Raw genomic sequence first — 54,417 nt, 5'->3', positions numbered from 1 at the left:
GTCGTCTGCCCTCGAGGGCGCGAGGGTGTCCCCAGCAGGGAGAGGACGGGAGGGCCCTGGCGCCTGCCCCTGGGAACACAGGCTGCCTGCCCCGGAAAACCCGCTGGGTCTGCCTTCTCCCGTGCATTCCCAGCACCCCCGCCCCAGGCAGACCCACCGGGAATCACCCGGGACGCGCTAGGGCCACACGGGGAGGCGGGGGCCCTGTGCACTGAGGCTGAGGGAGGCTCACACCCGCAGAAATGTCGGGCACGTTTATCACCGATGCGCGTTTCTGTTGAGGGTGAAAAATCTGTGGTTTCTGCTGACGGATGCCCACCCCTAACGCTGCAGCCCCCACCGCGGCACCTTTCTCCAAAGGAAGGGCAGAGACGTCCCGGCTGGACGGGCAGGGACCGGGGGGGCAGGGACCGGGGGGGGGGGCTGGGAGCCGGGGCTGGGTGGTGGACTCCCCCTGCTCCCAGTTCACAGGCACCCCCAGGACCCCGAGGCGTCCCCCGAGCCTCCTGGCACTGCGCTAACCCCGGGGGTGCTCGGGTCGCCGCCCGTCGCTGCGGGGACACCGACCTCCGTGAACAGCCACCTGTGTGATGGGGGCTGGCCCTGGGGCCGGGGCGCGGGCCTGTCAATCACAGGACACACCGCGGACCCAGAGAGGCCGGCCGGCCACCCAGCGTCTTGCCGGGCGAGGTCCACGCTGGCCTCCGGCGGCACACCCGCCCTCCCCAGCCTGGAACCGCGTCTCTCGTCGCGGGAAGCCTCGGGGCCGGCCCGCAGTCACACGGCCGCGGGGTGCGTCGTGCGTTTCTGTCCCCGGCACGCGGCTACCGTCTAGGTGTCCCCCTGTCTGCTAAAGCTGCCCACTTGCCCTGTTCCGCTCACCGGAAGAGAAAGGGAGCGTTAGGCATGCTGTGAGGACCCGGGAGGGGGACGGCCAGCTGTGGTCATTCCCTGCCCTGCTGGCCGCGCAGCCCTCCCCGCTGGGGACGCTGCCGGGACGGCCGGCGCGGGGATGCGGCCCCGCCCCTGCCGGGGGGCTCCGGCGGGGTTGACCGCGGCCCCATCCAGGGGCTCCCCTGAAGCCCACCCCTCCCGCCCACCCGCGGACCTCAGGGCGAGGAGGAGCCCCAGGGCGGCCCCGCGGGTCCGCGTGGGACCCGGAGCAGGTGCCAGAAGGCGTCTGCAGGGGGCGCTGCTCCCACTTCGCCAGGTGTTTCTGGTTAAGAGCCTTACCGCCCACGTGCACAGGCCAAAGCCCATATTTTCAGGTCTTGACGGCGTCTTCCTTCCACTTTCTGATTGATGGTCCTGGGGATGAGTTTTCTGTGAAACATTCTCTGAGCTCCTCGGCAGATAAAAGGCCCCGCCCTGGGGGTGCAGAGCCTCCCCCCTCGGCTCGTCTGTCTTCATGAAGCCCAGGTGCGCGGAGGGGGGACTCCGCTGGCTGCCGGACCGCCTCTCGTCCCGCTGTTCCAGGCTGCAGCCTGAGGGCCACACACGAGGGGCCGCTGAGTTGTGTCTCTCCCCGCTGAGCCTGCAGGGGTGCGGCTGCCCCCGGCGGGCAATGCCTCCACCTGGACGTGCGGCCCTTGCTGCGTATCCCGGGCTCCGGAGCCACGTCGGCCAGAAAGGGGTGTGCTGCCTCGCCACAGGGGGGTCCCCGCGCAGGGACAGCCTGCTCTCTGCTCCCGGTTCCCGCCATCCTCTGGCTCACAGCCCCTCCCATGCAGCCGGGAGCCCCCCACCCCGCCCCCCCGCCTCGACCTAGCCCTCCATTTGGTCCACGCTGGGGGTTTCTTCCGTGCCCCAGGCCCTTACGGACTCCGTGGCACCCCGGTGCAAGGGACAGCACTGTCCCCGTGTTTCCTGAACCACGGGGGACACCTGACACTGTGGGCTCCTGCTGGATGGCCCCCGGTGCACAGACCGCTGCTCGCTCAGCACCAGTCCGGTAATCAGACGGGTCTCGGCCTCCCGCCCCCGCCGGGGCCGGGGGAGACGGCAGACACCCCTCCATCCGGGCGCCCTTCCAGACCCAGATGTGCGGCTCGCGCGTGAGGCGAGCAGGTCTCGTCGTGCGGAGCGGGGAGACGCTGGAGAAGCCCCGCCACGCCTGCCCCCTCCCCGCCTCCCCGCGCCTCCCCTCACAGGCCCAACAACCTCTCGCTCTGGAGCGGACCGTGCTTGTCTTGGCTGCCGACAGCGGCCATCCTCGGAGACCCGGCTTGCATAACCGTGAGGTATCCGCTTTCTCCGCGGACGCCTCTCCGCGAGGCCTGAAATGGCCCTGAGCGGGCGGGCCGGCCTCCAGCGCCCTCCCCCAGGCTTGGGACGGGTCCCTGGCGGTGGCCCCCGACCACAGGCAGGCGGACTGCCCGTGGCAGAAGGAGCCCCCGGCCTCCGGGAGCCAGGAGCCGCCGTCTCCGACCGAGCTGGCCGGCACGGGCCGAGGGCCGCCTCCGCCCTCTGACTGCGTCCCTCCTGGCGTCATCCCCGGCCCTGCCAGCACCGTGGGCCTCGGGTCAGGAGACGACTGCTGCGGGGAGCCGATCCCGGAGTGCTCTGACGGATGACCTCGTCGCCGGCCAGGCCCCCTCGAGAGCCGTGTCCGGCGCCCTGGCCGTGGCCCCAGGCCCTCGATGTGGCCAGATGCCCACGTGTGAGGACTCCACGGTCCTGTGCCCTTACGGCCCCGCCACCCTCTCCCTTCGGCTGTTGCCGCCAAAAGGTGGGGCGAGGGAAACAGGAGATTCGAATAATGGGTGAGAATTATTATGTCTTCGTGTGAGCTGGAGCCCAGCCCCGTTCCCTGCGAGCGTGATAACTGGGGGCCCCGCGTCTTACATTTCCGCGCCGCGAGCCAGGGCCGGCCGTGACAATGAGTGCATTGTTCCGGGTGCTGGGCATTGTCACCGGCTGACCGAGCCCCGAACACAGGGGATCCGCACGCACTGGGAAACGGGGACGAGGCCCTGGACACTCACCAGAAAGAGGACGGGGGACACGCCGCCTGCTGCTGACGGCCGTGCACGCGCGGCCTGGTGACAGGTCTGCCCGCAGCTGGGACAGGCGCTCGTGGAAGGATCGTGGGCACCCTCGTGGGGTTTTCATTTTGAGCAAAACCGTGAGGCTGGAACCAGCACCGGCTTCCCTGACTGGGAGCGGCTGAGGGCCCAGGGGCTCCGGGCCTGCCTCAGGTTCCCCCCCCCCCCTCCCCGGGACAGCGGCGAGCACAGGCCAGGTCCTGTGCCACGGGAACCAGGAACGACAATGTTCCAGGGCCTGGGTCTTTGCCCGCCCCGTGGGGCCCGGCAGGGATGGGGCAGTGCCCCGGGAACCTTGTAGGAACAATGAAAAGTGAGCAGAGCCCAGAAGGGTCTCTCCCACCCGGGGCCCTCCGCCCTCTCTGCCCTGCTTCAGGCCTCGAGGGCAGGGGTGGGGGCAGGGGAGCTGTGTCTCCGTCCTTACCGGGCCCACCCTGAGCCCTGCCACGGGGACCCAGCTGCTCATCTAGGGCCAGCCATCCAGACCACCCCTTGGAGCCCGGCCTCTCTGTGCTGGTCCCGGGCAAGCATGTGAGGAAACTCAGGCCTGACCGCTGCCCCCCCAGCTCGTGCCTGCCCCCCGGACCTCAGGTTCTGAGGTCACCTTCCCGGCGCTCGCGCAGCCCGCGTCGTGGACCCCAGGAGGCATGTCGATCTGCCCGGCCCCTCAGCTGCAGCCCCTCCCCACGGCCGTCTCCTTGGGCCCAGGGTGCGGGGGCCGCGCGCGTGGGCCTCACGGCTCGGGGGTCCAGAAGCCGGGGCACCACCCGATCCTTCTCCGTGGGGCCTCTGGGAGGCTGGAGAGTCACATGCATTTCTTTGGGGGTCGGTGCCCATGCGGTCGGTCTGCTCTGCCCACAGATGCCCGCCCCGCCCCTCGGGCCACGTGTTCAGAGGGCAGCCGGGGGCCCCCGAGAATGGCCCGCCTCCCGTGCCTTCCCAGGGGACGGCAGCCCTGTGAGTCAGTGCAAAGGGGCAGGGGCGGGGACGGGGCCGCCCGGGGGGAGGTATGGGCCCCAGGGCCCCTGGCGGCCGGCACCGGCTCCCGCAGCCACCCCGGTTCTCTTGTTATCTGCCCTGGATTCCCCGGGTCTCAACGCTAAGCTTCCCTAAATCCCCTCTCATATGGAAGTCAGCGAGCCGTATCATACTTAAACTGTCCACGGTCGCACCTCATTGGTTTACAGGTTTTCCCTGCTGGCACTGGGCCTCCGAGGCCTGTGTCTCCCAACAGCCCCGTAAGCCCCAGGCCTGGGGCCAGAGGAGCCCTGTCACCACATTCGGGGAAGGACGGGGACAGGATCAGGGGGAGGGGGTAAGGTGTCCCCCTGCCCACGGACTCCAGGGGAGTCTGTCTGGGGTCAGGACAGTGTGGTCCGTGCTCAACGGTCCCACAGGGGTCTTCCAACCTCAGGGCTGAGGATGGGAGGGGGCGCCGGGCGGGGGCCCGGACGCCTGAGGCTCCTTGGCGCCCATGGCACTACCGGGCAGAGCCTCCCGTCCATGCAGGCGTGCGGGGCTGCTGGCGGGGGAGCGGCTCACCGCTCTGGACCCACCCCCGTGGCGCGGTGTCCAAGCACAGAGCCTGGGCCGGTGCCGGACTCAAAGTTCCCTGGGGCCCTCTGCTCTGCCTCCTGTGGAGCGAGTGGGTGTTCACCACACGTCAGGGCCGTGGCTCCCATCCACGTGCACCCCTCTTTGCTCATGCCCCCTCCCGTCCTTGGCAGCCACGTGGCCCCATGGGGGACGGAGGCGGGGAGGGGCTCCCACCAGAGCCCGTGAGGTGAGCAAATGAGTGAGTGAGTGCACGCGGTCACCACAGTCACCTCAGCTGAAGCCCCTTTTAGCAGAGGGCGCGTTCCCAGGCTGAGAGGTGAGCAGGCGGGGACCCCTTTCCCCCGTGCGTCTGCGCGAGGGCGGCCTCCCCTCGGTCTCACGGGAGGGAATCTGCAGTCTGGCCCCCCCGTGTACTCGACGCACGGAGGGGGGGTGTCTCCCGCTCTCCTGGACCCGGGGTTGAGGCCACGGGGCGATGGCGGACACAGGGCCAGACCCGGAGTGACATGTGCTCTCTCTTGGGCTTCCTCCTCCACCAGTGGCCTCATGGCCCCACGTCTGCAAGCAGAAGCTGCCCCACACCTGCTGGAACGCGCTGCTCCCCAGAGCTGGAACTTGGTGCTCCCCAGAGCTGGAATGAGGTGGTGCCCAGAGCTGGAATGGGGTACTCCCCGGAGCTGGAATAAGGTGCTCCCAGGAGTTAGAAGCAGTGTTCCGCAGAGATGCTCCCCAGAACCAGAACGAGGTGTTCCCCAGAGCTGGAATGAGGTGCTCGCAGAGCTGGAACAAGATGCTCCCAAGAGCTGGATCTCGGTGCTCCCTGGAGCTGGAATGCAGTGCTCCCTGGAGCTGGCCCCAGAATCGCTTCCACGTCTCCCACCACCCCTGGGTTGAGGCCGGTGCAGGAGGACAGCTGTGACCCCCGGGAGGAGGGGTGGTAATCACCCCATTATAGAGGGGAACACGGAGACTCCAAACAGCCCCATGGCTTTCCTGGGGCCACACGGAGCTCGGCCCACACACTGCAGCCAGGCGGGAGGTGGGAGGCCGCTGGGGCCTGGAGCTCTGCTCTGGCCTCCCAGGCAAGCGGACCTGGGCCCAGGAGGGAGCAAAGGGCTGGGCAGGGGCGCAGCCATTTCCTGAGGGTCAGTGTTGTGCCCGGACCCCGACGTGGAGGGGCTGGCACACAGACCAAATCTCTAGAGAGCAACAGAGCCCCTGTAGGTGAGCCCGTGACTGCCTGGCACCCACGGGCCCCGCGGGGGTGTCCAGGGCTGGCCTTGGAGACCGTCACAGCAGAGATCACGGAATCCAGGGGACAGGTGGGTGTTAGGAGCACAAAGGCGCTTTCCCTGCGTGTCCTCTGCCTCCCTGCCTGACGTCCCCATCACCCTGATACGGACTGCCTGCGTCTGGCTCCCACCACGAGACGCGGCTTTGCGGATGCCTCGCAATCGCGGCCAGGATCGCTCATGGAACCTTCTGGGAACCTCTTGGCAGCTGGGATTTAAAAGCAGGGGAACTGAGCACCGTGAGGAGACACTGCAGGGTGTGGGCATTGCTGAACACTGCGCCCTCAGAACACGGAGGAGCCCGGACCCCAGAGTCACACGGGCTGAGCTTCCAAATGTGAGTGACCAGTCCGGCAGGGCCGGCAGGGGCCCTCAGTAGAGGGATAGGAGAGCTGACACGGTCTGGGCTCTGCCAGGGACACAGCAGGTCAGAGCGAGGGGCGCACTTGGCCTCTGTGTGCCATCCCCTCCGCTCAAGCAGAGCTAGCCTGCCTACAGCATCTCCATTATACCTTGCACCCAAATGGTGCTTCACAGAAAGATTTTGTTTGTGACCATGGGGATGGGAAAAGGTGGGAAGGGGTTTGAAGAGGCCTCTGTCGAGATGTGGGGAGGGCGACCCATAAATCAGAAATAGAAAACGGGCTCAGATTCACTCCTCGGTTTCTCTCCCGGCAGGCGGGGTCTGAGGAGCTCAAAGCCACAGGACGGTTTCCCCCCTTCCTCCAGGACCTAGCCCACCCCGGCCCCAAGCCCCGACCTTTTGCATTAGACAACTCTGGGCTGATGCAAGGGTGAAGCCGCAGATGGGAAGGCTGAACCCACAGCTACTCCCGTCTGTCTAGCCTGCCTGACACTCCCCTGGGCCCCCTCGCTCCCTCAAGGAAGCCAGAACTAGAAGCCAGACCTGGTATGAAGCTCCTGCTATGGACTCTACCAGGGACTGGCGAGCTACGTTCCCTCCCCACGCTAGAGCACCCCAGGGGCAAAGTGCTGAGGATGACCTAGCGGTCAGAAAAGTGCCATCACAGCCATCAACACCACCACCACGGCCACCATCACCTCCATCACCATCAACATCGCCAATATCACCATCATCATCATCACCATCACCATCGTCACCACCATCACCATCATCATCATCGCCAATATCACCCCCATCACCTCCATCAGCCCAGAGCCCCACGTGGGGCTCGAACCCACGAATCGCGAGATCGTGACCCGAGCCGAAGTCGGACGCTTCGCCGACTGAGCCCCCCAGGCGCCCCGAAAGCAGAGTATATTGAATAGAATAAAAGGGGGCTTTGTTTTAGTCACTCTTTGTGGTATGGCTGGGTAACAGGAGGACAGTCTCGGGCAGAGCGGGTGCGAAGGAGTATACAATGGAGGAAAGAGCCCTAGAAGCTGGGCTGAGAGCGGTTCTCAACTTACTACGTGGTTTTGGAAAGTCACGGCTCCTGAGCTTGACATCCTCACTTGGAAAGCAGTGACCCTGACGGGGAGGGTATTGAGAGTAAGGACCAGTGGCCCTCTCTAAGTTCCTTTAGTGACCTTTAGGTGTGATGGAAAGAGATAAACACACTCCTCGGGAGCCCCACGCGTGAGCTGAGTCCCCAGCCCCACCCGGCATTAACAAGATGGTCGGAGGAAATGGTGGACGAAGGCTAGCTGACTCTCTGCCTCCCCCTTCCTCAGAAAACTCCACCCAGCCCTCGTGCTATACACCCCAAGGGGGGACTGTCTACTACAAAAAAGATTAGATAGTATCCAGCGTCTCAGGACTTTCAAAACTTCCAGGGTATAATAGAAAATCGCTCATCATACCAAGACCCGAGAAAATCATAGGCTGAATGAGAAAGGGCGAGGAGCAGGCCCGATTGTCGCAGCAGATCGAGCTGAATCCAAGGCTGGAATTGTCTGGCAGAGTTTTATTTTTTTATTTTTTATTTATTTTTTATTTTTTTTTTAACGTTTATTTATTTTTGAGACGGAGAGACACAGAGCATGAAGGGGGGAGGGGCAGAGAGAGAAGGAGACACAGAACCGGAAGCAGGCTTCAGGCTCCGAGCCGTCAGCCCAGAGCCCGACGCGGGGCTCGAACCCACGGACCGCGAGATCGTGACCTGAGCTGAAGTCGGACGCTTCACTGACTGTGCCACCCAGGCGCCCCTGTCTGGCAGAGTTTTAAAGCAGCCATCGCAAAAATGTTTCAGCCAGCAATTGTGCATTTCCTTGCAACACATGCAAAAGCAGCAACTCTCAGCGAAGAATTAGAATTTACAAAAGAAGGGCAAATTATAGAACTGGAAAATATCCCTAAAATTTACAAATGGGCCGGTGTGGGGCATGGGAGGGGACAGAACTGGTGAATTTCAGAGCAGGCAAGTGGGATTTATCCAAACTGAACCACCAAGAAAAGAGGCCAAAAGAGATGAACAGACCGTCAGGAGTCCAGGGGACGATACAACATCGTGGGAGGAGCGAAAAGAGTGGGCAAAACTTCCCGAATTTGGCAAAAGGCATGCATCTACAGGTTCAAGAGGCGGTGTAGATCCCAAGGGATGAACCCAAAGAAATCCACGCCCAGACACACCATCATTAAGCTTCTGGGAACTACAGACAAGGAAAAGCTCTCGAGAGCAGCGAGCGAGAAACAGCACGTTACCTGTACAAGGGCAGCAAATAACTGAGGGTCTCTGGTCTGCAGCCCTGGCGCCGTGGAGAAGGGGCCCACGCATCGTTCAGGTGCTGAAAGGGAACGGTTACCTGCAGATTCCATGTCCACGGAAAATATCCTTCAGGGGCGAAGGAGAAAGAAAGGCATCCTCTGATGACAGAAAGCCAAGAGAACTCACCACTAGAAAACTACCCCTAAGGAAAGACTAAGGGAGGTTCTTGTAAACAGAAAGGGGCCTTGGAACCTCAGAAGCACCAAAGAACATGGGTAGAGTAAGGGTAACCACATGACACGTGAGTCTTTTTTTTTTAATGCTTGTTTTTTTGTTTTATTTTGAGCAGAGAAAGACAGCACAAGAAGGGGAGGGGCAGAGAGAGAGGGAGAGAGAGAGAATCCCGAGCAGGCTCCACACTCAGTGCAGAGCCTCGTGCGGGGCTTGATCTCACGACCATGAGATCGTGACCTGAGCCAAAATCAAGACCTGGATGCTCAACGACTGAGCCACCCAGGCGCCCCGAATTATGGGGTATCCTAATGAGTTCCTTAAATCGTTTGAAGGTAGAAGGAAAAATCGAATACCTTTTAAGGTTGTTCTCAACATGTGTAGAAGAAACAGGACAATTCTATCTTAATACTTGGGAGGGTGAAGGGACCTCAACTGAAGTATGTTTTCTGCATTTCACTCCAGGAGCTAAAACATCACTCCAAGTGGACTGCGATGTGCACCAGGGGCAATCACCAAAAAATCAATACAACTCTATATGCTGAAAATCCCTGTCAATACATCAAGACGGGATTAAAAAAAAAAAGTTCAACCACTTTTTTTGGGAGAGAGGAAGAACAGGAAACAAAATAATAAGGAGGCAGAGTTAAGATAGAACATACTGCTTTAAATGTAAACAACCCAAACACACCATCTAAAAGGCAGAGATCGGTGTCACGGCCTCGACAAGGGACCCAGGTACCTGCTACCTTCACAGACACTGTGGGCTCACTCTAACTATGACATAAGTAGCTTGACAGCCAAAGTATAGGAATAGATTATGGACGATGCAGACATGAAAAATGGGTGTATTTCATGCAGGCTAAGATTTCACATAGTCCTGTCTTTAAGACTTTTTTCTCCCTCTTGCCCTCTTCCTTTCCCCCTGCATTCTGCCTCGTCCCCTCCTTCCTGCACCAACCAGTGGCATCTACCCTTCCGTTCTTTGCTCCACGTGCTTATTACCCTATAAAAAAAATCCCCACGTGTTCACTAGTACAAAACATGCACAGATAGGCGTGGGGAAGTGCCGTTGTTTTTTTCGCCAGGAAAAAAAAAAAAGGAGATCATTTTATAAAGACATTTCTGTATTTTGTTCCTCTCCCAATATTATTTTGGGAGAATTCTGCCAACTCAATGAGGAAAAGTTCCCTTTGTGCATAACTTATCCAACCATTACTTTATCGACGGCTGTTCACTTTGCGGCCGGTATTTTACTCCCAAACAACGCCGTCAACATCCTCGGAGGTAAAAACAAACAGACACATCACGACAATCAAGTAGGGGTGTCGATGCTTCCATGCCCCCTCGGAGCAGGGGCCCTAGAGGGTCCTAAACAGACGGCAGTTTCTGCTGCTGCCCCACACCGTCCGCCCAGGACGAGGGCTCCATTCTGCTCCCGCTGCCCGGCCTCGTACAAGCAACGAAAGCCATGCTTTGCCGAGGACGCACCAGGTAAGCGTCTGCTGGCCCCCAGAGCAGGCCAGCGCTCATGATTGTCCCTGTCCCCCACCAGGGCGGACCATCTCAGACCATCTGAAATGCAGATCCCAGGGCCCTGCTGAATCAAGCTCCAGCATGAGGCCTGGGCCCCTGCCTTCGGTGCAAACTCTGCAGGTGTAACCCAGGGCTTTCTCGGGAGAGGAGGGTGGGGGGGAACCACTTAAGAGATTCGCCACCAGGGTCGCAAATTACTCTGGTGCCACCTAGAATAAACGGCCCGATGTGTCCAAAAGCTGCACCGTTCGGTCTTTTATTGAGCGTCCTGCTGATGCCGAGGGGAGAGTTCGCACCCACCCCTGCCCATGGCCCCTCAGAAGCACCTTCTCTGGACCACGGATGTCCCAAACTCCTTGAAATCCGCGGAGGTGACCCACATCTGCTTGAAGCTGCTCAGGGAGGTGACAATGGAGGCCCCAATCCATGTGGAGAACCACCTGTCGGGGGGGGCCGTGATCTTGATGGGGGTCCCTTTGGAAGCCAGCTGCTCCAGCTCCTTGAGGAGACGGTCATCGAGGCCCTGGAACAGGGTGGTGCCCCCCGACAGAACGATCTCCCCGAAGAGGCTCTTCTGGATGTCGGCGTCACACTTGGTGATGCTGCAGGAGACCATTTTCGAGAGGCCCGGGTTTTGGATGCCCAGCTGGTCGGGTGCGAACAGGGCCTCGGGCGCCTGGTACAGCTGGTCCCCGATTCGCACGATGTTCCCGTCCGGCAACTTGTACTCCCTCAGGATCTCCTCCGGCCTCCGGGAGAGCTCCTTCTCTGGCTCCGGGGCCACATAACACAGCTTCTCCTTGATGTCGTCCACGAGGACTTTGTCCAGCGCGCACGGGAAGGTCCGCCCGCCAGCCAGCAGCAGCCGGGCGAGGTGCTCTGTGATGTCCCTGCCCGCCACGTAGAGCTTGGTGACCGCGTGGGGCAAGGAGTACCCCTCAAAGATGGGGACGGTGCACGTGACCCCGTCCCCGCTGTCCACCACCAGGCCCGTGATGCAGGCTGAGGCGTAGAGGGCCAGCACCGCCTGGTCCGACAGGTAGAAGGCGGGCACGTTGAACTTCTCGAACATCAGCTCGGCCATCTTCTCCCGGGCCTCCCTGGGGTTCAGCGAGGGCTCGGTCATGAGCACGGGCCGGTCGCTGGTCTTCACCCCCAGCTCCCACTCAAACAGATGCCTGCAGAGGGTCTCCACGTCCTCCCAGCTGGTGACCAGGCCCCGCTCGATGGGGTGACACAGGTGCAGGACCTCACGCTTGTGCAAAGCCTCTTCCCCCACAAAGTCCTTCTTCTGGTTGGGTCCTGCCGAAGGCGTCTTGAACTTGGGGTGCCCCACGACGGAGCTGATGACGTGGCGGGGGCCAATCTCCCCAGACAGGCCTGCCTTGCAGAGGCCGGAGCCATTGTCGAAAATCACGGCCGGAGAATCTAACACGTGTGGATTAAACATGTCTGCGGTAGCCTTTTCCGTGCCTCGCCGAGATAAAGACAGAACTCTCTGGAGCTACTTTGTGACACAAGAGGCCCCCTGGAAGCTTTAAGGGCACGGGATTCCACGACTCCCAGGAGGCACTAGCAGGCGGCCCGGGCCCGAAAGCCCCCCATCCTCCCCACGGGTCTGCCCTGCTCTCAGACGGTCCGGGGGCTGTGGCCTCTTCAGGGGTGACGGTCCCACATGTAACAATGCAGCCAAGGCAACAATTGTCCTCAGCCAGCGGCACAGGACCTTCAGGGGCGGGGGGCTCGGAGCCCCCCAGCGCTCCCTTCCTGGTGAGATTCCAACAGTCACGGGATAAGCCAGACCCACAGGAGGTATTGCTAGGCCCGTGTGCTGAGGCCCGGCCTTGGAACCAAGCAAAGCAGTCCATCCTGGGGCCACCCAGGGGACCGGTGCCTCTGGCCCATTGGGCTGCCGTTATGGGGGGGGGGGGCAAAAACACATTTCCCTTTGCACGGGTCCAGGTTGGAGGGACAGTGCCCAGAGCCCATCACAGCAGGTACTCAGAACATGCAGACTCCTCCAGGAAGGCCTCAGGGATTTCTCTTCCCTTTAGCCCGTGGCCCTGGCTCTCTATCCCACAGAAGAGATACTAAGCAAAGCTGTCTGGGTCTGCTGGCTGTCTCTCTAGGCATGCATAGCCGTAGCAGTGGGGTTGGGACACGACCTCTGAAGACGGGATCTGAGGTTTCTGGAGTCGGGGACACCTGTGTCTACGGACCATCACACAGCCGGCCACGCCCCCTGAAGCGCGTTCAGAGATGACCAGGTCAGCAAATCTGAGGCCGGCAGGGAGGCTGAACCGTGGCAAGGCTGTGAGCTGTAGCCCCAGTCCTGCTCTGCCCGAGGGGCCAGGCCAAGGGGCACCCGCCGCAGCCTCCCGGAGAGCCAGGGCCAACGGCACTGAGCCCTGGAGGGTGGAGGGGGGCGTGGGGGACGTGTGAGTCCCCGATGGTCCCTCCCCTCCCCGCACATCCCAAATCAGCCTCGGGGGGTCCAGCTCCGCCCCCGTCCAGAGAGCCCTCCCAGAGGACCCCTCCCCACTAGACCTCCTGGCCTCCTCCTGCCGGTGGTCCTGTGTGTCCGGCTGACCCCTCTAAACCCACCAGCAAAAATAGTCACGTGTTATTCTGTAGTGTAGACGCGTGGTGTAGCTGTGTGGTGTATACGTGTCGTGTAGACAAGTGACAGACGTAGGACTTTGGGGGCACCCTCGGGGCTAGGTCCTGGGTGAGAATCGATATAAAGTTGGCATTGCTGGACATTTTCCCCAAAGGACACCTCAGGTAGAAACTGAGTCACAAGGGCAATGGGGTTGGTGCCTCGGGATGACCCCAGGCGGGGTCTGCACAGCCCCAAACCATCATCAACTGCCCCTGCGGGGGCTCCCACCATCTGGAGGCTCCAGCACTTAGGGAAGGATGTGTCCCCGGCAGGCTGCTGCGGGCGTGGGGACGGTCAGCGGAAGGCTGGGTCTGGGGGGTTCCAGCCTCTGCTTACACCACAAAAGGCCTGTGTGCCCGGGTCTCAGGCTTTGCTAGAAGTTTCTCCTTGTCCCCAAACACTCCAGGCAGAATCAGGAGGAATGTGCTCTCGAGGTTTCTAAATTGGGCCCCAAAGCGGCGCACGTGGGAGGTGATGTAACATCAGATGTCAGTTTCACACGCCGGGTTGAGGCACACGGGTGGCACGGTTGTCCCGGGGGGTGGGGGCCGGGGCCGGCGGGGGCTGGGGGGCATTTGCAGGAGGGACAGAGAAGGAGAAGAAGACCAAGGCAGAGGCGCAGCTTAGACCGGCCAGGGGGTGTGGGACCGTCCTGTGGCCACTGGGCACCCCGTTGTCTTAACAGCACAATAACCGCGTCCCAGAGGCCAGCTGCCTCTGACCCGGGCACAGGCCACACGAGCACACAGAAACCACACCCGCCAGCCCCGGACAAGCTCAGACCCCCGGGGACAGAGCCAGGAAAGGGGGCCCAGCCGTCAGGACAGTGGTTGCTAGCAAAGCCATCCGAGCGTTTCCAGGACCCCTTCTCCAAATGTTTCCAGTCTCCCTGCTGAGCCGTGGCCGCTGGGTCGCCGCACGCCCGGCAGAGCGACCCCAGGAAGCGGTCCTCACCTCACTCTTCTCCGCCCGCTTGGGACAAATGCCCGCCCCCCGCCCGGAACGCACCATCCCCACCGCTTGTCACGTGTGCCTGTGCCTTCGAAGCCTGGCCCCGGGCTCGGGGAAGCCTCTGCCCCCACCATCAGCGTCCAGTCTGGCTCACGACTGTCCACCTCACGGAGAGGAGACCCACCACCAGGAAGTGGGACATCCGCTGGGGGGCGGTACCACGCGGCCGCTGAGGAAACCGAGTGGGTTTAGGAGCCACAGCCCACGTGATATTGTGTTGGTTTCAAGCTCCCAGCCGGGGGCAGAGATTCCACCCCGTGGGGCTCAGGTGCCTGGGAACCTCTCGCCCCCCAGCCCTGCCTCCTCGCCGTGTCTGCGGTCCCTCGCGGAACCGCCCCCGCCCCTCCCAGCCCCGGGGGTGTGCATCTGGGGAGGGGGGCAGCACGCATCCTGTGCAGGTGCCCACGTCGGGGTCCACAGGCGTCCTTGCCACTCCGGCGGAGGCGATGCTCCCTGCAGCTCGGCATCTGCCGCGAAGGTTGCATTTGCTATTAACGCAAGGACGTTACCGCCCTTCGGACCCCGGTGAGAAGCCGGCCTCTGAGGCTGCCCTGCCCCCACCCCAGCCGGCCATGCCTCGTAAATCGCTCGAACAAGTTTATGGGCGAACCGGCTGTCACTCCGTCCCCCTCCACAGGGCAAGGCTCGCCACCGTGATCGTCCGGGAGGGCACTCGTTTCCGTCTTACGCGGGAAGGCTGCCTCTTATTTCTGGTCCAGCAGTCACGCCCGACGGCAGCCCTCGCCAGCCCCTGCACGACCCCGCCTCCCACACCCTTGGAGGAGCCCCGGCCCGTGGGGGGAGGTGCGCAGCCCCTGGGCAGCCTTGGAAGGCTGCCGGGCATTTAGACAGGAGCGGGCAGCCCCGGACCGGCCGAGCGCCCCTGCTCCTTACTGGCCTGGTGCAGCGCGACTGGGCCACACAAGTCCCGGGCTGGGGGCCGCCCTGGCTGTCCCATCATCCCTGGTTCCATCTGCCACTGATGCCCAGAGCCTCAGCCGATTAGTGACCAGCAGGCTGGCCTCATTAGTCGTGGCTGACATCTGGCGGCCAGATCCTGTTTGCCAGGGTCTGGTCCAGTGTTGGCCGGCAGCCTGATGGAACAGGGACACTGTGTGAGCGACAGGACGGGCACTGCTCCCACAGGAGAGAACTGGGTACATGTCCGTGGACGATGCGGGAGTGCAGGGGCCACGGGTGCTTGCAGGGTCTCCCCAACTGTCTTCTCTTCTAACTCTTTGCCCCAGGGAGCCCAAAGCCCTGAGCACTCTGTGTGGTGTCCTGGCCCTTTTGAATCTCTGAGAAGGAACTTGTGTCACATTCCCACTCATCTGTTCTCCATCTACCATCCATCCACCCACCCACCCATTCATCCATCCATCCATCCATTCATCCATTTACCTATCCATCTATACATCTATCCATCCATCCATCCACCCACCCATCCATCCATCCATCCATCTATCTTATCTATCCATCCCTCCACTCATCCATCCATCCATCCACCCACCTACCCATCCACCCACCTACCCATCCATCCATCCATCCATCCATTCATCCATTTACCTATCCATCTATCCATCCATCCATCCATCCATCCACTCATCCATCCTTCCATTCATCCTTCCATCCATCCACCATCCATCTATCTATCCACCCATCCACCCATCCATCCATCCATCCATCCATCCATTCATCCATTTACCTATCCATCTATCCATCCATCCATCCACCCATCCACTCATCCATCCTTCCATTCATCCTTCCATCCATCCACCATCCATCTATCCACCCATCCATCCACCCACCCATCCATCCACTCATCCATCCATCCATCCATCCATCCACCACTCACCTATCCCCACCCCTCTATCCATCCAACCTCCTCTTCAATTATCCCTCCCATCCCCCTCTCTTCTCTCGGTAGCTGAAGTCAGCATACTCACTTGTCTTTATCTACCTCCTTTCTTTCTGACCTCTGGGTTTCAGCGGAGCCTATGGGGCCCCTACAGCTGACAGCACAGCAATCATGAGCCCTGCCTACCGTTGTCCCCTTCCAGCCAGTTGGGTCAGGAATAACATCGTTAGGTGACTCTTCTCTCAGCCTCCCATGAGCCTGACTCACTAAACTGGCCTGGATGGGCAGACCGGGCTCACTGCAGCCAACGTGACAGCAACAAGTCAGTATTCAGGGGGCAGAAGGAAGGAATTGGTGTTGAGCTGACATCCTCTTGGGAGTTCGGCGACACAGCCCTTGGCAGAGCTTTCCACGGTTCAGGGTGGCACTGTGGAGACACTGCTGGGCAGGGAAGGTGAGGCAGGCCTATTTGGGGGGAGAGACGGTCTGAGGCCAGACCACCCCTCTCCTGCTTTTTGTCCCCCACCCTCATGGAGCACTGGTCCCAGCACCTACAAAATGTGTTTTCTAAATACATTTGTTGGAGGAAATTTGCCAAACATAAGAAAAAGCATTATAAAGCTGATAAGAAGTAGACCCGACCCGGTCACGCTAAGCACTGCTGATACCTTGGCGTGTTCCTTAGGGTTTTAGATTTCAAACTACAACGGGGACGTGCTGTACGTGCATCCCATCCCTCCCCCACCTGACCCTCGCCCCGCCCCACTTCACGCACCACCTCCTGCCAGGCGCTGTGACAGGTGCCTGGTCATTTTCAAAGTGACGGCTGGCCTTTGTCACATAGGTGAGAGCGTCAGGGTGCAGGGCCCTTCCCTGCGCCCCTCCCCCTGAATTCTCATATACTGTTCAATATCTGCCTAAATTATCGCCTCGTGGGGGTGGCCTGTGGCCAGCAGTCAGGTGGTCTGCCGTGCCTTCTGCACCTGCGGTCAAATGTGCTGTGGTGGGCTGGCCTGTGGCATCCCCAAGCGCTCAGGCCGCTGACGGTGTGGAGGCGGAGGGAAACTTCCCGGGACACGTGGCTCTGTGGCCCGGCGGGAGTGGGGGCCCAGCCCCGGCGGGTGATGAACTTCACCCGGGTACATGCTGGTGAGAAGTGGACCCCTCATCGCGGCGGATATGGCCGGAGACCCGAGGCAGCTCTGGGGGGACCCAGGTTCCCGATCCATCAAGACAGAGGCCTTCTGTGCAGCAACTCCAGGGCTCCGTGCCTGGTCCGCCTGACCACAGGGCAGGCAGGAGAGGATGATCTCTCCTTGTGGCGGGTGGCGGCCACCGGACCGCTAACCACCGTAACCTGAGCCCACATCTCGGGGGCATCAGGCCCCGTGTGGGTGGGCACAGCTCCAGGCCTGCCCCGAGACCCAGCCGTTGCCGTCGGGGGGCCGTCCTGGGCAACTCGGGCAGCATAACAGAACAGCACAGACAGAGCAGCTTTAACAACAGACGTCCGTGTCTCGTGCCTCTGGGGGCCGGATGTCCGAGAGCGGGGGTGCCGGCGGGGCCTGGTCCCGGTGAGGCCCTGCTTCCTGGCCCGGCCTGTGGACTCCCACCTTCCCTCTGGGTCCTCGCAGGGTGGAGCGAGGGCTGGGGTCTCTCCTTCTCCTTGGACGGGCACTAATCTCGCTGTGGGGCCCACCCTCGTGACCTCATCTGACACTAACCACCTCCCAAAGGCCCCCTCCTGACACCGTCACACCAGGGCTTCAGCGTAGGAATCTGGTGGGAGAAAACAGACATTCAGCCCATCCCAGGCGCTGTCCCGTCTGCCCCTCTGCAGCAGGAACCCGTAGCGTGACCGGCCCCACCCAACTGCAGGGCAGGTGGAAGATGATCTAGGCCGGGACACAGAGGAGAGGGGGGAGAGCCCAGACGTGCTGAGCTGCTGGGAGCCTCCGCGTGGAAGGCAGGAAAGCAGAGAAGGGAGGAGCGGAGGGGAGGCCAGCTGGTTGGGGGGGGGGTGCTGGGCGGGGGCTTCACCTGCCTCCAGGGGAACAAGAGACAGGCTTGTGAACCACCGTTCTCCCCGCTCCTAGACCTGGACACCTTGGGGTCCCACCGTCTCGTCTCCTCTTCACGGGATGATGCCTGCGTGGGGTGGGAGGCCGTGGGGCCATGGCCATCCTGCACCCCGTCGGAGGCTGGCGAGGCTCCAGCCCCAGCAGGACGGAGCGGAGGTGAACAGACTGGACGCGGCCCGCCCTTCGCTCCGCGCGCACCGTCCCGTCCTTCCCACCGGTACGCATCGTGAGTTTCTGTTTTCAAGGGGCCTGCAGAGCTCGGGCTCCACCTTCCGAGCGGCTGCTCAGCGACCGGCTGCCCACTTCACCCGATTCTTCTGACCGTGTAGCTCTCTTCAGGGTTTGCGCTGAGTGAGTTTTCCGCTGTCGAGGTTTAAACGATCACAAGGCCGGAGTGGGAGGTCCTGTACGTCCGTCTTCGTAGGCTTGGTGTGTTAGGGCTCTGATTCGGGTGCCCCATGGCCGAAGGGACACACGCTTATGCTGGGGGCAGAGGCTGCCAGGATCTGAGCCCCTGTTTTTGGAGGAGGAGGGACCTACCGCTCCAAGAGTCCCTTCCTCTCCGGGTGTCATGGAGCCTCCCGGGGGAAGGGACAGGGGGGTTGGAACCACCTATGACCTGGGGCTGCTGTGACGGAGCCCGCGGCCAGGGCGGCTTGACCGCAGACATGCAGCCAGGCGGCCCTAGAGGCCACACGCCCCCTGCAGGCCCCCGGGGAAGGACCCTCCAGGCCTGTCTCCGGGCTCCGGGTGGCTCCTGGCATCAGCAGAACCCCAGTCCTCCCGTGGCATTCACCCCGTGCACGGGTCTGTGGCCAGTTTCCCCTCTGTATAAGAACGTCGGTCATATTGGATTAGGGCCACCCTGGTGGCCTCATCTTAATTATATCACCTGCCAAGGTAAGGCCACCTGCACAGGTCTGGGGGTCAGGACTTCAGCCGAAGAATGTGGGGGACACAACTCAGCCCATGCCCTGCACCTGGCCAGCGAGAACAGAGTGTGTTGATGAGCAGGGACCAGGTGAGGAGGCGGGAGCCCAGCGAGCACCTCGGGGGAGGGGAGGCCGCACACAACCCAGAGAGGGGCTGTGGTGCCACCCAGCCCCGCCCAATGAGTTAACACGACACTTGGCCGCTGAAAACAGCTGTCAGTTCTTATCTCGAGGTCTCTGTGGGCCTGGAATCCGGGCTCCGCTCACCTGGGTGCCGGAGGCTGGGGCCGCGGTCTCATCTGAAGGGTCCACGGGGAGGCCGGGGTGGGGGGGTCTGCTTCCAAGTTCACACACGTGCCTGTGGGCAGGCCTCCGTCCCTCACCGCGTGAGGCGTGTCACCCAGGCCGGGAGTCACAGCCCTTTTATACCTGATCCCGGGAAGGACGTCCAGTCATTTGTGCCGCCTTCTGTTGTTCCGAGGGCCATCTGCTGGCCCAGCCCATGGGGAGCCGCGCACGTGAAGGGGCGCGTGCCCGGAGGTAGGATTCTCAGGGGCTACCTTGGAGGCTGTCCACATCCACCAGAGCGCTGGTCACCCAAGCGTGGCCTCTCTGGCCTCTGTTTCCTCAGCGGCAGCGGGGTCCCTGACAGTTTAGCGGGGGGCTCTCCGCTGGCCTCGTGAACTTAAACCGCTGCTGCTGCCCATTCTGATGGCTTCAACGTGTCGCGTCCCTGACCTGAGCCGTCCTCTCCCCAGGCACCCAGGGGAGCCATCTCGGCCTCCCTCGCCCCCGGGTCTCGGTGTGACAGTCACCCTGCCTGCCCCAGACCCATGGCGGGTCCGGCGGGAGCACCTTAGTGTGGCCCTCAAAAAAGAGGGTCTCCCGCCCCCTGCTGGCGCCCGGCGGAAGTGTCAGCAAATCGGGGTGGCTGGGGTGTCCCTGGAACAAAAGGAAGCTTGTTAGTTTCAGGCGAGACAGGACAGGGCCGGGGGGGGGGGTGGGGGGGATCAGAGGGGAGGGAAAAAAAAATCAATGTTTGCTAAACAGGGGGGAAAAAATCACCGTGCCTCAGTGGGGAAAGGCTTATTTTCAAGTGTATTAAAGTGATTACCCAGAGGAAAGCCAGGGCGAATGACCGAGCGGCGAGTCCCCCGTTTTCCCAAAGAGCTTCCGACGAGCAGAGCGTGCTCGCCCTCCCTGCAGCCGGACACGGCCAAGCCTTCGGTTTTAAATAGTTTATAACATCTCCGAGGCCGCGTCTAAGTGAGGGCGGTCCCTGGAGATGCTCGGCAGACCCGTACATTTAGCCAGTGATAAATAACCAGGAAAGCACAAGGCCCGGAAGGATCCCAGCTTTAATTCAAATAATTTAAAATCTAAGGTTGAAAGAGCTCTTTGCATTCATGTGGTGTTCGCGGTTCCAGCTGGAGAAAGAAAAGGCTTTGTGTGCGGGGTGGGGGCAGGGTGGCGGGTTGTGAGCCCGAGGTACGGGGACTAACCTTTTTACCATGTGCCGCTCGCAGCCGGCTCGCCGGCATTTTTCATACCGTAAGTGGCGGGCGTCGTTTCTGAAAGCCAGACGTGGGGGCAAGAAGATTTATCATCTCCGCGGAGTTTCTATTCCAGGTGAAAGGATTTTTGTCCACGGCGAGTCTGCCGAGGGGAGCCGAGGGCGCTGCCCCCTCCCCGCCGACGCTCGCCCCTCCGACAGCTCAGGGGGGACCCGCTCGCACAAGCGCTGTGCACTCGGCGGCCCGGTCCCCATCACGGGGCCGGACGGGGCAGGGTGGCGGGTCCGACCGCAGGCCCGGCACGGCCAAGGCGCCTCCGAGGAGGGAGAGCCCGCGGTCAGCCGCAGACCGGGAAAGCGGCCGGGGCCACCAGGAGCTGGGGACAGCGTGGGGCGGGGGCGATGAGGGCCGCAGGGATCGTGTTCGGGTTTGAAGTCTTTGCAGAGCTGCGTGCCGTGAGCTGACGGTGTCCCCCAAAGAGTCACGGCCACCTGAAACCTCAGAATCTGGCCTTGTCTGGAAATGCAGTTAGATAAGATGAGGTCCTCTTGGGTGAGAACGGGCTCCAGATCCAGTGGTGGGTGTGCTCAGGAGAAAGGGCAGACCAGCCCAGACCCTCCCTTGGGGCCCCCGGAGGGGCCAGCCCTGCCCGCACCTGGCGCCCAGGGAGGGGACGCGTTTCTGTCGTCGCAAGGCCTGCGCCCGCGTCTCGTAGGAAGACAGCGGAGGGAGGTTCTGGGAACGGCTGTCCGACGTGTGCACCGCGTGGCTGCAACGTGCACCCTTCTTCTCGATGTGACGGTGGCGAACGGTGTCACCCTTCCGGCCCCTCCCCTCCTTGAGTCTGCTTTGAGGTGGCACCTGGCGCTCTGATCCCCGAGACACTGTCCGGGGACGCGAAACAGCCCCCAACTCACCTTTCGAAAATGATCCATTTCCTCCTTTCTTGACTGTCGCCTTTTCTATTAAATGGCATCCGCCTTTTCTATTAAACGACCTTCACTTGGAAGGCTCCAAAGAGGAGTATCTGTTCCCGGCTTGGCTGGCGGAGGCCGGGGAGCATCTTCTAGGAGGAGCAGAGCCCAGAGCAGAGCCCAGCCCGACCTGGGTCTCGGCACCGGGCCCTCCCTGTCGTCCCCCAGCCACGTCCCGTGCACGTCTCCTCTGTGCCACGAGACGCTGTCCGATTCTGGGCGACTGGAAGCAGATCTAGGATGCTAAGGGGTGGGGGCAAGATTTCTCGAGAAACAAACACCGTCCGTCTTTTAGGAGTGGCACATTCCGTGACATTCCGTGGCACTCTGGGGAAGCGTCCCTGGGCGGAGCGTGGGGGGGGTTGGGTCTGAGGTCTGGGCGGCCACTGCGGGCGGGTTGGGACACCCGAGCCCGGCGCCCGGAGCCCGGAGCCACCACAGGGGTTTCCCGACCCGCCGCACGGGAAACCGCAGCTGTGGCCCTCAGTCCCGCGCCCCTGCTCCGCCCACGGCTCCCTCCCACTGACAGCCGCCCCCCTGCTCAGGCCGGGGGCAGCCAGGTCAGTGGCATCAGCCCCCGGCACAGACCCGCTGCCCTGGGTGGGAGAAGCAGCAGCCGGAAGGATCTAGAAAACGTGCAAGTCACTTGGTCATAACCCTGGTACCACCGTCTACACTTCTCCTTCGGGCTGAATAAAATCCGCGTGCAGACTGCTCAGTCCCGATCCTCCCCTCTGCCCCCACCCCCACCCCGGCTTCCCTCCAGCTCCTCGGGCTTCAGGGGCTGGTCTTTCTGCCTGGAGAGGTTTTCCTCCCAATTCCCCGATGCCAGCAGCCTCTAAACCTGAGAGATCCGTGCGGTAACTCAGACACCTGTGACCACAGACGTTGGCGTCGGTCAGAATAAGACGCTTGGGGCCCCGGGCACGTGTGGCTGGCGGCTGCCAGACCGGACGCACAGGTGCGGGCCTGCCCACCAGGGCCTTGAGTTCCAGCGGTCAGGACTGGAACCGTGTCCAGAGCCGCAGCGGAGGGAGTCTCTGCCTCCCACACTCGTCCTTGCAAGTTCTGACCGCCTCTAGCTAGTCTCTGACCGTGATCGGGTCTGTCTGTCTCTCCCACCAGAGCTCGCGTTCCAGGAGGGGCTCTGTGAGCCCAGTGTCCCTGAACCTGCCAGCCCGGCACCTGCCCCAACGACAAACGTTGGGACGGACGGACGAATGAATGAATGAATGAATGGACGGATGAGAACAAGGTGCTTTGGGCGGCCCCTGGCCCTTCCCGGAGACCCAGTGTCCACCCCCTGAAGAGGAAGCAGCTCCCTCAAGGGTGGGAATCACAGACGAGCTGGGCAATCCAAGGGCTCCGTCCTGCGGGCTCCCATGCGAGCAGCGACCTGTCTCTTCTCCTTCTTCTCTTCCCTTGAGGGCGTCCGCCAAGGGCAGGTGTCGAGCAGCCGGCCGGGCTCCCATCGCCCGCTGGACACGACGCGGGAAGGCCGGCCCGCTCTGGGCGCCCAGCCCCCGGGACGCTTCTCCGCGTCCTGAGTCTTCTCCATCAGCTGCCCGCAGACCCGAGACCCGGGCCGGCGGGAGCCTCCACGCGGCCCACGCGCCATCTGTCCCCGTGGTAAGAAAGACGCCGAGGGCCACGGGAGAGCAGGTCGGCGCCTCTACCTGGAAGGGACACGTGTCACCTCCGCTCGTGTTTCACGGGCGCCATGGCCTCGCCCACCCGCGAGGGCTCCTGACGCGTCTCGTCGGTCGGGGGGCGTGCGCGCGTCTTCCAGAGTCTTCCCCGGCCGTGCACGCGTGGGGCTGCCAGGAGACGGGCCCACGCTGAACATCGTCCGCGTTTATCTGAAACGTGGCTGGGGCGGGCTGTCCCGTGTGTGCAGTCCCACAGAGCCGGGCCTCCCTGGCCTCGTGTCCTAAGCACCACGGCGCCGCGTGTGCGGGTGGTTGGTGTTTTCCATTCAGGAGCCTTAAACACGGACAGACGTCTTGCTCGAAGGCAGGAGAGAGGAGCCCTGTCCCTTGGGCCGGGAGGAAGGAGACACACGAGGAAGGGAACGTGAGCCAGGGAGCTCTGGCCCCCGGGCATCTGTGCCACAGACACGCCCAGAGCCTTCCAGAAGGGAATTCAACCTAAGAATAGAAACCGGCCCCCTTCTCCGCGGGCCCCACCGGTCCGCCCAGACTCCCAAGAGAGGGGCGCCGGGACTCGGCCGGCAGAGACTTGAAACACCCACCCTGCGCCTCTCGAGAGCCGAGGGGTAACCGTGACCCGCCTTCGGGTCTTGTCACCAAGCTCCCAAGATGTCCACAAGATCGGTTAGCCAGAAGCGACCAAAGCCAGGAAAGGGAGCTTGACGGACGTCAGGAGCTGCAGACGGGGGTCCGCCTCGCGGGCGGGGCAGAGCGACGGGCCCCATTGGCTCAACAAGGGAGGGCCAAGTGCAGGGGCTTCCCTGCCTGTCCCCTCCTGCCGCCGAACCTCTGAGGACATCACATGATCAGTTTAGTGTGGATGAGGCCAGGGTCCCCGCCTTGTCCCAAGTGCCCCTGCGCCCTGTCCGGCCGCCGCCCGCCCTCTGTGACGGCTGCCATCCCCCCCTCCACCGTGCACCTGCCATCGGCCCCCTAGGCAGGGCTGGGCACACTGGGGACGGTCGGGAGGCGGTGGGGTGGGGCAGAGGCCAGTTAACAAACACACGTCCAGATGGTGTTGGAGGGGCAGATATACATAATACATAACATGAAACACGGTCAGGACAGACTGGGCTGGGGGACAAGTTAAACCAGGTGGTCGGGGGGGGGCCCCCTGAGCTGAGACCCCAAAGCCAAGGCCAAGAGCACAAGGGAGACCTGGAAACAGAGCATTCCAGCATGGCAAGGGAGCGGCATGGGGCGGGCAAAGGCCCTGGGGCAGGAATTGTGTCACCCTCCCTGGCTCTTTGCCTGTCATAGAACTGGCTCTCTGGCTTAGGGTATTTCCTGACCAGCCCTGACCTGATATATTAAAGAGGCCCCTGCGGGGGGAGGCATCACCACCAAGCCCGGCCAGAGAGGCAGCCACGTGTGGTGTCCAGGCCCCGGGGTCAGGGCCACGCTGGGTTTGCGGCAGCTGGGAGCCCGTACTGTGGGCCAAGCCCCAGGGCTCAGGTGCCCTGGCCTCTGGCCCCTCTCTGCTCCCTGGAAATGCAGCCACAGCCGGGCCCTCCCCCAGGACGTGGCCACAAGGCCTGGGCCGCTGCGGACGGACGCTCCCAGGAAGAGCTGAAATCCCTACGGGCAGGCCGCGAGGGGCCCCATCTGCGCTGGCCGTTGGCCCGCACCTTTGCCGAGTGCTCCCCACGCCCTGGCTGGGGCCCCCCACACCTCGGGCAGGGTTTGCAAACCTGCCGAGGGTCCGTCCGGCCTGCTCAGAGCCGGCAGAGGTGAGCGGTGGGCAACGGACCCCCTCACGCACGCACCTTTGCCCGGGGCGTCCTCAGCTCCTTGGGGTCCAGTCCTAGAGGTGGGATTCGGGGGGTCCGCTCGGGCTGCTGAACAGAACACACCCGGGACCCGAGGCTTCAAGGACAGACATCTCCTTCTCGCTGACCTGGAGGCTGGACGCCCATGATCAAGGCGCCAGCACGTTCCGTTTCCGTGAGCGCTCCCTTCCTGGCAGGCGGCTGCCCTCTTGCTCACGGGTCGGGGGGGGGCCGGAGAAAGGGGGGAGAGCTCAGTCTTCTCCTGCTCCCCCGGGGGGCTCACCCCGTGACCTCATCTCACCCGAATGACCCCCCCAAGGTGCTGCCTCCTACCGCCACCCCGTGGGGGTTCGGGGCTTTAGCTTAGGAACCGCGGCGCCAGCCGCAAGGGGACCGGGCCCTCCAGGCACAGGTGGAACCAGGGAGGGAGTCCCCACCCCCCGATGGGCCGAGCTTTGTGTGGGGAGAAGAGGCCCCAGGAGCAGACCGGGGCTGATTCGCGGACAGTGGGCCGCGGCGGGGGGAGCCGCTCAGGGACGGGGTGCGCTGGGCACGGGGCGCGCGCACGGGCCTCTGAGGGTGGGCACACAGGCCCCCGTCGGCACGCGCGGGGAGCTTCCGCTGTGCGAGGGCACCAGCAGCCGAGGGCGCGGGGTGCCTGAGCCAGCTCCCCACCACCTCCTCCCCCAGCTTCCTCCAAGTTCGAGCGACGGTTGCGAGGATCAAGCGCCAGGGGGCACGGCCGGGCTGCACGTTGGCGCCATCGTCTGGACCCGTCCGATACCCGTCTCGGTATCAGAGACTGACCCTGGGCCCTGCCGTGACACCACCCCACAAAGATACCAACCGGCCGCTCGGCGGCCCTTGTCCTGTGGCACCGTTTCCGGGCTGGGAAGGCCGGCTCTCCACCTGGGGCCTGGCGTGCGCTCCGGGCGCGGGCTTGCTCTTCCTGCTTTTCCAGCACCGCACACGGATTCCCGAACGACGGGCCCCTATAGATGCGGCGCAGACACGGCGTTTTGTGAATGCGGAGCCGCTCCTCTGCCCGTGGTCTCCTCCCAGAGCCAGCGACAGGTGGGTGGCGCTGTGGCCGCGTTAGTAGCATCCACGGATTCGGGAAGCGGGCGGGCACACAGGTGGTCCCACCCATCCCGAGTGGCTGACTGTGAGCCCCCCACCCCCCCACCTTTGGCCGTGTGGGCTCAGACGTTCTGGTGCCCAGAGGACGCGTGTCACCGAGGTCACGATAGGAAGAGCCCTCATGAGTTTTGGACGGTCCTGCCTGGTCGCTCTCGCCGGACTGTGCCAGGAGACCCCCAGGCGCAAAAGGCTGACTCTGGCGGCGGCCGAGCCTGAGGAGTCTGGTGTCTGGGATGCCAGGGACTGGGACACGCCCGCGTGTGCACCTGCTGTGCTCGAGTGCCCGGCTGTAGCTGTGAACGGGTAAGCGTGGGATTGACGGCCTGAAAAGGCGTAAGACCCAGGCTGTCAGGTCAGCTGGACCAGGAGGAGTCCCGGCCCCAAGACAGAGGACGGACGGGGCGCGGCGAGTGCTTGTCACGGTCCTGAGATCCGTCGGGGCCGTGGGGCTGTGGTCGATGGCACCGGCTCCCTTTCCGGAAGATTCCGCAGGGATGGAGGTCGCAGACTCACCGGGACCCGTGCCCGGGCAAGGTGCACTTCCTGAGACAAGAACACGTGGGTGCTGCTGGGGCCGCTCGGACCCCCCGTTGGACCAGAGGCTCCGTCTGCCCGGTGCGCCAGTGTCGATGGGCAGGACTCGCCCCGCCCTGGAAGTCAGCTGTCCCCTGGGGAGGCTCACGGCCATCTCTGCCTTCTCTGAGGCCCCAGGGCCCAGCCCCGGCCCTTCCCGTCCCCCCGCAGGCTTTCACCGACCAGCGCTGCCTGAGAACGCACACGCCATGCGCCCCGCGGCTGGGGCACCGGGAGCAAGGGAGGCCCTGGGGGGCCGGGAGGCCCGAGGGACACAGACCCCGAGTGGTCCCTGGGGACAAGAGCGCTGAGGACGAGGCCGAGATCCGGTTCCACCCCCTGGGGCCTCATCCTTCGCCGGCCTTCCTAACGGTCGCTGTGGCAGAAACAGGGCCCCAGAAACCCCAGTGCCTGCAGCCCGGTCCCAGACACTCTGTTGCTTTCTAAATTTAGAGCTTATAAAAACCACTGAATGGCTGGAAAGCGGGGGAAAAAAGAAAAGTAGAATTGTGTGCCCATATATGTATATACGTTCAAGTGCCAGGGGTGAGGGAGACGTGGTATTTATATCCCGATGACTGGGATGTCCCCACACACTTCTTCTAAGGAAACATCCACCGTCTGAACGACCCACCACCGTTCTCCCTTGGTCCTCACACCTCTCTCTCTGGATTTGGACCCTGTCACCCCACTGGGCGTCCTTGGCCAGCCCTCCCATCGTCCCCACCCCCAGCTCGGAAACTCCTCTGATACAAACGGGGTGGCTTCTGGGAGTGCCAGCTTCGTCCTGGGTCCTCCCAGGATGTGCCCTCTGTGCCCGCTGGGGATGCGCCCTCTGTCCCTCTGGGGATGTGCCCTCTGTGCCCTCTGGGGACGCGTCCTCTGTCTCCTCTGGGGACACGCCCTCTGTCCCTCTGAGGACGCGTCCTCTGTGCCCGCTGGGGACGCGTCCTCTGTGCCCTCTGGGGACGTGTCTTCTGTGCCCACTAGGGACATGCCCTCTGTGCCCGCTGGGGACACGTCCTCTGTTCCTCTGGGGATGTGTCTTCCGTGCTCGCTGGGGATGTGCCCTCTGTGCCCTCTGGGGACGCATCCTCTGTCTCCTCTGGGGACACGCCCTCTGTCCCTCTGGGGACGCGTCCTCTGTGCCCGCTGGGGATGCACCCTCTGTGCCCACTGGGGATGCGTCCTCTGTCCCGCTGGGGACGCGCCCACTGTCCCGCTGGGGACGCGCCCTCTGTGCCCGCTGGGGCTACTCAGCTGATGGGGACACATCAACAGCACATGCTCACCCCTCGCACTCCGGAGGCCAGGAGTCCAGAGTGGGGCACCGGCAGATGCAGAGCCCGGTGGGGATCGTCTTCCGGATTCATAGACGACGTGTTCTCCTGTGTCCTCACGTGCAAGAAGGGACAAGAGAGCTCTCTGGGGTCTTGCACAAGGGCACCAGCCTCACCGTGGGCCCCCCCTTCAGACACGGTCAGCTCCCCAAGGCCCCCCCTCCTAACACCCTCACCTCAGGGTGACACATTCGCTGTCTCTGAATGCTGAGGGGGTGCTCCTGAGGCCCCCAAATAGTCCTGAAGCCTCCAAGGTCCTGCTTCAGCAAAGGCAAGCCCCTGTCTGGTGGGCAGAGGCCCTGGGACTCCAGGAACCCCTGCCTGTCCGCACACCCCAGAAACCTCATCCCTGTGTCACTAATCGCCTCTGGAGGGGACCACGTGAAGACCCCCAAACCCAGGTCAGACTCTCACCTGTCCGCATGCTGGGGAACCACTCGCACTGTCCCCGTCACGGCTTAGCGCTCCCTGCCTGGCAGGTGTGTGTGTGTGTGTGTGTGTGTGTGTGTGTGTGTGTGTGTTTGCGTGAGTGTTAAAGAGAGAGAGAGAGCTCTCCTGTCCAGGAAGATTCTAGTCGAGATAACCCGAGAACCGTCCTATTTACGAAATAGCTTAGAATGGCCAGGTAAAATATGACACATATCTCTTAAAGAGAGCTGAGCTTGCAAAAGAGTAATGGAATTTTCCAGGGGCCCAAAAGTGAATAACATGACCCAAACCAGTAATCGAGGTTAGCTAATGCCGCGGCTGCCTGGGGGCTGGCTCCCAGATGCGGAATGTGATGTAAACGGGCTTGAAATGTGTTTCCACGACAGGGCACGAGGCCCCGCGACACCTAGGGCGCAGGCTGGGGAAACGGCTTCTGCACGAAGCCACCTCAGCGAACGGAGCAAACCAACAAAAGCCGCCGGCCCGCACACGGATGTCACAAGCAGGCTCGTCGTCGGTCGTTACCTGGACTGAGAAAGTTTGAAAGCCCGAGAAGAAGCATTTCCAGAATGATGCTCCTCCACAAAAGCAAGGGGGCCACTCACAAAAATCATCAACATCAACTTTTTAAAGTTCTAGAAATTCCCCCTAAGCCCTCGACAATTGGGAGCGCGTTTGTTCATAAAACGGTTGAATCCGGATGAGAATAGGGCGTCTGTGGCCTTTTCGCTCACCATCCACCCCCCCACCGGCCCCCTGGGCACTGTTACAGCCTGAACACCAGCACGTGGGCTGTGAGAGACCAGCCTACAGACCAGGGGGACGTGGGAGTGCGTTCCCGAGGAGCCAAAGGCCACGTGCGTGTGCAGGGACTCGTGCCCAGCAAGGACCTGGGCGGGGGGGGGGGGGCGGCGAATCTCTCACCTCCGGCTGACCTTGAGACTCGGCATGAGCAGGAACTGAAGGTGAACTCAGAACCACCCTGCTGGGGCACTGATGTCCTTCTCAGTAAAGTCCGGAGCGCTTATTGGCTCAAGGTATTTAAGGACATCTTCTCCCAAACATAAGCTGACCTGCGAAGCAACCAAGCAGAAGTTTCTGTGGCCACCACGACAAGGACAATTGACTTCTAATTTATAGAATGAGTTCGGGAAAGTCACTAAATAAAGAAAGAAGCAGCAGCCAATCTCTGGGGAAAAAGGAATCTGATTTCCAGACTTGCCATGTTATAGTACCTAAAATGTTGATCTGCCTTTTTCTTTAAGTTTATTTATTTTGAGAGAGAGAGAGAGAGAGAGAGAGAGCGCGCACAAGTAGGGGAGGGGCAGAGAGAGGGGGAGAGAGAGAGTCCCAAGCAGGCTCCGCTCTGTGAGCCCAGAGCCCAATGTGGGGCTTGATCTCACGAACTGTGAGATCATGACCTGAGCTGGAATCAAGAGTGGGATGCTTCACCGAGCCACCCAGGCACCCCTAAAATGTTGATCTTTCAACAAAAATTTGCCACGTGCACACACACACACACACACACACACACAATAGGACGATATATTCCTGCCCCTCAGGAAGCCCCATTGTTGGACTTACTAGACAAACATTGAAATCAGCTATTATATCGTGTGTTAACTACGCTCAGATAGAAAAAATTGGAGGCGCCCGCGTGGCTCAGTCGGTTAAGCGTACAACTCTTAATTTCTGCTCAGGTGATGATCTCACAGTTCATGGGATCCAGCCCCACCTGGGGTCCTGCACCGATGGCACAGAGCCTTCTTGGGATTCTCTCTCTGCCCTCCCCTGCTTGCTCTCTCTCTCTTTCTCAAAATAAGAACTTCAAAATTCACTTTTAAAAAAATTGAATAAATCGAATAAAGAAATGGGCAAGAAAAAGAAATAAAAGGCGCCCGGGTTGGAGAAAAAGCAAAACTACATTTATTCACGGATAATATCATCTTGTACATAGAAAATCCTAAGAAAGAAAAACCTGTAAGACCTGAGAACACTGATCAACATACAAAAAGGGATTATAGTTCTACATACTATCAGTGAACTATCTGAAAATGAAATTAAGGAAACCATTTGATTTGTAATGACTTCAAAAAGAATGAAATCGTAAGGAGTACGTGCAACAAAAGGTATTTATTGCTTGCACACTGAGAACACCATGATAAAATGAAATAAAGGACGTAAATAAATGGAAAGACACCTGTGATCCTGGATCAGAAGACTTAATCCTGGGAACATAGCACCCTTCCCTAACTGGTCTGCAGAGACAATGAAATCCCTGTCAAATCTCAGTTGCATTTTTGAAAAAACAGAACCTGAGGGGTGCCTGGGTGGCTCAGTCGGTTAAACGACCAACTTCGGCTCAGGGCACGGTTTCACAATCTGTGGGTTTGAGCCCCGCATCGGGCTCTGTGCTGATGGCTCGGAGCCTGGAGCCTGCTTCGGATCCTGTGTCTCTCTCTCTCTCTCTGCTCTTCCCCCACTCATGTTGTCTTCTCTCTGTCTCTCAAAAATAAAATAAAGCATTTTTTAAAAATTTAAAATAAAATAAAATAAAATAAAATAAAATAAAATAAAATAAAAACAGAACCTGATAAATGATCCTAAAAGTCACATGGAAATGCAAAAGGCCCAGAATAAACATTCTTGGGAGGGGAGAAGAAGAAAAAATTTGAGCGAGGCATATCTCAAGGACACAGGAACCAATCAGAAAGAGCGCTCACCGGCCAAAGCGGAAACAATTTGAATAAGAAAATAAATAATACTAGTATTTGATTAAAACCCAGAGGGGAAGATATCTACAAGTCCATAAGCAAATGATTGAATAAATAAATAAATGTGGGAAGGGGGCGCCTGGCTGGCTGAGTCAAAGAAGCGGGCAACTCTTGATCTTGGGGTTGAGGGTTCGAGCCCCACAGTGGGTGTAGACATCACGTAAAAAAATAAAATCTTTTAAGAAAGAAAGAAAGAAAGAAAGAAAGAAAGAAAGAAAGAAAGAAGGAAAGAAAAGAAAAGAAGGAAGGAAGGAAGGAAGGAAGGAAGGAAGGAAGGAAGGAAGGAAGGAAGGAAGGAAACGGGCAATTCTTCACGGTAATACTCCGATTAATACACATAAAATGGTTGGATGGACGGCAATTTTAAAATCACCTCTACAAAACCGTGGTGATAACCGCTGTAGGCAAGATCCACCCATGGAAGCTAGAATTAGCGGGTAAAAGCTTATGGAGAAATGGGATGTTTGGGCAGCCTTAAAACATTCCTCAAATACAAACAGAAAATCGCGATTTTGCAGTGTAAACCCTGACAGAGATGAAGGTTAATGTCACTGCTACAAGCTGTAGCACCAGCCCAGGCTCCCTGACATACAGCATCGAGGCCATAGAATTCCCTCCCCCCAAATCCACCACCACAATGTAATCATGAGAAAACAAAATCCCTGTGGGATCCGGGACTGGGTCCTGGCTCATAACAAGTACCTTAGCAGGAAACCTGGTGAAATCCAAACGAAGTCCATCATTTGGTTTTTAAAAACAGAAGCAAAAAAGTAAACATAACTATCTGGAAAAACAAATCTCTGCCCATTAAAGATAATTCCAAATATACACATAAAATACATCATCAGAATCTACGAATTTTAGAGGGTGGTCTCTGAAATATTTGATAAGTATAACATCGCGATTCTGAATCAACTGTTTCAGAAACTAGAAACAAGAAACACCCACCCAAATCATCTAGTGAAGCTAAAATCACTTTGATAATCAAGATTGGGAAAGGACAGCACAAGAAGGGGCAAGTTATAGGCTAAATTCATTTATGATCATAGTAAAAACCATAAATAATAATCTAAAGATTAAATCCGGCAATGTGAAACATCCATACAAGCAAAACACAAAATATTATGGCCAAAGTAGATTTACCAGAGGAATGCAAGGCTGGTTTAACAGTAGGAAGTCTGACTCAAATTAGTTGCCATGAGTATTAACTGAGCTCAGGTTTGAAAGCGTTTGACAGAACAAAAGTGGCTTGAACACAGAAGGTTTAATTCTCCCTTGCGTGGAAAGTTGGAGACAGGCCATCTGGCCGGCATGGCAGCTCCCTTTCAGGAGATTATCCGAGGAGCCAGCCTCCTTCTGCTTTGTCTTCATCGCCTCTGGGGTACGGCCCTCAGCTGTCTGGTCCAAGAGGATTCAGATCACAACCACATGTCTGTGTAGAGCAGAAGCTGAGAAAACAAAAACACAAACAACCAAAAAACCCGAACATCCTTCCGTGCACAATCCCAAAACAGTCCTGGAATTGCACGTGTCACTCCACCACTGTTAGTGACATCGTTAGCTTGGCCACGACTGCCTACAAGGGAGGCCGGGCTGTGGGGCTTATTACCTCGGGCAGCTGAATCATGTTGAGCTGAGTCATGTTGAGCACACAGCCAACAATTCTACTGCTATGAGAGCAAATATGTTTCCATCTCTCGGCAACACGTGGGCCTCTCCTCCAGGTCTGGATGTGCCTCCCTACAGAGCAGGAGAAGACACGTCATATACCCCCCAGACAGACACCCACAACACAATGGTGGGAGCAGGAATTTCATCGGCAGATGTGATTCAGTGCTGAATCAGCTGATAGGGAAATGTTCCCCAGTGGGCCTCACCTAATCAGGTGGTCCCTTAAAGGGAGTAGCCTTGTTCTGGCAGAAGAGATTTGAAGCATGAGAGAGATGGTCTATGCTGCTGGGTTTAAGGATGGAGGGGACCACATGGTGAGGATTTGAGAGTAGCTTCTGGGAGCTGAGAACAGACCAGCCAGCAAGGAAACACTGATTCCTGCCAACAACGACGTAAGTTTGAAAGAGGACCCCTAACAGAAGGGAACGCAATCTGGCAGACACCTTGGCTGAAGTCACGTGAGGTCCTGAGCAGAGAACAGCCAGGCTGTACCCTGACTCCTGACTCAGAAACTCTGAGGTAATAAAAAGGGGGTGTTGTGAGCCACCCGATGTGTGGTATTTGTTACGCAGCCTAGGAGGCTGCTACACTTTCTGTCTCTGCTTACAAGCGACTAGCTCTATTTTAATGTCATTCCCATCCTTACAGACTCACGAAGCAGAAGAGTCTGGAAGCAGATGCATCACATGGACATTTGACTTCTGACAAAATAGCAGCACAGAGGAGTGGGGAGAGGAAGACATTGTTAAGCAATTGTCCTGGGTCAATTGGACAGCCACATGCGGAAGAAAATGAAAATTGGTCCCTACCTCACACCATGCAAAAAAATATACCCAGATAAAGCTTCCAGAGGACATCGTGGAGTATGTTCACGACCGTGGGCAGGCCGGGATTTTAAGCAGCACTCAGAGGACTAACCATAAGAAAGGGAGTAATAAACTGAACTGTGTAGAATTGAATTTCAATCATTACAAAATGCTACTATGAGAGTAAAGAGCAAGCCGGCACGTGGAACAGCACCCCTGCGGCAATACAATTGGTGTTCGCAGAGGACACAAACAACAGGCAACCCTACAGGAAGGTGGGCAAAAGTCTTGAACAGGCCCCAGATGAGGGAGGGACACCACAGGGCCAGACGACCCGGAACAGCTCCCGGCCTTCTTAGTCGGCAGCAAAATGCAAGTCAAGGCCACGGTGAGCACCACCGCACACCTCAGCCGGCCGTGTGCTGGCAGGATGGGGAACGACAGGCCCCCCCGTGCGTGGCCAGAGGGTCTGCGGTAGGGCGGACCCTGTGAGAGACTGTTTGGAAGTCCCGCTAAAACCAGAACGTCACTCAGATCCAGGTGCTGATGCCCAACAGAAATGGCGCCCACACGAGTCAAAAGGCATTTACAAGGTGGTTGATATGACCCTCAATCAAAATATCATAAAACCGGAAACGACCCGACTTCATCAATGTTAAAATATACAAATATATCGTGCATTAAAATTTTGTTTAACATTTATTATTGAGAGACAGAGAGAGACACGGAGCACGAGCAGGGGAGGGGTAGAGAGAGGGGGAGACACCGAATCTGAAGCAGGTCCCAAGTTCTGAGCTGTCATCACAGAGCACGACGTGGGGCTCGAACTCACAAACCAAGAGATCATGACCTGAGCCGGAGTCGGTCGCTCAACCGACTGAGCCACCCAGGCGCCCCAAATCTATCACGCATTTAAACAAGGGGCCACTATGAAGGCACAAGAAGGCAACAGTGATTATTAACAAGAAGGCCCTGGTGATTATTCTTGGCAATGACACCGTGCACCCCACACACAAACATGGCACAGAAGAGACCAGACACGGCCGAGCAGGCTGCGTGACTCCACTCGCGCAGAGTTCAGGAATAGCAACGTGTCCACAGCAGTGCAAGTCAGGGCAGTCACTACCTTCAGTGCAAAGGTGGGGGTGTAAAGGTCCTTCCCCGGGAAGGACCCAGCCGTCTTCTGGGGTTCTGGAATGTTCTGTTTCTCAGTCTGGGTTCCGAGTGAACGGGTGTGCCCAGTTGTTGAAAATGCATTCAATCGCACACTTACGACTTGCACATTCTTTTTCTGTATGGTGTTGTCTTTTTATAAATGTTCATTTAAAAATCAAGAATGGGGCACCTGGGTGGCTCAGGCGGTTAAGCGTCCGACTTCGGCTCAGGTCACGATCTCACATTTCGTGGGTTCGAACCCCACATCGGGCTCTGGGCTGACAGCTCGGAGCCTGGAGCCTGCTTCGGATTCTGTGTCTCCGTCTCTCTCTGCCCCTCCCCTGCTCGTGCTCTGTCTGTCTGTCTCTCTCTCTCTCAAAAATAAATATTATAAAAAAATTAAAAATCAAGAGTAAACAGAAAAGATAAGACATTCCAACAGAAAAATGGGCAAAGGCTATGAGTGTTTTATAGATGCAGAAACAACCGCCTGGGCATTGAGGCAGCGATGCTCGAAGTCAGCAGGCAGGAGGGAATGTTAATTAGGCCGCCCCACAGATGCCAGTTGGGCAGCCACACAGGGTCTGAGGCACCAAGCGGGGGCGACCTCTCTCACACCGCTGGGGCCAGAGGCCCCCGAGTCGGTGCAACAACCCCCCGTGTCATTTGGCCAGCTTCGTCGGTAAAGTCACACCTTCTGCCAGCAATCCCACCATTGGGCGCGTTCCCTAAAAGAGCTCACTGGCGTGCACCCAGGAATCGCGTGCAGGAATGGCCCCGAATGCCGTCACCAGGACAGCGGGTGAACACCGCGGGGTGTAGCCTCGCTCCTCCCAACGGGTGCTCCACCCGACAGCACATCACACGGGAAGCCACTTGCAGCCCGTCCAGACCACATGCAAAGCAGGACTAAACGTGCGAGGCCCAGCGGAAGAGTACAAACCAGGCCTGGCAATGATCGAGACCAAATCTGAGAGATTCCAAGTGGAAACGGGACGGAATCAAGGGCTGTCCAACGAGATAAATGTGACAAAGGTGGGCGGGAGTGTGAGTAGGGGGGTTGCCTGTTGTTCTCTGTACTTTTCTCTACACTTGTAAGATCCCAAGGCGGAGAGTCCTGTGAAGAAGCCGACGGAAATGAGAACACGGCCTGGCTCCCCTCCCCCGAGCGAGGCCCCTGTGCCCCTCTGCCTGCGTCTCCCCCACGGGGATGTGGTACGGTGCGTCTTCCTAAGGGTCCCTAGAGGAACAGCCTTGGGTTTTGGTCCCAGCTCCCTGGCCCCGGGTATCCCCAGTCCCTCTCACTGTCCCCACCGGAGGACACCACGCAGGAAGCCTATGGAATGAGTACTGGCACGGGGAGGCTGTCCCCACGCCGCCGACTCCTACAGCCTGCCACCCCGCCAGAGATCTCGCTCAGCCAGACCGAGCGTCAGGCCACCCGGACCACAGCGGTCACTGTGGTCCATCCCTGTTGTGACCGTGGGCAAGTGCTCGGCTACCATTCAAAGGAGAGTCCGAAGCTCATGGAATGCTGGGCCCAGGTTCCCACAGGTGGGGGTCACAGGAGGGCCATTGCTCCACTTGGCCTGTATTTCTCTGGCCCGGGGCACCGTAGAGGGAGGGAGAGGAAGGCTGTGGAGCCTGGGCCACCCCTAGTTAATGGCCCCTGACTCTCACTTCCCCGGTGTTAAGCCCCCCTCCTCCCTGCCCACTAATTATCTGGAGGTTTTCCAGATCCTGGGCCTGAAAAGGGATTTCTTGGGGGATTTGGGTTGGACAGGGAGAGCCTTTCCTGCAGGAAGGGCCTCCAGGTGCCCGGCCCCAGTCCCAGACAGAGGGCTTGTTCTTCATCTGGCCTCTGTGCACATGCAATGTATTCACTGACTTCCCGGTTCTTCTGGTCTTCACTGAACCACCAGCCACTGGTGCAAGCCCCATGGCCTACCCCATAGCCCAAGAGAGGGTGGTGTATTGCCATAATGCCAGAAGGGAATTCACACATCCGTTGAACACTTAGTAGGATCCAAGTAAATACTTCTTGGATGGATGGATGGATGGATGGATGGATGGATGGATGGATGAATGAGTGGGTTGGTGGGTGGGTGGATGGATGGATGGATGGATGGATAGATGAAATGAGTGGGTTGGTGGGTGGGTGGGTGGATGGATGGATGGATGGGTGGATGGATGGATGAATGAGTGGGTTGGTGGGTGGGTGGATGGATGGATGGATGGATGAGCATGTTGGTGGGTGGATGGATGGATGGATGGATGGATAGATGAAATGAGTGGGTTGGTGGGTGAGTGGGTGGATGGATGGATGGATGGATGGATGGATGGATGGATGAGTGGGTTGGTGGGTGGGTGGATGGATGGATGGATGGATAGATGAGCATGTTGGTGGGTGGATGGATGGATGGATGGATGAGCATGTTGGTGGGTGGGTGGACAGATAGATGGACATATGGATGGACAGATGAATGGATGTATGTATGTATGAGTGAATAGATGGATAGATGAATGGATGGATGGCTGGCTGGCTGGCTGGCTGGATGGATAAGTGGATGGGTGGGCAGGTGAACAGATGAATGATTGGGTGAATGGATGGGTGGATGGATGGATGGATGGTTAGATGAGTAGATGGACGGTTGGGTAGAAGAACAGATGGATGATGGCAGTCTCTGCAACTTTTGACTCTACCTGAAGCCGAGGTTTCCTCTTGGAGTATTTATTCAGAAAACTCCCACCAACAGCTCCCTTGGGGTCTCAGGAGCCCCAGTGAATGGAATCACAGTCCTCACTGGCCAGGAAGCCACATTCAGTTTAGCTTTTACGACAACAGAAAGCATGTTCTAAGGAATCCAAAGCAGTTTCCATACCTCCAGAAGTGGGTCAGGAGGTGGCAGCTTCAGTTGTCTGAGCAACAGTGAGCTTTGGATTCAGCTTCCAGGCCCTCCTTGTCGGGCTCACTTTTAGGAATATTCTGAGTCCACCCCGGACGGGATGGGGCACGCAGGGCAAGGGCCCTTTCGGAACAGCAAGGACACAGGCCCTCCCCAAGTCCCGGGGAGAGCTGGGAGCTTTGGGATTGGCATCTTTTTCTGAGAAAGTGGAAGTCATGAAAACTGAAGCCCATTCTTCTCAGCAAGGTCCTAGACACTGTAGAAACCACAAGCAGCCCCTGGCTTCCGGAACTTTCCTCCTAGATTGGAAGATTCAGCGAAGATATTAAAAACAGGAGCACCCTGTCCAATAGCTACAGTTTCAGAGTAAAGCCAGGTGTTTGCACGTCAGGAGCATACCAGCAGGAAAGAGCCCGGTGGGCGTTGGGAGGGTAGGACGCTGTCTAGCAAAGGGGAGGCCACATCCGCGAGGACCCGCAGCCTCTGAGCACGTTTGGCAGATGCACCGGTGGCTGCAGTGGTCTAGAAAGACCCGAAATCTTGGCCCAGGGAAGAGGAGAGACCAGGGTCCGCCAGGACACAGCTGGCCAAATTGTAGGGGGTCTCCTGTAACCCACACAATAGCAACCGAGGTCTGCGGGGCTCTTCCCTGGGGAGGTTTCCTAAGAGACCGTTGCTGGTCTGTTGTGCAGAACGTTAGTGAGTTTTGCATATGCCAATAAAAAAAATAAAAGCCGCTATTAAAATGAACCCCTGGCACATACCTGGTTTAGATCACATAGGAGCTGGCCTTTTGCACTGGAATTTGCAGCATCTGTCGCAATTAAGCCTTGCTTTTTAGCTTCAAGATATTAGCCCGATCACTAGTGTTCTGTTTGGACATGAATAGCGCATTGTTCTGCCCCGAGCAGCCTGCAGCCTCGCAGACACCATTAAACGGCTTTGCGGCCCAATTAGAAATGGAGGTAGGCTGGCGGTGGGGGCGGGGACTGACCACCAGGGCCAGGCGCTTCATGGACACAAGTCAGGGGAGGCAGCTAACGTGGACCATGTGTGGGAGAGCGGGCTCCGACACGCACGGCCGGCTGCATGACAAGCAAAGACGTGTTCATCCATCTTGACTTTGGACGTGCCCCTGGCCCAAACAAGGTGGCCAGAGCAGGGTGTGGGGCGGCTCCCCGGGGCCTGAAAGATGGACGTCCTGGCTGACGGCAGGGCCGAGGGAGTTCTCACAGGAGGCCCACGCGGGGTTCCCACCCTACCCACCAGCTGCATCCGCCAAGCCCCCCCTCCCGTGGGGGCACGCATACACACGTGCACACACTCAGACACACATACTGATGTGCACACAGTCACACGCACACGCATACATTCACACACCGTCCTTCTCACACGCACAAAACGAGGTATCCCACTATCGCCGATCCCTCCCAACCCCATACCTCCTGTGACCAGCACATTATTTCATGCCCTGCTATTTTTCCTCCGCAGCTGAATCTAGAAAATACGTTTGGGCAAATTGAGGGGTATCATCAAGAAGAAAGGATGTTTGAAAAGATGACAGATGGATAAATGGATGGATGAAAGAAAATATGAATGGATGGATGAACCAGTGGATGGATGGATGGATGGATGGATGTTTGGAAGGAAGGAAGGAAGGAAGGAAGGAAGGAAGGAAGGAAGGAACAATGGTGGCTCCATGGATGACTGGATGGATAGAACGATGGACAGATGGATGGAAGGATGGATGGATGGGTGGATGGTTGAATGGACGGATGGATGGATGGATAGATGGATGGACGGACAGATGGATAGAAGGATGGATGGATGGATGGATGGATGGATGGATGGATGGATGGATGATGGATGGAAGGAAGGAAGAAGGAAGGAAGGAAGGAAGAATGGATGGATGGATAGAAGGATGGATGGAAGGAAGGATGGGTGGATGGATGGATGGAGGTGGGTCAGTGCATGCAAGTGAGTGGTTGGATGGAGGGGTGTGTGGACAGAAGGTAGATGAATGGAGGTAGATGGATGGGTGGATGGATGGACAGATAGGTGTAACTGGATGAGTGGTTGGAAGGAAGGAAAGAAGGAAGGAAGGAAGGAAGGAAGGAAGGAAGGAAGGAAGGAAGGTGGATGGATAGATAAGTGTAACTGGATGAGTGGTTGGAAGAAAGGAAGGAAGGAAGGAAGCGTGGATGGGTGGATGGATGGATTAATGAGTAGTAGGTAGGCAGGTAAGTAGAGCCGTGTGATGGAAAACACTAGAAGGCAATGTAATGGAGTGAGATTCTGAATATTGTCTTTCTCCTCTTGCTTTTCTGGATCTTCCAAATCCTCCGCAGTGAGCATGAATTGCTCCCATGACCTGAGGCAGGGATTCCAGCACTAGCCGTCCCCTTCCCAAAGCCAAGAAGAGGGATTCTGAGGCACTAAGAGCTGGCCTGTGCTGGCCCTTGGTTTGAAAAAGAGGGGCCTCTTCCTTCCCTGGCTTGGGCTGGCAGCCGCTATGACCTCATCCTTGTGGCGTGTAACTCGAGAAGCACGTTGGGAAGCGTTGGGCTGATTGATCACGCGTGCTGGTGTCCTCTCCCGGGGGCCTTGGGGCCGGGCTCGGCGGGCAGCCGGATCGGGGCCGGGAGCCGCATCTTTATTCCGCAGGGAAAGATTCCGGCACACGTGCAGGGTCCCCTGCCGGGTCCCGGCCCCTCTCCCCTTCAGGTCTCACTGCCCACCCTGCCGTACTGGTTCCCTGGGGGGGGGGGGGCTGTGGGTGTCACCCCTTCCCCGGGCAAAAGAAGACAGACAACGGGGCGGCTGGGTCGGGAGGGAGCGGACAGGTCCAGGCGGCTGACCGACACCCCGGAGCAGGGGCAGCGGTTTCATCTGATGTCTTATGTCTGAGGCTGTACCGTGAGCAGGTGCGCTTGAGAGGCCCAGGAAGCTGTGGGCTTTGGCTTTGAAAGTCCCCGAAGCCTCCGTGCTGAGGCGATAAAATGGGGAGATGGTGTCCACCCCTCAGGGTGGCTGAGGCACAACAGGTGTTCAGCTTGACCACGGGGCCCAGGTCACAACCGGCCACCGGTTCTGCCCGGTCTCCTGCGGTGGGTTTCGAGCATCACGTGGACATCCCACCCCTGGCTGCCGGACCCCCAGCAGGCAGGTGGCACGGGGACACCCTCCCCCTCCCCCTCCCACGTCATTTCTGTGCCCCGTGGGGGGAGGTGTGGTGCATGTCTCAAGCCTAGGAAGGGGCACCTCGTGGTGGGGGTGGAGGGGTCGCTCTCGATGTCCCCTTTTATTCCTTATTAGGTGAGCAGTCAGGACACGGGTCTCTCCGTTAGAATGTCCCTGGACACATCGCAGAGACCTCACCGCCCGGAACGCTCAGGATGGCACTCGGTGAACGGGTTGGTCCTAATCGCCCCTGCGTGGTGACCCCCGGGCCGGGCACGGGCCCCTCCCTGTCCAGACCCACCTCGGGGTCTCCGAGGCAACAGGCTGGCTTTGAGGTGTCGCCTGCCGGGCTCGCCGGGGCGGAGGGAGGGCAACCCTGCGGGAGCCCCTTGGGAACAGCTCCTGGAGTCTCTGAGCCACATGGGAGAGGTGGGACCCAGGTCCCCACGGCCGCCCAGGTTGGCCGCTCCAACCACCCACGCAGGGCCAGAGTGGACGGGGCACCGTTCCTAACACTCACGCCAACAACGGGGGCCAGAGGCGGTCCTCGTCCTCATGCCCCTCTACCCGGCGGGGGCTCGGGAAGGTGCCACAGCAGAGCCGGGATCCAGCCGCACGGGCCCGGGTCTTCCCAGAACACATCCTTCCTGGTGTCGCGTGGGACGGCCCGGGCCAGGGCACCCGCGGTCCCTGCCACCCCCGTGGGGCTGGCCTGCCACACCACATTAGCTAATGCAGTGCACAAAGGGATGTTAAAGAAAAGAATCGATTTATAGTAAAACCGGCCATCTATTCCAGGGCAAAAACAATTACCTTTATGTTCAGGAGAAACTGGGAGAAAGCACTTACTTAAATTGCTGTCTTATAACTGCCTAAGGAGCTATTTTCAGAAACCGCTCAAATGTTTTTTCTTCTCTTCCCGGAGAAATCCCCCTTGCTCCTGCCCCAGGTTTGCCAGGCTGGGACCTGGATGGCACACAGCTGCAGAGCTCAGGGGACCCCCACCCGGCGCCACGGCTCCCGCAGGACTCCCTCCCGAGGGCCGGGCCAAGTGGGGGGTCCCGGGCGCCTTCCCCGAGGCGTCACAAACGCGGACTTTGGAGGCCACGGGGCTCACATCGCCGCTTCTCCACGGTGGGGAGACGCAGGTCAGGCCCCCTCACTGAGGCAGTTAAAAAGTAAACATAGCCCCCAAATCACGTTAAATATGTTAAGCAAACACACGGCAGGCAGCGTGGATATTAGGTCATTTCTCATAAATATTAATACCGGAGTTTTCCAACGGGGAAAATTAATGAAACAAAGCTGCCTGTTCACTCATGGACACACAGCCCTGGAGCGGGCCCAGCCGAGGGGGGAAAATCGAGGCAATTCAGCCCCCGAAAAAGGCTTCTCGGGAGCTCACACAGAGGCTGACAGTTGAGGCTGGCACGGGGCGGACTCTCCGAGGACCCTGGGGCCTGCCCGCCAAGGGAGGTGACAGGTCGGTGACAGAGGGCATGAGGAGGCCAGGGCTCCGCGGGCCTCGGGGCTGCGCCTCCCCGTGGCCTCCTCTCTGCGGGGTCTCCCCTGGGCTCCCCGAGCAGTCCTCTCTGGGCTGGGACCCCGCGTGTCCCCCGGACTGGGGCCGACCTGCCCAGAGCACCTGGTGAGGGAGTTCGTGGCTCCACCCACATCCCACAGCATCCGGATCCGCCCGCCGCTGCCCGCCTGCACCAGGGCGGGGACGGAGGAAGGCCAAGCCCTCAGCCAGGAGCGGGGCCAGAGGGCAGAGCTGGGCACGCCTGACCACCGGGCTCCCCTGCCGGGCCGGCCGCCCGCACCCGGCTCCCTTGGGACCCCTGTCGGCCCACCTGTCTGCCCGTTGGCCCTCCGCAGGCCCGGATGGGGCTGAGGAGGGCGGTCTGCGTGGCCCCGTGGGCTAGTACGGGCCACTGGGCCACTCTGGTCCTTCAGAGCTAGCATCGTGGCAGTGAGCCAGCACTTGCCTGACTCCGTCTGACCGGGGGGCAGAGAGGGAGGCTTTGAGGAAAGAAAACATCGCCGGAAACACTGAAGGCTGTCTTGTCTGCATGGTATCTGCAGGGTCGTGGGACCCGTGTTCCGGGGGCCTCTCCTCCCCAAGATGGGGTGAATCTGGAGGCTTCCAGGGGTCCTCCCCTCCAGCCCTGGGGATCCCGTCAACCCGCGCCCCGGGCTGGGTGGGAAGATCAGAGCGGCTGGGGGCTCAGGCTCTGGAGTCCGGAGGATGCGACCCAGCTTCTGTGTGCTGCCCGGCGGCCGGCCAGGGGACCCTGGAAGAGCCTCGCGTCCCTGCACCCGCGTTTACTTACTTTTCATCTGGAAGGGTGGTTGCAAAGCTCGATAATTTAATACACGTAAGGAGAATATGTTCACGGTCAGGTTGATCGGACTAGCACATAGAGGCAGCCTAGAAGCGGCCACGTGGCACACGGAAAACCCACAGAAATGGGGGCGACGGCAGAGTTTTCGTTAGGAGCCACGCAGGCTGGAAGGGTAACGTCCTGCAAGAAAAACTTTGTAAAAGTTTCCAGCCCTGTGACCTTAGAACGCTCTACCCAGTGAAAACGTCGTTCAGACGACAGAGTGGAACCCAGACTTCTTCAGACCTGGAGAAGCTGAAAGAATCTGGCCAGCACGACAAGGAACAGCAGGGACACGGCAGCGGGTGAGGCTCGGAAGGGCCTCGGGGACACGCCTGCCACTCACCCTGGAGGGACGGGAAGCAGGTCAGCGTTGCCCGGGGCCGGGGCTGGAAGGACGCACGGCCGCCGAGGGCACGGGGGACTTTGGGGGGCAACGGACACACTCACCACCTCCGTTACGGTGACGGCTTCACAGGCATATCCGTGTGTGAACACTTAATACGCGGCACGATTTAACCAGTTTCCTGTATACGACTGTACCCCAATAATGCTGCTTTAAAATAACACAGGACAGGGGCGCTGGGTGGCTCAGGCAGTTAAGCACCTGACTCTTGATCTTGGCCCGGGTCATGATCTCTCGGGTTCGTGAGATCAAGCCCCCTGTCGGCCTCTGCGCTGACAGCACGGAGCCCGCTTGGGATTTTCTCTCTCTCTCTCTCTCTGTCTCTCTCTTTCTCTGTTTCCAAATAAATAAATAAAATAAACAAAAAAAAAAGAACACGGGACAGTGCCTGCCATATGACTGCATGGGACATTGCCAGAATGGACGAACGAGCGTCCCCTCCTTCGTCAGGTCTCCTGACGGCCCGTCCTGCAGGATGAAACCCGAGGCGGGCTGGGGGACTCCCCAGCGCTCTGCAAGGCCCAGGACACAGGCTGGAGCCTGGCCCACCCCCAAGGCCAGCCCCACCCCTGCCCGCCACTCTCTGTTACAGGTGCGCCCCTCGTCCAAGCTCCACCGCCTGGAGGAACCCCCTGGGAATCTCACTCTTACTGGGTTATTTTGGGAAGCTGTTAATGATTCTGTTTGCCTTTCCGATGACCTCAAACGTTCCACTGCCACGGACCCCTCCCCCTGCTGCCATATGCCCGGAGACCCCTCCCTCCTTCCCTCCCTCCCCAGGGCAGGGGGGGCCCCCTCTGCACACCCATCCCAGCGACGCCTCAAATATTGGGAGCGGGCCCTGCGGCCCAGGGGTTAGGGTGTCCCTGCTGCTCAGCCCCTCAGCCAGTCTGGGCATGCTCCCTGCCTCGGTTTACTCTCTTGAGCAGCGGGCGCGATCCCGGCACCGGTTGCGTGGCCGCGGGTCTGCCCCACGTCAGGCCAGGCCAGGGAGCTAGAGGTCGGGGGGCCTCAGACTCACGGCCTGGGGTCGGGGCTCCCAGGGCCTGTCAGACGCCATCCCCCAACACTTGCGGGGAAAACGCACGCGGCAATTTATTAGCCCAACGCTGCGTCTCCCTTGATTTCTAAACCCACGTGTATTTATAAAGGAAATTTAATCGGGTTGTTTTTAATTCTCTCACACTTAACTCATCAAAGTGCTATTTGGTAGGAGCGGGAGCCGACGAAGCCCACGCACCCCCGGGCCGCCCCGGGGGGACGCTTGCTCCACAGGACTGCCTCCTTCCCCCGCATCCGGGGCGCAGTCCCAGGGACGGGGTGCCGGCCCTTCGTGGCCAGCACGAGCTCCTCTGCCCCGTGAGAATCTGGGGAACTTAGAAACTGGCTCCTGCACCCCAAATGCAGCCCGAGGCCGGCCTGGCCCCCAGCTGGAGGCGAGGCGGCCTGAGGACACAGGCCGGACGTGGTGGAGCCCCCAGCGGACCGGGCCCAGGCGGCAGGCACCTCTGCCGTCCGCGGATGGCCATCGCTGCGGGGACAGCCCGCTGCCCCGGCCGCCAGCCCCGGAGCCTGCTCTGGGAAGCTTGTCGGAGTTCTGCCTGGCTTGACCCGTCTTCTGCAGAGACAGAGATAGGTCCAGCCGGCCGTGCTGATGGGGAGGGGACAGCAGGGGACACCTATAAATGACGGAGAAAGAGCCACCCTCCCGGAGACAGCAGGCACCAACACGTCCGTCCCACCGAGGCAGCCGCAAAGCTGCCAGAAACGGGGCGCGAAGTGCTCGCAAGGCGGGCGGGGCTCCTGGTGGCTGATGGGCCCGCGGAACCGGGGAACCAGCCCCCGGGACTGGTGTGAGGGCATCGGGGCGAGGAGGGCCGGGCAGCCAGACCCCCAGCCGAGCAGCCGAGCGGCCGCGGGAGGGTAGGAGCAGCTCACACAGCCCGTCCCTCCTCCCGGACACCCCTCGGGAATCAGGCCCTATACACACATCCGCAGACTCACGACACTCAACAGGCTCTCTCGACGCGCAGAGCCCAGAGCTCGGGGCACCTGCCTCCCACCCGAGCTCTCCCACCCTCCCCACAATCGGCTGGAACAGCTATGCAATTGGGGGGGTTTCCACCTCCAGAAGCTCCCAGCCCCTTCCGCACCCCGGGAGCCTGCCGATCACTCTGTCCACTCCTAGGCTGGCCCCCTGCCTTCCTTGTCCAGCACAAGGGGAGTCGAGTATGTGTGGGAGGCCACGAGTCTCCCCCACCCAACCCACCCTCCCCTCTTCTCCCCTACCCGGGGCCTCTCCGGGGTAGGGCCTGGGGACCCGAGGTCAACTTGGCTCGGTCCTGCCTGGGGGTAGGGTCTCAGTCCAGCGGGGAGATGACCAGCGGCCTGGCAGTCCTGGCCCAGCGTGGCCAGCGCCCGGACGGACAGACCCAGAGGGTCCGGGAGGAAGAGGGCCCCGCGTGCACCTGGCGAGGGGCCTGGCAGGGCGAAAAGGAGGCCAGGAGGGGTTGGTGGCTTGGCCGTCCCTGCGGTGCGTGCCATCCAGCCAGGCAGTACGTTCCAGGCTGGGCAGCCAACGTGAACAAAGCTGGAGGGGACAGGAGTGTCTCAGGACTAGGAGACAAGCACAGGACCTGGATGATAGGTGTCGCCCTGAGAGCAACAGATGGCCCCTGAGCTGGCGGTGGGGCCTAAGAGGGGTGGGGGCCGGGGGCGGGCTTTGAGAGCTCAGGGGAGCTCGGAGCCCCTCGGAAACCGAGAGCCTTCCAGAGCACAGAACCCGCCTGTCCAGCAGGCTGGCTTCTGGGTTTGTTATCTGATTTTTCTGACTCGGGGGAGGCCCTTCGGAGGGAAGGCCAGCCCCCAGGTGCTAATCCAAACGGGCTGTGCTCAGCCCTGGGGGCAGTGGAGGCAGCGTCTGACCTGAGGGGCTAGGGGGCGAGGACAGGAAAACCGTCAACCACCCCCAGGGCTGCCCAGATCGCTGGCTCCGGTGGTTCAGGTGGGCGTCCAGGCCCCCGGAGCCTTCCTGCCCCGAGACCCAGAGGCTCCTCCCCACGAAAGCAAGGGTCCCAGGTCACCCCAAAAGCCACCCCACCTCGGCCGTTACGCAGCTGGCCTTGATCCAGCCTCCAGGGCCTGTGTCTGGGCCCCTGAGAGGGACGGTGGGCAGCTCCAGCCAGGTCACCCGGCCGCTGGGACCCGGTGGGCCGCCGTCCGTGGCCAGCCCGTCCCGAGGGGCGAGGGCGGGAGGTGGCCGAGGAGCCCACAGTCAATGGCCTTTTTATTCCATTTGATTTCACCTCCTCTGAGTGTGGGCCCCTCCCTCCCTAATAGAATTACTCTTATCTGCAAGTGATTTAAACTCTAAGGTTTACTGAAGATTTAAAGAGTGTGAACACAGTTGGAATGTTTTAAACTAACAGTACAAGTTGCATTTTAAGAAAATAATTAACTCCCAGGGGAGGTGTGGGTTTTGGAGCAATGACAGACTTCCAAGGCTGCCTTCCCTATATGGGGTTTCCAAATAATAAAATATCTTTGATTCCCTGCTGATGTCAGACGAGAACCTGTTAGTGAGCAAGCAAACTGTCATTTTTTTTTAAGAGGGCCCATTAGCGTCTTAAAGACGCAGGCCGAGCCCATCGAGGAGGGCGAAGGGTCTGCTTGGAGAATCGCTCACCTGCGGGTCTGTCCCCCCGCCGCTCCAGGCCCCCCTGTGGGCGCACAGAGGGCCGTGTCCCCCTCCAGGAGGCCGGGCGATGCCTGGGGAGTCTGGGCGCCCCTCGGGCTGCAGCACCAGCCCCCCACCTGGGCACAGAGGTGGTGCCCGCCGCCCGGGCCTCCAGGGTCTTCCTGCCGGCGGTGTGGGAGCTTGAGCACCGAGGCCCTCGGGGACCCACACCTGGCTCTGCGCTCGGCCACCGTCCTGCGAGGACGCCGTGGGAGGTGTTTTCATCGTATCTCATTTGCTGCTCGCAAAACCTCCAGGGGGGCGCCTTCCCCGTGTCCCTGACGGCACAAGGCTTAGTGCCGCCGAGGGCCTGACGCTGCTCGGGAACCGGGAAGCCTCGTCTGCGGAGCCCGTCTGGGCTCCCTCGGTGGCCGGTCCCTCCTCGCACCTGGGGTCAGGTTACAGGTCAGCCGAGTGCGGTCTCAGGGCAGCCGGGGTCTCACGTGGTGGAGGCGGGCTGGACGACTGGGGAGGGGGCCTCCCTGTGCCAACTGCCTCCTGGCCCCAGGGCCCGGTCACCACTTTGTGCCCCGTATTCCGGCGGCAGCTCACACGGTCCACCCACCGGCCACGCCCAGGGTCACGGTGCCCGGGATCCGGTGAACAGTGCCCGCCGTGCCAGCTTGGCGTTGGGCTCCGTGCCTCCACCTGGGCGGGGCCCTGGCCGGGGCCACGTGTTGTAGCCACCACTGCTGAAAGCCCGGGCCCCGTCGAGTCTTCCTCTCCGGCTGGGGACGGAGCTCTGTCCACCGCCTCCGACGACAGCCTGGGAGAACAGCCCTCTCCCTGCAGGGGATGGGGAGGGGACACACATGCTCTCTGTGCAGTCCGGACCCTTCCCCCACACCCCGCCACGGTCCCGCCTGTCCCTGGACCACCTCTGGAGGATGCCGTCGGGGGGGGAGGCGTTCCAGAGAGCTCTGTGGCCCCCCACGCGGCTCGCGGTGCTCCCCCCCTCGTGGGAGTGGCTCCTGGGGGCACCCGTCTGGAGGGATTCCCCGTCCTCCCGCCCCCACTCCCCACCAAGCCTCCGAAGCGGGCCTGCCCGGCCCTCTGCCAGGAAGGGGGTGGTGGCTCGGAGGCTGACGCTGGCCATTTGTCCGGTGTCCTGACACTTTCCCACAAGCCTCTGCCCCCCTCAGGAATAGCTCTTTCTGGTAATTTACTTGCAAAACATTTGGCCATTAACACCCAGGCAAGAGTGGACGGCAGGTCACGGACGATTAAACTCCCCACACCTGGGTCCCCCGTCGGCCTGGTAACCGCCGCCCGGCGGGGAGGCCGGCGAAGGCTGCGTGCGCTGCGTCAGCCGAGCCCCAGGCAAGCGAGGGTCACCCTCCCACCGTCCTCCTCCCGGCCAGCAGAGTGGCCTCATCCCCGCTTCCTGTGGGGAGGACCTCTGGGGTGTGGCGGTGAGGCCTGGCTCAGGTCGGCCTTTCTGGAAGGACGGTGGCCACGGACGCCGAGAGCCTCTGGGAACGGCGGCCATGCAGGCCTGCTTCCTGTGGGCGTGTCCCCTAACGAGGACCCGCACGGCCGAGCTCCCACCCAGCCCCTGCGAACCCACCTGCTCCCCGGGGTCGATCGCCGCCCCGCTAAATTTGCATGCTTGCTTTACAGGTAAGAGACCTCAGGGGGAGGGATGGGGCGGGGAGCCCGGCCCTGACTTTCCCCTCACTGGGGCTCAGTCCCCAAATGGGTAGGAGGGTCCCCACCCGCCCCCCGGCTGCTCTGCTGGGAGGGGCCGCTCTGCGGGGCCGTGGACAGCACGGTGCTCACCTGGGCAGGAGGTCAGGAGGCCCAGGAACCCACGACTCCAACCCCACCCACCCAGCCGGTGGGTCCAGGTCCCCTGCCGGTCCCAGGAGAGACCCCCTTCCTGTGCGGCCACCTGTGAGCTTTTGTGCTGAGTCTTTGGGGCCTCCCGGGAGGCCTTCGTTTCTGGGCATCTGAAGGATGAGTAGGTGCTGATCCGGCCGTGGGGATGAGGGTGTGAGTGCTCCTCTCCGGGCCCCCAGCCCCTCAGTGCTGGGGGCACACAGGAGGGGAAGGTGGAGGCTCCTGGTGGCTGGGAGCCCTAGACACGTCCTCCCCATGAAGGAGGGGAGCCCAGGCAGCCCCTTCCCAGCCGCACGGCGGTGGCCACGACCGTCCAAAGTCGAGTTCAGTCTCCCATGCGTGGCGGGAGAGACAGGTGCTCTGGGTCTGGCCTGACTCCGGACCGGCACCTCCTACCCCTCAGACCTACCTCCGAACCAGCCCCACTGGAGACCCCGGCCGCCAGGTTGTGCAAAGCAGGGCTTCAGAGACAGGTGCACGAGCAGGTGCGTGTTTGTGTCTGTATGTCTGCGCGGGGGGCACGGCCTCACGCAGGCACAGACGGGGTGGGGTGCAGAGCCGTAATCGGCACCGCGTGGGGAGGGGCGGGAGGTGGGGGCGGAGCCCTAGAGACGGGGGCCCGGCCTGACGGACACACGGCACCGCGAGCCCGGGACCCCGAGGGATGGGGGTCGTTGGGCGCTGAGCGCCCTTTAGGGACCTCCCTCTTCACACGAGCCCTGGAGCGCGGAGCCGTCGAGTGACTGACTCACGGTCACGCAGCTGGGAGGGGCAGACATCATCGCTATCGACCCTCAGCTGCGGCCACACTGCCTTCTGGTGAGGCCAAGGTCGGGCCACCACACCGTGTCCCCCAAACCTTGAACCACCAGGGCTCAGAGACACCCGGGGATGCGAGGACTCACCGGGCAGGCTGCTTTTGGTGGCGGTCCTTCAGGGTCAAGAGGGCAGGAGTTTCACCCCCAGGAAGGCTTGAGGCCCAGCCGGGCCTACCCCCGGCTGCAGTCTCTGCTGGGAAAGGCCCCACCGGGAGATGGGGAAACTGAGGCTCGGAGAGCCTTAATTAGGACCCTTGTGATTGATTGCAAGTGACAGATTCCAACCCAAACTGGCGCTGCCGGTGCCCGCGGCGGAGGGTGCTGGTGCCGTTCTGGCTCCTGGCGCGACTCGCGGGCTCGACTCCGCTGGGGCAGCGAGACGGCGGCCTTCCTGTGACTCCGCCCAGGTCTCAGGCCTGAGGATTTGCCAGGCCTGCGAAACCCAGGGTGCTGCTCAGGTCAAGGCTGTGCCTGGGAGGTGGGGGCCTGGGGCAGACGCTCCTCCTCCCCCTCCTCCCCTTCCCCCTCCTCCCACCCTCCTCCTCCTTCCCCCTCCCCCTCCCCTTCTCCCCTCCTCCTTCTCTCCCTCCTCCCCCTCCCCCTCCTCCTGCCTCCCCCTCCTCCTTCTCCCCTCTCCTCCTTCTCTCCCTCCCCCCTCTCCCTCCCCCATCTCCCCCTCCTTCCTCCCTCCTCTTCCTCCCCCTTCCTCCCCCTCTCCCTCCTTCTCCTCCCTCCCTCCTCCCCTCATCCTACTTCTCCCTCCTCCCCTCCCCCTCCCTCCTCCTCTTCCTCACAGGGCTCCTAGGGCCTGTCACCAGATGGGAAAGGATGCCTGGGGAGGTCAAGGTCACACCCTGAAGCCCCAGGCCTTCCAGTTCACAGGCCAGGAGCCTGGCTGAGAACCCTCCTGCCTCCTGCCTCCCCCACTCCCAACCCCCTGCGCGCCAAACAGCCCCGGAGCCAGGAGGAGCCCAATAACAGGGCAGCCGACCAGGGGCAGCTCAGCGGACCACAGGGTGGGCGTCTGCCGGTCCAGCGTGGACCCAGCCTCGGGGCCCGGCCGGACAGCGACGCATTGGCACCGCCACCTCGGAGAAGGGGCAGAGGTGTGGGGGAGGTCAGGGTCCCAGGCCTCAGTCTGCGGGAAAAGCCCCACCCCCTCCACCCCCGGTGTCCCCCCCACACCAAAGAGGTTTATGAAGACCTGTGCAGTGCACCAGAAAAATACCGCTATCATTAAGGGATTTAACGACAGCTTTGCCCAATATTGGGGATTTGTTATGTCTCTTATTACACGTTTTAACAAGCACATTTCTCCGAGACGCAGCCCCGCGTGAGGGCCGTCCTCTCCCTCTGCCTTGTGTGACTTTCATTAGAAGGCGTTTTATAAAGCCACGGATCACAGATGCACGCCCAGCCCGCAGCCTTGGCTGGCCGGGGCCTGGTGTCGTGGGCTGGGTGGCCGGGGTGTGCCCGCGGGTCTGTCTGCCTGTTTCTGCGGGTGCAGAGAGGAACCCCTGTACTCAGACCGCACCCCTCCTGACACTCCCGGCCGGGAGCACGACTCAGGCACGGACCCCAGGCTGGAGTCGGGCTTCCTGCCCCTTCTGCGACGTGATCCCAGATGAGCCTCGGGCCTCCTGAGCCTCAGCGTCCCCATGTGTGACTTGGGCATCTGAGCAGACAAATGACTTCCAGCATATCTCAGCAGTAGGACTCTGTTTGCACACAAACCATCAAATAGCGGAAAAGCAAATTTAAAAAGGCGGAAATGGCGCTGATTCTGCAGAAGCAAATCTCGGCCGCCCCGCGCCTTACCCCCAGGAGGCCGCTGGATTGCCACCAGATGCCTGGGGTCTTTGGAGCACAGCTTAGGATGCTGGCTGGTGGGCTGAGGACTGTGATGTCCCCAGCTCCAGGGCCTGGGGCCCTAGCATTGCGCCGACCGTGCCCACGGAACGACAGCCCTGCCCCGAGCCGCAGCCCTGCAGGCCCAGCCAGCTCGCCCCCCACCCCGGGGCCCCCGGGGCAGGCCACGCACAGGGGCGGCAGCAGGAAGAGTAGGTAATTCCAGAGCCAAGCCCTGACTTCCGACATGCACACCCCTCCCGACGCTGAAATGTGTCTTCTGAGCTCTCTGCTCCGCGCTGCCCTTCCCGGCCCTCGGAGCACGTGCTCAGGCCTTCGCCGCGGCCTCAGAAGCTGGTGTATAAAAGGGGAAAGCACGGGCTCCCTGAGGGCAGCTGGAGGCGAGCCGACCTGTAGCTGAGACCGATTCCCGCCAAGAAACTTCCAGACAGGCAAGATGTGCGCTGGGAAGGATCCAGGTGAACAGGCCGATGGTGGACGGGGAGACCCCTGCCCTCTGGTTCCCTGGCCAGAGCCCCCCCGGCACACTGACAACGGGTCGCCCGGGCCCGGGATGACTGCAGCCTCCCTCCGGGCTCCCAGAGACCCTCCACACGGCCAGGCTCCTCCTCCAGCATCCACACACTGATGCCTTCTCCGGACTTCTGGAGCCCCATCTACACCACAATGGCAAGGGGCCAGAGCGGGGTCCGCCGGTCTCTGACTCCCCTGCCCCTAGCAGAGGGCTGGCTCTGAAGAGGTTCGTAAACAGTCGGCTCCAAAGAAGCTCAAAGAAATCAGTGGTGGGGCCAGGACCAGGGCCGGAGCCGGTGCGGGAAGGGGCAGGTGAGGCCCCTGGCCTCCGGGGGTCAGGATCGGGAGCTCACCGCTTGCCCCCTTATTCTGGAAGGATCCCTGGGTATGAGAACCTTCCCCGAGGTCACCCGGGTCCTCCCTCCCTTTCCCAGACAGATGCCCTCAGGACAGGAACGTGTGGAAGCCGGGACAGAGCGGCGGACGGACGCGGCCCCAGCCGTGACAAGCTCCCCGCCCCCCCCCCCCGTCCCCCCCAGAAACGAGCGAAGGCATAAATAAATAATAAGCCCTGCCGATCGCGCACCGCTTCCCAGATAGGGCTGGGCACGGCCCGGCGATTACGCCCACAATACCTCGCATTCATTACGCCCCTTAAAAACGGTGTGCTGTGTCTGGAAAACAGGAAGTGGCCGTCAGTCTCCCGTGTAAAAGCCATCTGAAGCCCGTGGACCAGGCATGTTCTCAATCAGGAAGCAGGCAGTAAATAAACATTTACGTCCCGCGGCCGCGCGCACCCGCCTGCCCCCGGGCAACAAAGGGGCACGGAGAGCGGAAATTTGTTTAGTCCTATAAAAGCACAGGCCATATATCAATAGATGGTTAAAAATGGAAACGTGGCCGGCTAATGGACGGTATTGATTTTAATAAGCGTTAAGTACATGGAGCTCGCAGATAAGGGCCGCTGGGCCATCCCTCCGCGCTCTGGGAAAGTGACTCATGCGGCGAAAAAAAAAAAAAAAAAAAAACAAACCTCTTTTCCAAATTGAAACTTTCACCTGGCGTATTGGGGTCTGGGGGAGTGGTTTCCAAATCGGCATCTATCCCGGAATATCGAGCGTGACGCGGGTGATATATGGAGGCGTTTCTGCCGCGAGGTCAAGCACGTCGCACTCAAAACAGTAGCGGCACGGGCTCGCGGGCGCCTTGGTGGCAGGGCCACGGCCGGGCCCCCGCGGGGTGTCCGAGCGCACCAGCGCCCGCTCCAGGCTGCCGAGACGCCCCCCGGGAACCCCGCGTCACCCCGTTTGTTCTGCTTCCTCCCACCCGTTCACGCTGGGCTCCCCACCTGCCGGGCGTCCACAGTACCCGGGCCCTGAGAGACGGGGCCGCGGGGCCAGACGTCCACCCAGAGCATCAGGTGCCTGCCTGGGACCAAAGCCCCTACCTCGGAGGAAGTCACAGCTCCGTGACAATGACCAGACGGCCCTTCCCCAGACCGGAGCTGGTAGCGGCCGGCTGGGGTCAGGCGTGAGGGTCACGCTGGTCCCTGGGCCCGGAAAGGCCCGACCAAGTGGCAGAATGCCCTCACAGACATCCACTTGGAATCTTCTGGTAAGTGATTTGTTCTGTCACCCGCTTTCCCGGAGAGTGTTTGGCCTCCAGGCCCCTTACAAATCGTTGCCCTTTGAGTGGAAAACCGGGTTCTACCCACATCTCAGCTCCCAAGTGGGTGAGTTGCTCTGATCAAGGATTTCTTCTCCTTTTAACAGACAAGGAGGGAGATTCCTTATCACACTCCACCACTTGGTCCGTCCTGGCAAAGCAGTGAGGGTAGAGCTCAGGGTGCAAGACGGGGCAGGGGTTCAGAGGGCGGTGGTCCCGAGGGGCAGGTTTTCTCAAACAACTGGAAGCTGGGGGTGCAGACACATTTATAGCAAATGAAGCGATGAGGCGTCAATGTGTGTGCCAAGCCAGGGACCCCCAAGGAGGCATGGGTCAGGCTGCGGGTGAGACGGGGGACAGGAACGTCAACAGTG

General features: G+C 60.5%; 2 protein-coding genes and 2 long non-coding RNA genes across 6 annotated transcripts in view; 2 read left to right on the top strand and 2 right to left on the bottom strand.

Annotated features, from left to right (window-relative positions):
* Window positions 1-10,558: 10,558 nt before the first annotated feature.
* On the bottom strand, window positions 10,559-11,951 carry ACTRT2 (actin related protein T2). Its single transcript, XM_003989440.6, has one exon. The coding sequence runs from the start codon at window positions 11,777-11,779 to the stop codon at window positions 10,646-10,648; it is 1,134 nt and encodes a 377-aa protein (XP_003989489.3). The 5' UTR covers window positions 11,780-11,951; the 3' UTR covers window positions 10,559-10,645.
* Window positions 11,952-11,956: 5 nt separating this feature from the next.
* LOC109502033 lies at window positions 11,957-27,053 on the top strand. Of its 3 annotated transcripts, none has more exons than XM_045034960.1 (8): window positions 11,957-12,099; window positions 12,459-12,596; window positions 17,957-18,097; window positions 18,187-18,292; window positions 18,860-18,962; window positions 22,789-22,990; window positions 25,530-25,913; window positions 26,046-27,053. In XM_045034960.1, exons 5-8 carry the CDS (start codon window positions 18,911-18,913, stop codon window positions 26,284-26,286), a joined length of 879 nt encoding a protein of 292 aa, XP_044890895.1. In that variant the 5' UTR covers window positions 11,957-12,099; window positions 12,459-12,596; window positions 17,957-18,097; window positions 18,187-18,292; window positions 18,860-18,910; the 3' UTR covers window positions 26,287-27,053. The 3 variants fall into 3 exon arrangements, with proteins under 3 accessions (XP_044890895.1, XP_044890894.1, XP_023113759.2); XM_045034959.1 differs by having other exon boundaries at window positions 18,842-18,962; XM_023257991.2 differs by having other exon boundaries at window positions 12,049-12,141; window positions 18,187-18,962.
* Window positions 27,054-32,405: 5,352 nt separating this feature from the next.
* On the bottom strand, window positions 32,406-38,665 carry LOC109502034. The gene is made up of 3 exons (XR_002160352.3): window positions 38,398-38,665; window positions 32,705-32,835; window positions 32,406-32,543 (listed from the first exon to the last, which is right to left on the bottom strand). It is a non-coding gene; the product is annotated as an uncharacterized LOC109502034 (long non-coding RNA).
* A 12,120-nt stretch (window positions 38,666-50,785) lies between these two features.
* Window positions 50,786-54,417, top strand: part of LOC111561663 — a 7,049-nt gene continuing 3,417 nt past the window's right edge. Inside the window, exon 1 of the long non-coding RNA XR_002744260.2 lies at window positions 50,786-53,992. This is a non-coding gene — a long non-coding RNA (uncharacterized LOC111561663). The remainder of the gene's footprint in view (window positions 53,993-54,417) is intronic.

The sequence above is a fragment of the Felis catus genome, chromosome C1 (assembly GCF_018350175.1).
Source record: "Felis catus isolate Fca126 chromosome C1, F.catus_Fca126_mat1.0, whole genome shotgun sequence".
In the NCBI taxonomy this organism is placed as follows: Eukaryota; Metazoa; Chordata; class Mammalia; order Carnivora; family Felidae; genus Felis; species Felis catus.
This window is presented reverse-complemented; position numbering and strand designations above follow the sequence as displayed.

What these genes read in the sequence shown, in the direction of transcription:
- LOC109502033 (XM_045034960.1), top strand. Translation starts at nt 18,911, where the DNA reads ATGCCCTGCACCTGGCCAGCGAGAACAGAGTGTGTTGATGAGCAGGGA. An exon ending in ACGCGCCATCTGTCCCCGTG is followed by an intron (nt 22,991 to 25,529) that starts GTAAGAAAGACG and finishes CTCCTCCCCCAG; the next exon opens with CTTCCTCCAAGTTCGAGCGA. An exon ending in CCTCCCAGAGCCAGCGACAG is followed by an intron (nt 25,914 to 26,045) that starts GTGGGTGGCGCT and finishes GTGTGGGCTCAG; the next exon opens with ACGTTCTGGTGCCCAGAGGA.
- ACTRT2 (XM_003989440.6), bottom strand. Translation starts at nt 11,779, where the DNA reads ATGTTTAATCCACACGTGTTAGATTCTCCGGCCGTGATTTTCGACAAT.